General features: G+C 37.7%; 4 protein-coding genes, 1 long non-coding RNA gene and 1 other non-coding gene across 9 annotated transcripts; 4 read left to right on the forward strand and 2 right to left on the reverse strand.

Moving 5' to 3' along the window:
* Positions 1-7,017: 7,017 nt before the first annotated feature.
* Positions 7,018-7,548, forward strand: LOC121236622. Its single transcript, XM_041133064.1, has one exon. The coding sequence runs from the start codon at positions 7,018-7,020 to the stop codon at positions 7,546-7,548; it is 531 nt and encodes a 176-aa protein (XP_040988998.1).
* A 5,575-nt stretch (positions 7,549-13,123) lies between these two features.
* On the forward strand, positions 13,124-43,277 carry LOC121236938. The gene is made up of 3 exons (XR_005934847.1): positions 13,124-13,291; positions 43,041-43,051; positions 43,245-43,277. It is a non-coding gene; the product is annotated as an uncharacterized LOC121236938 (long non-coding RNA).
* LOC121236935 (leucine-rich repeat receptor-like serine/threonine/tyrosine-protein kinase SOBIR1) lies at positions 22,828-24,951 on the forward strand. The gene has a single exon (XM_041133455.1). It carries the CDS (start codon positions 22,898-22,900, stop codon positions 24,791-24,793), a length of 1,896 nt encoding a protein of 631 aa, XP_040989389.1. The 5' UTR covers positions 22,828-22,897; the 3' UTR covers positions 24,794-24,951.
* Positions 25,262-28,187, reverse strand: LOC121236937 (protein MHF2 homolog). Of its 4 annotated transcripts, none has more exons than XR_005934846.1 (7): positions 28,111-28,187; positions 27,953-28,001; positions 27,828-27,868; positions 27,337-27,376; positions 27,155-27,208; positions 26,881-27,046; positions 25,262-26,532 (listed from the first exon to the last, which is right to left on the reverse strand). XR_005934846.1 is itself a non-coding variant. In XM_041133458.1 (7 exons), the coding sequence occupies exons 1-6, from the start codon at positions 28,135-28,137 to the stop codon at positions 26,943-26,945; spliced, it is 315 nt and encodes a 104-aa protein (XP_040989392.1). In that variant the 5' UTR covers positions 28,138-28,187; the 3' UTR covers positions 25,262-25,528; position 26,942. The 4 variants fall into 4 exon arrangements, 3 of the variants coding, with proteins under 3 accessions (XP_040989392.1, XP_040989391.1, XP_040989393.1); XM_041133458.1 differs by having other exon boundaries at positions 25,262-25,528; positions 26,942-27,046; XM_041133457.1 differs by having other exon boundaries at positions 25,262-25,583; positions 26,942-27,046.
* On the forward strand, positions 28,307-28,378 carry TRNAT-UGU. The gene has a single exon. It is a non-coding gene; the product is annotated as a tRNA-Thr (tRNA).
* On the reverse strand, positions 40,249-52,743 carry LOC121236936 (alpha/beta hydrolase domain-containing protein 17B-like). Its single transcript, XM_041133456.1, has 5 exons — positions 52,266-52,743; positions 50,435-50,471; positions 50,096-50,332; positions 48,956-49,003; positions 40,249-40,832 (listed from the first exon to the last, which is right to left on the reverse strand). Exons 1-5 carry the CDS (start codon positions 52,565-52,567, stop codon positions 40,317-40,319), a joined length of 1,140 nt encoding a protein of 379 aa, XP_040989390.1. The 5' UTR covers positions 52,568-52,743; the 3' UTR covers positions 40,249-40,316.
* Positions 52,744-61,597: the final 8,854 nt, after the last annotated feature.

Genomic DNA, 61,597 nt, shown 5'->3' on the forward strand with positions numbered 1-61,597 from the left:
TACTGCAGTAAGTATACAATCAGACCAAAAATTTAAGGGAAGATTGGACTGAAAAAGAAGAGCACGAGCAACATTAAGGATGTGCTGGTGCTTTCTTTCAACATCTGAATTTTGTTGAGGAGTGGCTACACAAGATAATTGATGCAAGATTCCTTTGGTGGGAAAAAAATGATGCATAGCAAACTCACTGCCATTATCAGTATGAATGATTTTAATTCTAAAATTGAATTGATTTTCAACCATAGCAGTAAAATGTTGTAATAGAGCTCAAGCATTAGATTTAGATTTTAACAAGTAAACCCAAGTGCTACGAGAATAATCATCTACTATGGTTAGAAAATACTTGAAACCTTCTATAGATTGAGACTGAAATGGCCCCCAAATATCACAATGTATAAGCTCAAAGGGAGAAGTAGAATTAGTCTGACTATTAGAAGGGAAAGGTAACCTTTTGTGTTTAGCAAGATGACAAACATTACAAGGTATAAGATCGTTATCAGGAATAGAAGAAACTATATGAGATAACAATTTCATTCTGGAAAAGGAGAGATGACCCAACCTTCTATGCCAAACATCAAAATTATTAAGACTAGCGGAATGAACAGAATGTGAAAGAGAAGTAGGATCAAAAGACACAACTTGTGATTCAACAGGAGGATCTGGTTGTTGCAGTAAGTATAATCCTTCTTTGGCTTTACCCTTCCCAATCATTCTCCAATGGATAAGGTCCTGAATTAGGCAAGCATCACGCAAAAATATTATACAACAGGAAGAAGAAGTTGTTAATAGAAGAGAGGAATGGACCATATGATCTGTAGCCCCAGTGTCGATGATCCAATCAGCAGAAGTAATTGATGAATTATGAATGTTCTTAATGGAAAATACAAAATGTTGAGGAGATGAATTAGGTATTTTACTCGAGAGATGATCAAGAGAAATATGAGATGTTACATTAGCTGTTTGTGATGAAGAGGCATGAGACTCAGAATGGAGAAGTGCAAGAAGTTGTTGGCATTGGTGTGGTGTGAGAGGGAAAGCAGAATTAGGTTCAGATGCAATGACTTGATGAGTTGAGGATGACGATTTGGCTTTGGATCGATATCCAGGAGGATATCCATGCAGTTTGAAACATTTATCCAGGGTATGTCCTAGAATGGCACAATGAGAGCAAACAGGCCTGTCACGGTGACTTGAAGCTTTGCTTGTATATGGAGGTTTAACAGAGGAAGACAAAGCCGCAGACTGAATGTTTGGAAGTAAAACCGAGCCAATTTCACGTTGACGTTCTTCTTGAAGAACAAGAGAGAAAACCTTGTTGATAGGAGGTAGCGGCTCAATAAGAAGGATCTGACCACGATCGTGAGAGTAGGAATCATTTAATCCCATCAAGAAACGCATCACGTACTCTTGTTGTTGCAAATCTACCAAGGCACGTAATCCTCCACATGAACAAACAAGTAAGGGCCTATAATTCATCAATTCATCCCATAGGCCTTTCATTTTGAGTGAAATACGAACTCACAGAGAGATCAGCCTGTGTGAGAGAAGCAATAGCTTTCTGGAGTTGAAAGATTCGTGGTCCATTACCTTGAGAGAACCTTTCTTTAAGATCGGACCACATTTCTTTGGCTGAATCTACGTATATCACGCTGGCAGCAATTTATTTAGACAAAGAATTGAGGATCCAGGACAAGACCATATTATTGCATCTGGTCCAGGAAGAAAACAGAGGAGATGTGGTCGGAGGTGAAGAGGATGAGCCATCGATGAAGCCAACCTTATTTTTGGCAGTCAAGGCCATAAGCATGGACCTATGCCATGTATGGTAGTTGTCGCCTGTAAGAGCTTGAGTGACCAGCAGAGACCCTGGACTATCTCCATGATGAAGATAGTAAGGGTTTGAAGCATCCTCAGGAAGAGCCGAAGAAGAAACAGACGAAGGAGAAGCCATGTTAGTGCGCAGATGAAGAAAAAACTACTGATACCATATTAAGACAAGAGTCCAAATGAGGAAAGTATTTCTCTAGGTTATGTATTAAATGAACATATTGTCCTTTTATATACAAGGGAAATGATAGGCAAGAAAAATAAAATAAACTAACTAACTCTAATAGGTAACCATGTTTACAAGGATTTGATTGACAAAAGCTAGAGTACATTTGACAATTGTTGGAGTTAAGAGAGCTAGCTGTCATGCACAATTGGGGAAATGATTTGTTGCCTTGTATGTGAGACGTGATCTTCAGCAGAGGAATGCTTCTCATGATTTTCGGTGGTGATAGGTTGTGCATTAACATGCCCCCACAAGTTCAACGGGAGGGAGCAAATGTTGAGCTTGTCTCGTAAGAATGAGAATTTTACCGTGATTAATGGTTTGGTAAGGACATCTGTTAGTTGATCCTTGCCAGAAACAAAACGGACAATAAGTTACCATCGAGCCACATTTTCACAAATAAAAGGATGACATTCAATCACCACATGTTCAGTGCGAGCATGAAAAACCGGACTAACTTAGAGATAAGTGGCATCAATGTTGTCGCACCATAAGGTAGGTGGCTAATGAAGAAAAATGCCAATATCTTTGAGAAGACTTTGTAACCATATGAGTTCTGCTGTGGAATTTGCCAGTGCTTTGTATTCAGCTTCAATGCTTGAGCGAGCAACAGTCTTTTTTTTTTTTTGGAAATCCAGGAAAAAAGATTTGACCCGAAATAGATAAGATACCCACTAGTAGACCGCCGATCATCAGGGAGCCTTGCCCAATCGGCATCAGAGAAAGCCTGTAACTGAAAAGATGAGTTATGATTGATGAACAACCCATGAGTTTGGGTGGATTTGAGATAGTGAAGAATTCGCTTGACAGAGGTCCAATGGTGGACTGTGGGATGTTGCATGTATTGACAGACTTTATTGATAGCAAAAGATAAGTCGGGTCAAGTAAGTAGAAGGTAATGTAATGCTCCAATTGTACTTCGATAGAGAGTGGGATTTGAGAATGAATCACCTTCAATTTGAGAAAGGGACTGAGATGAAGACATGGGCGTGGATATAGGCTTTGCATTGGACATGTTGGTCTTTTGGAGAATATCAGAGATGTATTGAGATTGACTCAAGAAAATGCCTTCAGATTGCACAGATGTCTCAATGCCCAAGAAAAGATTTAGAGGACCAAGATCTTTAACTGGAAGATCAACCCGAAGCTGTTGAATGAGATTAGCAATCGCAGCCTTAGAAGAGCCGGTGACCAAGATGTCGTCCACATAAATGAGAAAAAAGATTTGCACCACTTGAGTTCTGTATATAAACATAGAGGTATCTGCTTGTGAAGCTTGAAAACCCAATTCTAAAAGCAGATGACTTAGCCTCGAGTACCAAGCACGCGGTGCTTGCTTAAGTCTGTAATTGCTTTCTTAAGTTTGCACACGTGATAAGGAAACTGAGGATGGAGAAAACCTTGTGGATAAGCCATATAGACCGCTTCAGAAATTTCACCGTAAGGCATTTTGCACATCAAGTTGGCAGATGGGCCAACCACGAGTGACGAAGATGGAAAGAACCAGTCGAATGGTTTGGGGCTTGATCACTGAACTATAAGTTTCATTATAGTCGATATCGGGTTGCTGCGTGAATCCATTAGCCATGAGCCTTGCCTTGTAACTCTCGATACTGCCATCAGCCCTTCTCTTTAACAGGTACACCCATTTCGAACCAACCAAATTTATGGAAGGGTGGTAAGGCACAAGAGACCAGGTTCGATTTTGTAATAGAGCATCAAACTTGGTGGTCATGGCTTGATGCCAATTAGGGTCTTTGGATGCAGCAGTTAAAGATGTAGGTTCCAGTGAAGAAGGCGCGACTGCAGTTGTCATGGCTTGAGAGGGATGCCGCATGGTGTCGTCTGTATAGCATCTAGGCTTCACAATATTATTCTTGAGGCGTGTGACCATTGGATGGGTGGGTGGAGCAGCGAGTAGTGGAGAAGACGATGTTGAAGCTGTGGACAAAGTGAAGATAGGTATTAGAAGCAAGAAGTGCTCAGCCAAAGGTGGAAAGAGAACCGGAACAGCAGTGGGTGGAGATAAAACAGCAAGTGAAGTGTCGGTGGAAGCGAAACCAAAGTAGCAGGAGCATCAGTCTATTACATTGGAGGGTGGCTCGCTAGAGAAGATGAAGTCGTGGCCTTAGATTGCTAGGCTTGTGGGCCAGTGGAGGAAGCATGTAGTTGGCCCATTGTTGAATCCCTTTCTAGCTTTGATTGGACTTGCAAAAAAGGAAGATATGCTACAACATTTTGAACTGTAGAAGTGTTAGAAGTTTGGGCCGAATGAGGCGGGCTTCATCAAAACAGACATCTCTAGAAATATAAGTGTGGCTCATGGGCTAATGGAGACATTTGTAGGCTTTATGTGAAGAACTATAGCCCTTAAAAATACACAATTTTGACCAATATTCCATCTTGTGAGAGTTATAGGAACGTAAATTGGGCCAACAAGCACATCCAAAAGTTTTAAAAATTTTGTATTCACGCTTAACATTGTAGAGACATTGAATGGGTGATTTGTTGTGTATAACTGGAGAATGAAGATGATAAATAAGGAAACATGCAGTTTGAAAAGTATCAACCAAAAAATGTTTTGGCACACCAGCATGGACCATAAGAAAGGGCCCAGTTTTAACAATATGCATGTGTTTTCGTTCAACAGTCCCATTTTGCTCATGAGTATGAGAGCAAATGAGATGATGTGAAATACCGATTAAACGAAAATAGGTGTTTAAACGACGATATTCAACTCCCCCCCCAAAAATCAGTTTGGATTGCCTTGATTTTAGTCCCAAATAGGCGTTCCACAAATAATTCAAAATGATAGAAAGTATTCTTAACATCAGATTTGCAAGCAAGAGGAAACAATCAAGTGAATTTTCTAAAATCATTAACAAAAGTGACATATTATCAACCATCACTAGAAGGAATGGGGGACGGGCCCCAAACATGAGAGAAAACTAAATCTAAAACATTTGTTGACCTAGATGGTGACAAGTAAAAGGGAAACTTGTGACTCTTTACTTGTTGACAAGAGTCACAAACAAAAGGAGCCTTATTTGAGGATATTGGAAGTACATGAGAGGATAAAATTTGCTTGACCAAGTGGAGATCAGGATGACCAAGACGGTTGTGCCAAGTTTGAAGAGATGCTTTTTCCCCCAATGAAAGCAACCATGGTCGTGGAAAGCTGAAGACATGGAGAAAAAGAATAAAGGTCATCTTTAGTTGGTCCTTGGAGGAGGATGTTCCCCATAGTGAGATCCTTGACACAGAAAAAAACCAGGGTCACATTCAAAGAAAACATTATTATCACATGTAAATTGACTAACAAATAATAAGTTTTCTGAATGAGAGGAACATGAAGAAGTTGTTTCAAAAATTACTTTTTAGAAGGAATTGGAATGATAGAGACACCAGTGTGTGAAATGGATAAGCTTACCCCATTGCCGACTTTGATTTGATCATTGCCCACAAACAGAAAGCAACATCGACGAACATAGAGGGATAGTTTGTATAGATGGAAGAAGGCATGAGGAAGATGACGAAAGGTGTTGAGAATCTTCGCCGAGAAAACGAAGCTTTGAGGAGAAACAACACTGAGTTGCAAAATAAGGTGAGGCCGAGTAGGAACGAGCAGGAAGAATCCCAGAGCACAGGCAAGGTATACGCCGACGAGGAAGGAAGAAAGAAAGAAGATGCATCAAGAGCTACGTCGCCTCATGGACAAATACAAGGAGATGGTGAAGAAGATGGGAGCCTCCTTGTCAGTTAATCAGTTGCTTACCAACACAGAATTAACTTACAGTGCTGAGGTGATGGTTGGGCCGCTACCACGAAGTTTAGAATCCCCCAGATGGACATGTACAGCGGGTCTAGGGACCCCCTTAAGCGTCTAGAAACCTTTAAAACTCATATGACCCTGCACGGTTTTCTAGGGAAAATTGTTAGTAGGGCCTTCCCACTGACCTTGAAGGGGCTGCGACGGGATGGTTCAGGTTGTTGGCACCTAGGTCAATCGAAAACTATGGAGAACTAGCATGCATGTTCCTCACGCAGTTCATGGCTAGCAAGAGGAGAAAACGCCCAGCCACGTACCTTCTAACCGTGAAACAGATGGAGGATGAAAGTCCGAAAGCATACTTGGTCAGGTTCAACAAAGAGTGTATGACGAGGGACGATCAGGATAAGAAGATCACCCTGGCCGCACTCCTTGGGAGCGTATGGCCCCGAAACCCGTTCATGACTGAGTTGGCAAGAAAAATTCCCACCACCCTACGGAAATTCATGGACCAGGCCGATGGTTTCATCAATTCCGAACACATGCTCTGGGCCCAAACGGCGCCCATGAAGACACAATTGGAAGAGGCTAATAGAATGGCCAAGGCCCCAGAGAAGGCCAAAAAGGGACAACAAGACAAGAAGCTAGATGATGCACCCCCTTGAGAGGCCTAAGACCCCGATATGACAAAATCACATTGTCTGTATAAGAAGAAAGCAGGCCAACTACCCAGGAAGCTGGCCGCCGCTACTGCACCAACCACCAAACTAATACTCACAATACTGCCAACTGTATCTACCTCAGGACAAAAGGGGAAGAGGAGAGGCACCCCGCCACCCAACACCAAACTAACTAGTAAAGGGAGCGGGAGTGAAGCCAGAGAGGATTCGACAGGCCAAGAAGAACTGAAAACCCCGGAAGACTACAGGTGGAGCGAGAGCCTCTGCACCTCGGACACCAACCCGCAGAAACTGCCCCCTGGGAGAGATTAGAACTATTGCTAGGGGTTCGCTGATGGAGGTCCAACTTCCTCCGGCAGGAAAGCACATGATAGGAAGGCCCAATACGAGGAAGTGTAACTAACAGACCATCGTCCGTCCATGCAAAGGATGAGCGCCAACGCACCTATCATCTCCTTCGACGAAGAAACGAGGAAGGGGTCCTTTACCCCCATGACAATACTCTAGTGGTGACCATGCTTGTTGCCAACTTCACAACTAAGAGAATCTTCATCAACAACGGCAACTCCGCGGACATTCTCTTTTGGGATGCTTTCACCCAGATGGAGATTGGTCCCGCCCGAAAGTTGAAAGGGTTTTCGGGGGACATGGTTCAACCAGTGGGAACCATCACCCTATCAATCCTGGCCGGCAAAGCCCCTCACACGGCCTTGACGATTGCCAACTTCATAGTGATGAAGGCCCCCTCATCATACAACACCATACTGGGGTGGCTGACCCTCAACAACTTGAAGGTGGTAACTTCAACTTACCACCTAATAGTGAAGTTCCCGACAGCTGTGAGAGTGGGGGAAATCCGAGGCGAACAAGTGTTAGCACATGAGAGTGCAGGAGTTGAAATCGGTGAAGGGGGAGGTTCACACGATGGAAGCTACGGGCCACGACAACGTCCCACCACCTATTCCCCAAGTTTGCCACTAGAGAAGAATAGGTCAGGGATGAGCAGACCTTTAGACAAGTGGAGACAAACAAACCGCTGGAGTTAGCTCCCCTAGATCCAAGCTGCCTTGAGACCACGATCCGAATCGGTAGCAAAATAGGACCCGATATATGGCAAGCCATGAAGCAACTCCTCACAGAGCACCGAGATATGTTTGCCTAGGGCAACAAGAAAATGCCCGGGATCAATCCCGCCACAATCAAACACCACGTTTGCATGGACCCCGTGTCCAAGAAGGTCAGGCAGAAGAGTCGGAGTTTCAACGCCGAGAAATGTGCCTCCATTACCGAGGAAGTCGACATCCTCTTAGCGGCAAGGTTCATACAATAAGCACACCCAAACTAGTTATCCAATATCGTGCTGGTGAATAAGGTCAACGACAAATGGAGAATGTATGTCGACTTCACTGATCTGAACAAAACTTGCCCAAAAGACAGCTTTCCCTGATAGACTTGATAGTGAATCCGCATGGATTTTGAGTTTCATGGATGCTTATTAAGGATACAACTAGATTCGTATGAACCCCGACGATGAGGAGAAAACATCATGCTTCACGAATGGGCTATACTTCTACACGATCATGTCTTTCAGCCTAAAAGATGTAGGGGCCACTTACTAATGGCTGGTCAATTGCATGTGCAAGGAGCAAATAGCTTAGAACATAGAAGTCTACGTGGAAGACTTGCTCATCAAGAGCAGAACCCCAAAACAACACCTAGTCAACCTGTGTGAGGCCTTTGCAGTGCTGCGGGCGGCGCTACCAGATGAAGCTCAATCCGGTGAAGTGTGCATTCGGCATCTAGTCCTGGAAGTTTCTAGGCTTCATGTTCTCCGAACAAGAAATAGATCAACCCAGAAAAGGTGGAGGCCATACTCAACATGGCCCCACCTCAGAATATTAACAACGTACAAAGGCTTACTGGGCTGGTGGCGGCCCTAAATAGGTTCGTGTCCCACTCAACGGACAAGTGCTTACCATTTTTCAAAGTGCTCCAAAAGCCACGGACTTGAGACAGCGAGTACAACCAGGCATTCAAGACCCTCAAGTAGTACCTCGCCAACCTACCACTACTCTGTCAAGCCGAACCAAGAGAAGCCTTGAGCCTGTATCTTTCCTTCTCTCGACACGTAGTCTGCGCGGCCTTGGTACGAGACTTGAAGGGTTCCCAAAAGCTGGTGCACTACACCAGCCTAGCTTTTCGAGGAGTAGAGGTAAGATACCCTAGTAATGACTTCGCCCTGGTAATGACTGCACGACAGTTGAGGCCATACCTCCAATCACACCTGATATGGGTTCTGACTGAAGCCCCCTAAAAAGGATCTTGCAAAGACCAAATGTCTCAGGCCAGTTGATGAAGTGGGCGATAGAGCTGAATGAATTCGACATCAAATATGTCCCCAGAAATACCGTGAAAGGGCAAATGCTGCCAGACTTCATTGTAGAGTTCACTGGTTTCCCAAAAGAGGTCTGAGATCACCTCCCATGAATTCCTGGCATGTCTTCGTCAATGGTTCATCATGCCGAGCTGGCGGGGGAGTAGGGATGCATATTTTTATAGACACTAAAGAAGAAAATAACTGCGCCATTAGGCTAGCATTCAAAAACACCAACAACGAAGTAAAGTATGAAGTGTTGTTAGCCGATTAGTAGTCACCGAGTCTCAGGAGCCAAAGTAGTGGAAGTAAGTGCTAACTCCCATGTGGTCGTCAACCAAGTCTGGGGGAGTTCACCACAAAGAGTGAGAAGATGAAGAAATACTTGATACTGGTGGGGGAAAGACGCAACCACTTCTAGTATTTTGAAATTTAGCAGGTGCCTAGGGCCAAGAACCAGAAGGTCGACAGGTTGGCACAAGCCGCATTTGGGCTAGAAGATGCCCCTCTGCCAGAGCATACCGTGATCAGAATGGTAGAAATGCCCGCAGTTGGAGTTGAGATCTCAAAAATAAGGTCAGGTGCTCCAGAATGGGCCATGGAGAAAATCAAATACTTGGATGCCAATAAACTGCCTGACAATAAATGGGAGGTGAGGAAAATCAAGAACAGAGTAGCATGCTTCACCCTTGTGGACGAAGTCATGTACAGGTAAGGTTACTCCACGTAGGGCCTAAAATGTGTCTCGTCTGAAGAAGCACAGTACGTCCTTGCAGAGATACACGAATAGATGTGTAATAATAGTTATACATAAAACTTATCTTATGGCCTAATCTTAGGATCAGGTTGTTACAAGGAGTCACCGACCCCCTCAGGTGGGGAACCAGATAAGGCCCTGGCGGCACCTACAACGTCATCCTCTTGCGCACCCTCGGGCGTTTCAGCAACCTCCTTCACAGCTTCGTCCACAAGATCAATATAGGCACAACCTCTTAGGGGACTACGGCTTCCTCAACATCCCCTTAAGTCACCGGCTCCCGAGGAACCTCCCGCTCATCCACTGCATTGTCGGTCGACACCTGCCTGGATGGGCGCTCCAAGTCCTCGCCACCTAACAGTTCTGCGTCCCTAGACCCCTATGCTCTACCTCGGCCCTCAGCCTCCATCTCAGGTGAGGTCGCAAGCACCTCACTAACCTCCAGTGCCACCACTAAGGCCTTAGTCTCAAGCGGAACCGCAAAGACCTCCAGTGCCTCCACCACAGCCTCCGTCTCGGGAGGAACAGCAGAGACCTCCCTAACCTCTAGTATAGCCACCACTGCCTCCATCTCAGACACAGCCGTAGGTACCTTACCCACCTCAAGAACCACCTCCTCGGTCGTCGACTCCAGCACTGAGCCAGCTCCCCCTCCCACCGAAAAAATGTATGAGGCCCCAATCTCAATCAAAAGGGCCACCTCTAAAGGCGCTTCCGTCGGGGTGACTTCATGCTCGGGGAGTAATCGAAGGGAGACTTGGGGATAGAGACCCTGTCCTCACTGAGATCGAAAATGAAGGGGTGGTCAACATCCACAACCTCGCCTGCCTCTGCCTGTTCCCCGACAGCAAGGGACCCCACACTCCCTTTCATGTACTCATCGGCCTCCAGGGAGGGGATCATTCCTATGTCAATCTCAAGCAGAAGAATGATGATCTGGGACTCCCTAAGGGCAGGCTCCAAAAGGGCCCAATAGAACCGCAACTCCAGCTCATCCTCTCCCTGAGTGAGGAACTCGGCCCTCCAGCGTTGCCCAGCGGAGTAAGAGATGACACGGCCTGGGAGACGACAAAAGGGACAACAATCCAGGGAGCTTCAGCCATCTCGCTTTCCGGACCCCTAACGATAGGATGGACTAGGCTGCCCCCATGACGACAATCTTGGGAGTAATCTTGGGAGCAAAAGTTGGCAGGATGGAGATGGTCCTGGCCAAGAAACGACAACAGGAGCGCCAAAGGGGCCCATCGATACACCTGAGGAATGTCGCCCACCACGAGAGGACTGTCCGATAGGGGGTGGTAGAGTCGAGTCCGAACTCTTGTCTCCAGACTCCTCAGCCCGGACTTCTTCCCCTTTTCCCTCCAATGACGAGCTATGAGGTCTCTTATGATCTAGGGGAGCTGGGGACCTTAGAGGGATGTGACAATCTTCATAGCAAGTGCACGCCAAGGGGGCCAGGTATCAGCCTATGTTGGCCTCGGTCAGCACGGCGTCAATGTAAACGTCATGTGATGTGACTGCACCCAAGCTCAAATAGTCCCCAATCAAGCCTCGTCCTCCTTCATTGGGATTGCTCGAACCTCTCTGTCCTTCGAACGACCCCCCAGACAATGCATACAGGGAACTCCCACCCCTTAGCGGACACTGAGAAGAATCGTCGAGTCCAGCCCTTGACACGCCTAAACCACGACTACAGCCAGGTAACCATCGACCCATTACGGGAGCAGAAGCTACACAGGTTCCCCTCCAACCTCAGCAAATTGTGGGTGAGGAGGAACTCCTGAACAGTAAGGTCCAGGTAGTCTGTCTCCGTGCCTTCTAGCACCCACCACCAAATGATGCAACAGTACACCAAGATCCTCCACGCGTTGGGGTGGAGTTCTGAAGGAGCCAAGTGAAGGTAGTCCAGCACATCGCAGACCGACCGACAGAAAGGAAGCTGCAGTCCGTTGGAGAACATGGTGGGGCTATAGGGTCACTTTCGTGGCGTAACCCTTAGAATCCATGACCCCTTGGTAGGCCACCGGGACCTCGAGGTTAACAGAGTTCGAGGACACCTCTGACCTCCAGTTATGTCCCTCGAAGGACTGGGACTCGGTCTGGACCTTGGGAGGGGGGTCCAAGCCTCCTGGAGTCCAAGAGGACTCTTACGAGTGAGCGGGGTGTGAGCCCTGGTTAGTAGCACGGGAGGCATTCTTAAGGACCATGAAAAGAAAGAGAAGAGTTGGTCAGAAGATAGCAGAAGGAAAAAAGGGAGCAAAAAGGCAAGAGGGCAAGGGAACGCGGGAATTCAAAAGCTTCGGGAGAAAATAAAGGCAAACAGACCGAGGAAACAAGAGGACTGGACTTAAATAGGCGTCCGCATCGAATGGACTTCCCTAGACAACGGGCTGACATGCCCCACGGAAGGGAGAGTGACTGTGTGAGATCCCTAATTTTCTTGTGTTTTATTTTTCCTAGTATTTATTTATTTTTTGATTATTTAATTGTTTTATTTGTTTATTTACTTTATTTGTGATATTTTATTTATGTTATTTTATATTGGTGTATTTTCGGTTTGGGCCTTTGTTTTTGTTGTATTTTATTTAGTGGGCTGTGTGTGTGGGTTCTGTTTTACTCCATCCCGATTAGCAGCCCGTTTAAACCCAACCCGTGCGCCAAACAGGGCCCAGCCCGTGCGTATAGCAGAACCCAGCCCTCCCCTTAAAAGAAACGGCGCCGTTTTGGAAGGAAACCTTAGGGTTTCATCACTTCCTTCCTTGCGTCGTGCTGCTTTTCTTCCTCCTTTCTTCTTCTTTTCTTCTAGTTTCTTCTGCAAATCTTCTTCTTCCTTCGAGCTTCTTCCTCCACGCAGCAGCTACCGACGCCATTTGGAGCTTAGTCTTGTTTTTCAGCCGCAAGCTGCCACCTCCATCTTCCTTTTTCTTCTTGGTGTCATTCGGCTAGAGTTTCTGAAAGCTTGCTGTCAATCCGTTGCTCCACGCGGCCACCACCTTCTTCTTCCATGGCTTTCCCCGTGTCGAGCTGCGGTGTTTTCTGCATCATGCACCATCACACGTCTCTTCCACTGTCGTTTTCTCTTCTTCTACCCGTGCGACACAAGGCGCTTCAAACCGCCACTCTTGGCCTATTTAAAGGCCACGACTTCAGCAAATTAAATGTTCTGAAAATCCTCATCTACTCTCTCGCTTAAGTTTACCGCATTTCTTGGTGTCTGAGATTTGTTCTGTATATTTGTTAGTGAAACCGTGAGCTTGTGTTGTTCTGCCGAGCTCTATTCGATTCTAAAATTGTGAAATTTTACTCGGTTTCTTGGAGAAATTGTTGGGTTGTAGTGAGTTGAATTTCCATCCGCTTGTAAATTGACCCAATCCGTGAATTGAGAGGCCTTTTTGGTACTGTTTTTCCGTGAGCTCCGTCGTGTGCCGCCGCTGAGCCACCACCTTGAGCAAGCGCTCTTTCGCTTGATCTTTCATAAATACACATCTTCGTGTGTATGTAATTTCTCAGTTTTATTAATAAAGTTGTTGTAATTGTATTTTGTAAACTGTCATTTCTGTTGTAACTGTTGATTGTAATGATCTGTTGGATTTGGGCCATGGGCCTTTAAAGCGTTGGGTTGTAACTGTTGTAATTGTTGGAATTGGGCCTTGGGCCGGTTTAGAGGACGGGGTTTGACTTGTATTGTGAAATGGTGAAATTGTAAATAAATGATTATTTTTATAAATGAATTATTTTAATTGTATATTCCTATTAAATGATTGAACTGTATATTTATGATTTTTATTAAAAATGTGATGTGATGTCAAGTGGTCTGTTTGCATTGGTGACTGAATATGTGGGTGCGTGTGTATCACGACCCCAAGTCGAGATGGGGTATTATCTCGGTGGAGCTCCTCTGATCACTCAGGAGCATAACAGACTGACGTAACATCCCCTGAGTTGTCGCAGGGCGATGACGGGAATGGACGAGACGGTAACGCTCTCTTACCGATTCCATGACCTTTTGGCTAGCGATGTTAGAGGATGCTTGGCCATGTACGCGCTGGGCGCGAAACTAGGCATCGCTCATTACGAAGTCTCATGCACGGACGTTACCCGTGATGTGAAGAAAGAGAGCCAGGGTGTGCGGACGGTCCATAAGGGAGACCGTGGTGCATGCGTAATTTTGTAATAATTATGGTCGGGACCAAAAATGGGATTTTTGGTGTGAGTATAAAAATGGTATTTTTAGGAAATTGAATGTGGGTTGTTATTCTGTCCGTATGAGGACACGTGGTTATATAAATGTATTTTAAATCTCTTAGGTGTTGTTTTGATTAATTACTTGCTGAGATGTCATAATCTCATTGTGGTGTTTTACCCTACGATTTCGTTTTATGGTGACGTAGAGTTTGACGCAGAACCCGAGTATAAACCCGAATGACCGATTCCGCCAGAAGCTTAAGTTGCTGATATGTTGTTCAGCATTTTGGGATTTGTTTTCCTTATGTTATTTGTTTTCTTTAAATTATCTGTTGGAAGACTGTAAAATTCTTGTAAAGTTATTTTATTGCTTTTTGAACAATTATGGTACTTAATAAAGAAAGACATTTTATTTTCTCCGCTGCGAATATTATTGTGTACATTTATTGCATGTTGTACACACTTTGAGCACTGGTCGTTGGGGTGCGTGATCCGTGTGGTCATCATCCCGGTGTCACGAACTCCACAAAAATAACACGTGGGGGTCGAGGGCGCCACAGGTGGTATCAAAGCAGTCTGGCTCTAGGTAAAACCGTAAAAATACCTATGTGTAGTACCAGAAAATTTTATTGTATTTTAACTTATTTATTAAATATCGATTTTTAAAAGACGCGTTTTATCATAAAGATGGACCGATCAGGAATGCCACATCCGGAACCTGAGAACAACTTGTCTCGTACTGATGGGAATCTCGCCATGGCTAGAGCTTTAACCCGTATGACAGAATTTCTTCAACAGAATTTTCCGCCGCAAAGGGAGCAACAGAACGGTTGTTCGTATGAATGTTTTTTAGCTCATAGAACCCCTGCTTTTTCTGGACAAGAGGATCCACTTCGTGCTGGGAGGTGGATTAGTGATCTCGAAAAAAACGTTTGAGATTTGTGGGTGTACTGAAACTCAGAAGGTGTTATACGCAAGTTACCTGCTATAAGGTGACGCAACTGCTTGGTGGGGGACCAAGCGGGAGCTTCTGGAAATGGAGTTAGGATCAATTGTAGCGATATCTTGGCCGCGTTTTAAAAAGGAATTCAATGATCGTTTCTTCCAGAGCACTATGAGGAAACAAAAGGCACGAGAGTTTAACAATTTAGTGCAAGGGGAGATGACGGTCGAGCAGTATGCCCGGAAGTTTATAGAACTCGGGAAGTTTGCTACACATTTGATTGCTACAGAGGAGATGCAGATCGAGCGATTTCAAGAGGGTCTACGGCGAGAGATCCGTAGACAGGTTGCTTGTTTGCAAATTCCGACCTTTCAGCAACTAGTGGAGGTTGCTTTGATTGCAGAGCGGGAGTTTATTGATCCTGTTGCTGCTCCAATCGGTCAAAAGAGAAGAGTTTTCGGGGAAGGAAGTAGTTCGGGATCTGCACCTAAGTTAGTTTCCTGGACTGAGGCCCGACCGCAGATGGCCACGGGAGTATGAATGGGGGGACGAGCGCCAGTATGTGGCAAATGCAATAGGTCGCATGTCGGCGAGTGCCACATGTCTGGGATTCAGTGTTTCAGATGCGGGCAAACGGGACATCTTGCTCTCAACTGCCCTACCATGATGCAGGCAAACCGAGGCGGTTACCGTGGTGGGAGGACTATCCCAAGACCAACTGTTCAAGCTAGGGTCTACGCAGTGACACTTGGTGAGGTAGATGATGAAGCTCAGGAAACCCAAAATGCTAGAGTCATCACAGGTATAGATTTCTATCCAATCATTTGAAGTTACTTTACTGGGTGTTTTGTTTTGTTAGATTTGATTAGTAGTTTTAAATCTTTTTCGGTAGAGTTCGACTGTATGATTATTATGCTTGCACTTTGTTTGACTCGGGAGCATCTCAGTCATTCATTTCTGCCACTTTTGCACGGATGTGCAACCTGGTCTTTAAACCTTTATCGCAGTCTTTGGTAACTAGAAGGGATATTCTCATCCCCTCATCGGATTGGGCCTAGGTGAGAAACTAAAGCCCATCTTGGCCTGAATTGCTCCCCTCCTATGGGACCAAGAATCACCAACACAAAACTCAACCCAAAAGTTGTACTAGAGAAAATGGGATACTCTCACGCAGGAAACAAGTCCCGGACTTGGGAGGTACAGATTGGACACGCCAACCCTAACACCCTCTTGTAACACCTAACATTTAAAGATCTACGTCGGCAAGTGAACAGAGAACATGGACAACCCTCCATTCCCTGACGATGGGGACGGGAAGTGACTGCATTAGTCGCCTACCATCGAGACGCCATCCAGGGAGACACGACGCATTAATGGTGCCACCTCAAAAGAAACGCTGCATTAAAGATCGTGGCCTGGCAACTATGGGCATGACGCAGACCCATGACATAGGGTATGGGATGTTCCCCGAATACTTCGTATAAAAGCTAGACTCCATGTAAGAATAATCTCTCTAAACACTCTGTTTCTACTATAATTCTCCAAGGAAGAAGACTGAATTTGGCATCGGAGATTCTCTAGACCACCACCGAGCCCACTTTTGTCTCTATATCGTAGATAGCAAGACCCGACTCGAGTTGTTGGAACTTAGCCTAGGAGTAGGAAACACGTCATCAACAAATTGAGTAACATACATTAGTGTGTGTGTGTGTGTGTGTGTGTGTGTATACTATATTTTATCCATGATCAGTTTAATCTAATTAGAGATTAATCAAAATTCTCACCAACGCATATGTGTATATATATATATAGATAGATAAATAAATGGATCGATGGTCACTACGATGCAAATATATGTCCAACCCAATACCTAGTTAGCTTCTTCATGCCACGTGTAAAGATGTGATTGCATGGATTTACCTCATTGACAAAAATCAAAATCAAAATCAAGATCAAACTTCGAGAAACTTGCTAATGCTGTTTCATTTAAGAGAAATACATATTTTGAATGATGCTTGGATACCTGGATTTCAAAATTTGAGACAAGAATTGGGAGATGAGCAGAGTATTGAGCAACTTTGTCAATTGGACAATCAAGTTTATCTCTTATTGATCCAAGTACTAAATGGTGGGACATTGCTAAAGTTAGAGCTCTATTCAATCCAAACATTGTGGATGCTATTATCATATTGCATCCTAGTCATACTGGAGCAATAGATCAGTGGATGTGGGAACATGAGAAGTCAGGATCTTTTTCTGTCAAAGTGCTTACAGATTCTTTAAAACTTGCTTGGAATCTGAACATAGGGAGTCCTCTAATGGGGCTTTGATGAAAAAATTCTAGACTGCTCCATGGAAGTTAAAAGTTTCCCGTAAGGTTAAGGTTTTTGCTTGGAGGGCATGTAAAGACAGTTTAACAACTAAGGCCATTCTGATTAAGAGAAAAATGGACATTGAGGGGCAATGTTGTTTTTTTCAACATCCAATTGAGGACTTGAGGCATGTGTTGATATTATGCCTTTCCATCCATGATTTTTTAATACGCAGGTTTTCTGTTTTTCAAAATGGAGGCCAAATCAGATCTTTTGTCACTATTGCAATGGATATTCTATTCAAAGGCTCTACTGAGGAACTGGCTGATTTTTTTCTTGATGGTTTGGGCTTTTTGGTTTAGAAGGAACAAGATGATTCATGAACAGATTGCTTTACCACCTCAGCAAGTTATTGGCTTTGCTTTTACCAAGAAGTTGCATAGTGCTATGGGTAGGCATCAATTAGGGCTTCCTAATTCTAAAAACCTGTTGTACAAATGGTCTCCCCCTCCAGAAGACTCTCCTAAGCTAAATATTTATGGGGCTCTCTTCTTTGATTTAAACAAAACTGGTATGGGTGTTGTTCTGAGGAACCACATGGGTGAAGTACTCATGGCAGCTAGTAGAGTTGAAACTGTTTTTCTGGAACCAGAACAAGTTGAAGCTGTGGCATTATTGAGAGGGCTTCAATGTGCATGAGGTTGGGTATCCCTAAGCTGATTATCGAAAGTGATTGTTTGTTCCTTGTAGAAGAGGTTAACAGATCATCTGAGTCCAATGCAGCTATAAGATCTGTGGTAGCAGATGTAAAAGATTTGATGCAAACTTTTCCTTAGTGCAGTATTCAGCATAACAGCAGATTCACAAATGAGGCTGCCCATCAACTTGCAAGACATGTCTGGTCCATAGAAGATATGTTTATTTGGTAGAATAGTGTTCCTCCTATCATTGAGAATGTAATTTTCATTAATCAACACTACTGTAACCTATCTCAAGGTGTTATGCCTTTATGAAATGAAGTGTTTTTCTATATATATATATATATATAAAGGAGAGAAATGCAACTATGGCGCCCCAATTATGCTGTTCACTTTGCTCCATTGACGTGGTCCCATCATGTGGTGCCATGCACGTGGTTTATTAAAAAGATTGAGAAAAAATTAAAAATGCAAACATTAAAGTGGTAGAGAGATCTTAGAGTTTCAATATTCATTTTTTTGTATTTTCGAACGCCATTTTGTTTTGAATATATGTGTGTGTGTGTGTGTATATATATATATATATATATTTTAATAAATCACTTGGCACTAAGTGGTGGTGCCCCGTCAATGGGGCAAAGTCACAGTATAATTAGGGTGGCATAGTAGTAGTTCTCTTTATTTAATGAGAAATGATATTTGAGTCTGGAATACGCAAGCGTCGCGTAATTCCTTTGAAAAAAATGAGTAAATACAAGACTCATGTGAAGAAAAACTAATTTTTTAATAGTGAACCCCACTCTTTTTCGAAAATATTGAGCGGCATTTGCACACTCCACAATTGTATCTGGTATTATTTAATTAGTCCTTTGAACTTCTCAAACACCCCCATTTTAATTTACAACATTTTTTTCCCTTAAGTAGATTATTCAAGTAACGCTATTATGCTCCTTAATTTATATCATTCACTTTACTTCGTTGATGTGGCATGACAATATGGTTCCACGTGTCTCATTGAAAAATTTAAAAAAATATATATTCAAAACAAAACAGTACCAAAATACACAAAAAGATGAAGAATAAAATTCTAGATTCTCTCTACCCTTTTATGTTTGTGTTTTAAGATTTTTTTTATAAGTCACGTGGCATCACATTATGGTGCCACAACATAATGAGTGGTATAAATTAAGGATAATGATATATATAGTCCTAAAGTATGCAGTCTTTGTTTACATCTTTTGAAAAAAAAAAAGTGGAGACTACCATTAAAAAAATAATTTTTTTATTTGAATCTCATATTTATCTATCTTTTTTAAAGGAAGTACGCAAAGATTACACATTTTAGACTGTAAATATAATTTCTTATAAAATTAAAAGACATAGTTACATTACTCAAATTATGATCTGCCGGCTAATATCTCAAGGAATTATTTAAAAAAAAAATGCATGAATTAAGGTTGATCAACATTGAAGTACTATATATTAGAAATTCAACATGGGCAGTATGCCATCACTACTTGGCCCCAGCCCCCAAGTTAAAGTTCCGCCTCATCTGACCCATTGTTTTTTACGACTATCTTAGGGCCTTTTTTTATAGAACATTTAACTCTTTATATTCAAAGACCAGTTCCAGGGCATAGAAATTTTTACACCTTTTTTCTACGAGTAGGGTAAACTTTTTTTTTTCTATTTTTTTATACATTTTTTGAACCCATTAAAAATTTTTAAAAATTAAAAAAAAATCACAAAATCATTAAAAAAACAGTTCCTAAATCATTAAATAAAAAAAATTTAAAAAAAGGTACAAAATAGGTGTACAATTTTTCAGTAGCTCTATCATTTCATATAGTAAAAGTATATTTTGTAAATTCTTGTTTTTATAATGAAAAATTATTCTCATCATCCTCACGTACACCACATGCTATTTATAATTTTTTTTATCTTTTTTTTTTTTGTTAAATATGTGGTATATGAATATTAAATAGAAGAAATAATTAGGACCATGAATAACATAATTTTCATGCAATTAGTGCATCGAAAAAACTGAATAAATAGATATATTTCGAGTAAATTTTCCTAATTATTAATATTCGAAGACCGGATTTTTTTTCGCATAAAGACAATTCGATCTATCTTTTTCTGGGAATACTGGCTGTCAATTTCAAGCCATTAAATATATACATATGAATGTCATCCGAGGGCCCAAATTGGCTGAAAAGTCTTCCTTGCTTTTTGTTGACTTGACTCAAAGACTTGTCAGAAGATTGCAAATGGTATTTGATTAATTAGGAGAAAAACAAAAAATAAATTAAACAATGTACAAATTGCCTTCTTTTTGGAATTGACTTGACTGGATTATTATACATATATATATATATATATATATATATATATTATGCGTTAGGAATGGGTTCCATCGGGCCCCACAAAAAAATAATATAAAGAAAGGCTGCTGATAATTCTTTTCATGTTTTTGTTGAGTAGGTAATGGAGCACTTAGGCGTTGTTTGTATTTAAAATTTATTTTAATTAATCTTATTTTATCTTATTATTATAATTTTTTTAAAATTTTAAATTTTTACTTAAAATATAATAAATAATTCAACTCTTATTTTATAATTTATAAACTATTTCAATCCAACTCAAAATTTGAGTAGGATGAGATAGAAATAAAAATTTATAAATAATTGTAAAATGAGTTTGAGATTATGTTTTGAGATGTTGTATGAATGGTAAAAAATAATTTTTATTTAATGGCAGCCATGGGCAATGGCGGCCACGTGGAGGTAGAAATTGGGTCGTCTGTGACCAGGCTGGCCATCCGGTTGCGGCCACCACCCCACTACGAGGTGGTTGCTGGTTTTTATTTTTTTTTCTTTTAAAAAATTTGTTTAGAATATTATTTTTTGAACTTTTGATATTTATGATAAGTAGAATAAGACTTGTTTATTTGGGAGTAGATCATCTTTGACCTTAATGGAACCCCCCTCTAATCCAAACATGGCCTTATTATTAGAAAATGAATTTTGAAATATATTTACACTCTCCCACTAATCAAGTCCTAGATACCCGAATATACAGTTTATCCCGAACTCGTCCTGTAACCATTAAGCTACGTCCTAATTAAAGGGTTTAAAGAATTAATACTTTAAAATCCTTCACTTGATAATGATGCAGAAGAGAAATCTTGGATTTGTAAAGACTAACATTTTTGGAGTTTTGAAGCTGTCACTAATGGTCCTGACAAATAATAATATTGCTATAATTTATGTATATTAATTTCACTCAATTATTTGGTATTCTTAATATGATAGGAAGAAAGAGGCAATTAATCACTGCAGTGCCAACACATTTATGCTATTGTTTTATATAAATATTATCGTCGATATTAAAAGTACAAGTTTCACGTATTTCTTTAAAAAAAATAGACAAATTTAAAATCTATATAAAAAAACTCACTTTTTAATAATGGGTCTCACTATTTTTCAAATAAGGTAGGGCTGAAAATCTAACCAGTTGGTTCAGTTTAGTTTGATAAGTTTTTTATTTGTATAAAATCGGTTGAACCAACTGACTAAAGGAGAGAAAACCAGACGGGCCAATTCCGGTCGATTCAGTGATTTTCCAATCGATTTTGACTTTACCAGTGGAGCGCCAGATACTAAATACAACATGAACTCATCATGCATCAATTACAAGAGATAAACTCACAAGGCACCACATACTAATCAATTTTGGGAATTACCACTTATGGGGGTACACACGACGACATTGACTCGTTGATTACTAGATGAGAGAGAGAGAGAGAGAGAGAGAGAGAGAGGCATGGGACAACGAGGCGAGGTGGAAAGTCAGATGAAGGCTGGAGGGACAGTCGAGAGAGATCTAGGAGATGAGAAACGAGGAAGTCCTAACCCAAAACGATATCGTTTGGTATATTAAATCATACAACGTCATTTTTATTATTTTTTAAAAACATAGGTGTAAAACGACACTGTTTAACTCACTTAAGTTAAACGGTGCCATTTTATATAAGAATAAAATAAATATAAATATTATATTAGTCGATTCACCAGTCTAGAACCAAACTGACCGACATCGATTTCTATTAATTTAGATTATTGACTGACTACACTAGTTTCAACCGATTCTAGTTGAAGACAGTCAATTTTGACAATTCCTGTTTATCCTTAAAAAGAGAGGGATTTACACATCCTAATCCATATAACATTACTCACCAACAAAATCCATTGCGGTATCCGATACTATTTATACACATGCAATCTTTGCTGAATAGGTTTCGTCCAACAAAACAATCCTCCTTTCCCCCTCCCTCCACCAGTTAGAAGTTGGAACAAACATTTGAGTTTCCTTGAAACTCACTTCGTCCAAGTTAGAAAATTAAATCAAAGACGTGTGTTTCGAGTCAGTTTCCAAATTGAAGACTTTGACTGTTCTCAAATTTATCCTTTTAATCCATATAACAGTCTATTGGTAAAAAAAAAACCCATAGTTTAAGACCACTGCTAACCCGAACTTACCCAACTTTTAACATTTCTTTGTTTGTTTAGCACTTGATCTAAATATATATTTAAGGGTGATTGCAACAGTCCTCCACTCGACACCTTTTTGTAATTTGAAATATTTATTTAAAAAAATATAATTGGGTTAGAAAAAAATATACAATAATCCTAATTTTATTCGTTTGTACCAATTATTACTGTAGCCTCAAAGATCCACCGCATGATATTTTCATTATTTTCATCTATCATAGCATATTATACCGTAAAAATGAATGATTATGTAAGCAAGTTAATAATGCTGGATGAGAGTATTCTCTCCTCTATAATATAACATTAGATTTTAAAAAAATAATAATATTTATAATTATAAAATGTACAAACGTTATATAATTGTTTTAAAAAATTAAATAAATACATGATTTACGTTAAAAAAAATTAAAAATAATAATAATAATTTTTTAATAATAAATATTTTATTAAAGAAAGCCCGAATCCCAAGTTTTCCAAACGGCGGGCGCCTATAAAGTCAAGAAAATTGTACTACGACCAACCAACGAGAGCTATATTGAGCATCGTACACCCACTGCCTCGCCGTCGCCGGAAATGGCAACCGGTGGCAGTAAAGCTCAAATATCCGTTCTCACTCTCTTCTCCTTCTTCCTCCTCGCTCATTCTAGATTGACTCTCAACCCTTCGGATCTTAAAGCCCTCTCAATCCTCCGTACAGACTTGGGCCTTAACTCTCAACATTACCTCTCTGCAAAACCATGCAAACTTCCTGGTGTTTTCTGTGAGAGGCTCTCCAACAACAGCATCCATGAGCTCAGAATCACTAGACTCGTCTTTGAATCGCAACACCTCGCCGGGTTTCTGTCCCCGGCGATCGGTAGTCTCTCTGAGCTCAAAGAGCTATCTCTTCCTCACAACCAGCTCGTTGACCAAATGCCATCCCAATTAGTTGATTGCCGGAAACTGGAAATTCTGAACCTCCAGAACAACCGGTTTTCCGGGGAAATCCCGAGCGAATTGTCCTCGCTTTTACGCCTTCAAGCCCTCAATCTCGCTTCTAACAAGTTCTCTGGCGACTTGAGTTTCTTAAAGTATTTTCCAAATTTGGAAAATCTCTCTCTGGCGGATAATCTCTTCACCGGGAAAATTCCAGCATCCGTTCGTTCGTTTCGTAATCTCAGATTCCTCAACTTCTCAGGAAACCCGTTACTTGAAGGTTCAGCGCCATTGATGAACCAGCTCGAGTACTCGGCATCCGATGTTCCAAAACGTTACATCTTGGCTGAGAATTCAACTGGAAAAAGCAATACTACTTCTGCCGTTGCACCATCTGCAAGCACAGCTGCTACCTTTGGTGGCCCAGCTCCTTCTCCGGCGGTACCAACCCACAAACGCAAGAAAGATAAAAGGAAGCTAAGTGGGTGGATATTCGGATTTCTGGCCGGAGCACTGGTAGGAAGTATATCTGGGTTCGCCTTTTCGTTGCTCTTTAAGCTGATCTTGGCTTCGGTAAGAAGTAAAGGGAAGGAACAAAGCCCTTCAATCTTTAGTCCTTTGATAAAGAAAGCAGAGGACTTAGCATTCTTGGAGAAAGAAGATGGCCTAGCCTCGTTGGAAATCATAGGAAGAGGAGGTTGTGGAGAGGTTTACAAGGCTGAATTGCCCGGAAGCGACGGGAAAATGATTGCCATAAAGAAGATAACTCAACCTCCAAAAGATGCGGCAGAATTGACAGAGGAAGACAGTAAGCTTCTGAACAAGAAAATGCGTCAAATTCGATCAGAGATAAACACAGTCGGTCAAATTAGACACCGGAATCTTCTTCCTCTGTTGGCCCATCTGAGTCGCCCTGATTGCCATCTCCTCGTGTATGAACACATGAAGAATGGTAGTTTACAGGACATGCTGAATGATGTTTCAAGAGGGATTAAAGAATTGGACTGGCTTGCTCGACACAGGATTGCACTGGGAATTGCAGCAGGGCTTGAGTATCTTCACATGAGCCACAGCCCACGAATAATTCACAGAGATCTCAAGCCGGCAAATATACTGCTAGATGATGACATGGAAGCTCGAATTGCGGATTTCGGACTTGCAAAAGCAATGCCCGATGCTAATACTCATATCTCAACTTCCAATGTTGCCGGAACTGTTGGTTATATAGCACCGGAATACCACCAAACACTGAAGTTCACAGACAGGTGTGACATCTACAGCTTTGGGGTGATGCTAGGGGTCTTGGTGATGGGAAAGCTCCCATCTGATCAGTTTTTCCAAGAGACAAATGAGATGAGCTTGATTAAATGGATGACGAATGTGATGACATCAGAGAATCCTACACGAGCAATTGACTCGAAGCTTCTGGGAAATGGATTTGAGGACCAAATGCTCTTAGTTCTGAAGATTGCTTGCTTCTGTACACTAGAGGACCCAAAGCAAAGGCCTAACAGCAAGGACATTAGGTGTATGCTGTCTCAGATCAAGCATTAAGTATGCATGTAAGGATAAGCGTCAGGATGTTCAAGAATAATTATGTATGTGACAAACAATGAATGTTTAAGAAGATCAATTATATCTCAATATTGCAGCATGTTGTCTGTCTAGTATGGCATACATTGCACTTGGCTACAAGTATAATTGCTCATAAAGGATCATTTTACCTAATTTCTTTGAAAAGTCTGTATTACTGGTAAGCACTCCATCCAATGTTTCCATATTTGTTTCTAATTAACTGTCTAGTGGAAAAAAACTTTATAACAGACAAGTGGAAAGATTGTAAAACTTTTTATCTCAATTAACTGATCAGAAGGTTCACTTGATGAAAAAGAAAAAGCCCTGATGATTAAGTTGAGGAAAAGGCCTAATGATTAAGCATGTTCCGGTTATGCATACTTCTAAAAAATGCAAACCAGGAAATTTACCCATTTTTCAAATTCCTCATAGTTTAGACACAGGACCTAATAATTCAATTACAAACTTCTCCATTCATTAGTAATACACTCTGTTTCTAAGTAATACAGTTATTTTAAGGATCATGAAAGACATCTTAAATTCCTAAATTACATAGCCTTGAGGGTCATTTACAGAAATGAATTTCTATTGCAAATTCATTTTATACAAGGGATCATAAAAACAATGAGATGCACTACTAGCTTTATCAAGATGAATGGCAACAACTCAGTATCTCAATGGCAGGCCACTTCTGTCACCACTTTCACTGGCATACTGATCAAATAATCCAGTATATGAAAGAAGACATCAAAATTCTTCACCTCTGTTGCTGTTAAACAATTATTCGAAAAAATAAAAGCAGCATATTCAATCTCGATCATGATAAGAAAACGATCACACAAGGACATTGCTCATGGGGAGAGATAATCCAGTGCAAAATTTTACAGCCTTGAGACTAAACTCATTAGTTATATCGGCTATACAAATATCATGAATTTTAAATAAAGCTTTTTTCTATTACTGCTCAGCGAGGTAAACCTCCAGGAAGATTTGAAAGCTGTTAGTCGTATTTTCTATGCAAGTAAGCATCAACTGTAAGTCTTTGGAAATTAGTAGATCATTTATAATATCCACAGCAACCATGTGGTCTCAACTTTCGATTTCAGTTCATGCTGATATTTCCTCTCTTCTTTCATGTGGACTGAGTTCTACATTGAGACATTTTTAGGTAATGAAGTTTCAGTTTCTATTTGTGCTTTCAACAAACAGTAGTAAAAGAGCTCAATCAATCAATGAAAGCGATCCATATGGAACTATGGAAGCATGATTATCTCCAAGAAACCACCCAAAGAGAAGCTTGCTACCATACTGTATAGAGATACATGGTTTTAAACCAAGCTCAATTTGAGTGGTACCAGTAAAATTCTAACAGCATTTTGTTGGTATCGAAACTGCATTTATTATGGTGCAGTAGTCATATTAATTTGCTACAATGCAATTCATGGACAGTGGGGAACAATCCTACCTTTTAGATGGAAGATCAAAGATTCAAATACGTGGAGTGTGGACATAAGACCAACGGAAGCAGTACAAAAATGAATCATTGTGGACTAGAATTATATCGGGTTGATCTGCAAAGTTGTCCAACTCATGCAACAGACAGTGCATTCGGTGCTCTATTTAACACAAACATTACATTGTACTACTACTCCCAAGTTGCATTGCCTTTTACAAGAAATCAAAAAAACAAAACAAAACAAAGTTATAATCTCCAATATCTGCGCAGGTAAGAGAGCAGAAACTGCATTTATTATGGTGCAGTAGTCATATTAATTTGCTACAATGCAATTCATGGACAGTGGGGAACAATCCTACCTTTTAGATGGAAGATCAAAGATTCAAATGCGTGGAGTGTGGACATAAGACCAACGGAAGCAGTACAAAAATGAATCATTGTGGAGTAGAATTATATCGGGTTGATCTGCAAAGTTGTCCAACTCATGCAACAGAGTGCATTCGGTGCTCTATTTAACACAAACATTACATTGTACTACTACTCCCAAGTTGCATTGCCTTTTACAAGAAATCAGAAAAACAAAACAAAACAAAGTAATAATCTCCAATATCTGAGCAGGTAAGAGAGCAGCTGAAGAGACTAAGACCCAAAAAATGCATTTCCCATGATACCTTAAAAATCCAAAAGTAACTGAGGGAGAATCCTCTCCAAGTGAGTTGCTTCAATTTTACTAACACCCTCTGCTTCAGCAATCGTAGCAGCACGCTGCACCGCCTCTGCATCAAGGTAAAGTCTTCATCAGTAGTGTTCTAAAATTGAAATGCCAACTTAGCCACATCTATGGCCTAAACTAAGTGTTAAGATCTCATTTTAGTTTGGTGAACCTGTGATAAAGATTCGGAGAAGTTCACAGCTCAGCTTGAGTGCATTTGCATTAGCTGCATCAAGAAAGTTGAATACAAAAGAATGACATTTAAAATGATTTGGTAACCATTAAACCTACACGAATGCCAATCAAACAAAAATATCTATCCATTATAAACACAAGAACCCATCAATAGGATACCATATGTCGGCCGATTTTTTTTGGATGCTCCTGCACCAACCTGCACCAACCAAACAGACAACTCCACAGTTCAGCAGCATATAACGGCATCACCGCAAGAACATAGCTCATAAAAAAGATAGCAAAAGCTTTATGGTAACGCCATTTTTTTCTAAAAACACCAAAATAACAAGTTATTAAGATTTGAGTTATTAGCTACCATTATGACACAATTATCAACCTGACTCCTTACCCCCAACCAATCCGTTCGGCCTCAGCACAATTTTTCCTCTCATTATAACATGTACAAATTTTTCCAAAATAAAAAACCGTCGAATGAAATTTAACACTGAGAGGCGGCAAGATTTTTAACCCAACGACTTTCATAAGAAGATATTGAACAACGCGAGAAAATTCAATTCTAGTATTCAAGTGCGAAACTTCAATGGCAAACGGAATCACTACAAATCCCCAAATGAAATGTAAAGAAAGTACAAAGCGAATAATAATACCTGGATATCCAAAGCATCAGCGCCTTCGTTCCTTTCTCGCTCTGCAAATGGATGCGAATTTCAAACTAAAATTTGAAATGAGTGTAGACAAAGAGATAGAGAGAGATAGAGATAGAGTATCAAACCGAGGGCTCTTCTGTTCCACACGAGCTTAAAAATGGCATGAATGAGGTCCTGTACGCATATCAAATTTATTAAACGAACAAAGTGTCAGACGCACAGTTCTGAACAGAAATCCAAACATATGGAAATGAAATAACAACTTTAGCATTTGAGACTTTACTGGATCGAAGGTGTCGGCGTCCTCCATTAGAAGCGAGCACGATGAGAGAGAGAGAGAGAGAGAGAGAGAGGCAAATTTGAAACCCACCCCACTCGAATTTTTCCAATAAAAGAGCCTGCTTCTCGTTTCGGTTTCGGTTTCGGCCGCGCTCAGATACATATTTTATAAAAATATCCGACAAAAGGAATGTAAGCCAGCCCCTATAGCTCAGTGGTAGAGCGTCAGTCTTGTAAACTGAAGGTCTGTAGTTCGATCCTGCATGGGGGCATTTTTCTCTCTCTCTCTCTCTTTTTGTATCTAATTTCTTCTCCCAAAAAAATGGCAATTCTTCCTCAATTTTCCAATAGGGGTTTTGCTAAAGAAAAATCTATTCATCATTCTCTTATCATTCTGTGATATGGTATTAAATGATAAGTTTACAAGTAAAATTTTAATTTATTACAATCCAAAAGTTGCATAATCTTTTTTAAATTTTGATTCATTAAGTAGAATCTTATAAAACTATACAAGAATCTTAGCAATGATTCTTGTTCTGCATTAACTTATTTGGAGTATTTACAACCTTTTATTTTAGAGTAATGCTACATACAGTCGTAAAATGCGCAAACGTCATGCAGTCGTTTTGAAAAAGAGTGGGGTCTACTATTAAAAAATTAATTTCTTTTCATGTGGGTCTCATATTTATTCATTTTTTTTAAAGTGATTGCACGACACTTGCACACTCACGACTGCAAGTATAATTTCTCTTTATTTTAATGTTACTATCTATGTTGCCCACAAAAACAGAAAGAATTATTGCTGACGAAGAACGTAGTCTTCTAAATGAGGGTGGGTTTGATGCGATCTCTAATGAGTATATGATTTTTTTTCTCTCTTGGTGAGTATATATTGTAGGTTTTATTTACCATATTGATTTTACATACTCATGCGTCATCAGTTCAAAATTAAAATAAATAAATAAATTCAAAACAATTTTTAATGACATTGATGAGATCTCCAGCAATCAGCAAACATTTTATTTTTAGCCCTCGGCATTAAGCTTTAATGCCCATCTCTTCCGATTGCTCTTTTTCTAGCCTCATTATATTGGGCTATCAAAATTAAACTAAAACCAAAGGAATTCTTTCCTTTATAACACCTTTGAATGATTGTGGGTTCTTGGGCTGTAGGGTCTTGTATGGCTCGTGGCCAACTGTGTGTTGATGGTTCTTGAGCTCATTGGAGGATAGGCGACTCGGGTTAGGATGGATTTAAGTATCTCGGTCAGGCACAACCAAAAGGAAGGGATGAGAATATCTCCTTCAATATGTATAATTTCTTTTATACAACTATATTTTAAATTAAGAGTATTTTTATATATAAGAAAGTACATCGAAAAATACCTCAAGCACAGCTTATTAAGTTGCTTCACAAGTTTATCTAGTCTAGCAAATCTCAAGCGTCTCATCTTAGTGGCGAAGTGTACTACATAGTCTAAACTATTGTAACATCAACAAATCCACAGCCTAAATAAAAGAGAACAAAAAAAAAAGAGAGCTTTGTGTTTCAGATGATCCAAAAAACTAACTGAGGGGATTATATATAGCCCACCCCACACGGCTAGCCTTAAAGGCCAGCGTTCATTCTGTCATTTAAATGGCAGTAACACATGGCTTAAAGCCATGCATTACAAGCAAGTAACGCATGGCTTAAATGCGTTACAATGTAGGAGAGGAAGGGATCAACCCCACGTGGGCACCCCTCCATCTAACATCTCTCACTCGCATACAATGGGCATAACCCCAAGTCTGTATCTTTCTAGTATTCTCAATCTTGTTCATACAAGTAAATAGGTCTTGCGACCACCAAACACATTTATAAAAGAAAAGTGGGAGTACTACACCAAAGCTCTCCCTAAGAAGACCAACATAGTAATATCCATAATGTGTCTTGTCATGTCCTAGACTCATTCGATCGCATCATATCAAGCATTTTCGAACCCACTTTAGTTCAGAAAACTCATAACAATGCTTGACTACTTCTAAATCATTTCAATTTGTTCACAACTTTAGTCCCTACCAATGTGTAGCGTCATAATTCGACGTCGGCAAACACAATCGAAGATACGATGTCGAATAGTCTTCCATTTGCCCTCATGTCATTCAACTTTGGTTGAACCGCTTTCCCAGCAAAGCCTCTTTAGGCCGTATCAATCATGGTCATAGACATCATGCCAAAGTAGCATGCATTACAACCTCTATCTTATGACATAGTCAAAAGTAAATAAATGACACTTAAAAAATATAAGACTCACACAGTGAGAAAGCAGGAAATCATTTACTCACTTTCTCATTTGGTCGAATAAACACATATAGTATGAAGACATGCTACGGTGAATTTCTCTTTGCAAAGAGCATATGTCTATATCAACACCGTATAGATCTTAGTCTGATTGCTCCATAAGCATCTAACTCGAGTTTCTTGATTTGCTTGCCTCCAATGAGTCAAAGAGGATCTCGCATCTAGATAACTACAAACTACATAGATTGTGAGATAACCATGCTTAGTCCTTTCAATAGATCTCATCTTAACTCCCACTAAGACGACATATATTTGTATCAACCAACTTATCCCTTTAGACAAGTACCTAGAGATACAATATCTCATCTCTACTCATTACTCAAGCGCCAGAGGCAATCGCTCGTGTGAGTGAGCCGATCTAAGCCTGTTAGCATATCTTTTGTGTGTATATTAGAAACACAATACAACAAATATAAAAACTGAATCATATTGTATTAATATCCCAAAAGAAATGTTACATCTCAATATCAATGTCACTTGAAACACAAATTACATTTACAATCTACACGGTCCTAGATTCCTAACATGAGCCTAAAAAACATCTCTTGTTGTTAAGGGATCAGCAACCATGCGACTAGTAGAAAGGTGTTTTATGACCACTTCCTTTTGCCTTACCATGTCTCTGATGTAGTGATAACTGATATCTATGTGTTTGGTTCTTTCATGATGCTTTGAGTTCTTAGCATATGCAAGAGTTGCCATGCTATTGCAGAATATCGTCATTGAATCTGAAGTATTCGTGCCAATGTCTAAATGTTTGAGGAACCTCAGTAACCAAACAGTTTCTTGAACTTCTCTTGAACAAGCTATGTACTCTGCCTCCAAGGTAGATAAGGCTATATAAGGTTGTTTTTTCTTACTGCTTCATGTAATGGCACTATTGTTTAGTAGAAAGACATACCCAGAGATTGATTTGCGCTCATTTAGGTCACTTCCCCAATCAACATCACTGAAACCTCTCAGCCGCAAATCCGAACCATGATAGCACAACACATAGTCCGTAGTTCTCTTGTGATATCTCATAATCCTCTTGACTGTTTTCCAGTGAGCTAGTCCGGGGTTAGATTAGAATCTACTCACCAAGTCAATTACATAGCATATGTCTGGTTGAGTACACATCATTGTATACATCAGGCTACCCACAACATTAGCATAAGGGACATGAGCCATCTTTTCCATTTCTCTTTGAGTCTTAAGACACAAGTCTTTGGACAAGCTATCGCTTCTTGCAATAGGGGTGTCAATGGGTTTACATCCACTCATTTGGAAGCGCTCGAGAACTTTCTTTATGTAAGTCTGTTGGAACAAACATAAAAGTCTCTTCGAGCAATCTTTATAGATTTTTAACTCACAAAATGTATTATGCTTCATCCATATCCTTCATCTCAAAATTGAAGGATAACCACTCTTTTGTGGTGACTATCAACCATTTATCATTTCCAGCCAATAGTATGTCGTCAACATACAATGACAATATAATGAAACTTTTCTTAGACCTTTTAACATAAACATAATGATCCTCTGTGATCATTGTAAACCCATTCGAGAGAATGACATGATAAAATCTAAGATATCATTGTCTAAATGATTGCTTTAGGTCATATATAGATCGTTTGAGCTTGCACACTTTGCACTCTTGACCTTTAACCAAAAGCTCGTGGGTTGATCTATATAGATCTCCTCATCTAATTCTCTATTGAAAATGTTGTCTTAACGTCCATCTGATAAAGTTCAAAATCTATGTATGCTACTATAGTTAGAATCAGGCGAATTGAGGCAAACCTCACTACTGGTGAAAATGTTTCCTCATAATTTATACCCTCCTGTTGGGTATATAATTTCGCCACTAAGCGAGCTTTGTACCTTTCTATTGATTCATCCGACTTGTGTTTTACCTTTAGAACCCATTTGTTCCTAATAGCCTTGTGCTCTGATAGTAGATCTACAGGATCCCAAACCTAGTTTGTCCTCATAGACTTTATCTCATATTTTAGTGTTTTCATCCACTCATCTTTAGTAGAAGACGAGAGAGTCTCATAAATTGTTCTAGGCTCATTATCATCTTGCGGATCTACTATAAACGTTTTCCTTTCAATCTCAAAATGACGACGAGAAACACTTTCACGCGTGCTTCTACGCAACTAAGGCTGTTGTGGTTCATATACAAGTAGTGTGCTCCCACTCGGAGACAAATCACTCTCACAATTTGTAGGAGCTTGAGGAATTTCTTCTTTATTCTCAACTAGACCTCTTAAAGCACATTCCTCTTGACCCACAATCTCATGGAGTTCCAAACTCCTATCAACCTCACTCCTACTTGGAAACTCATCCTCTATGAAATCTACATCTCGCGACTCAATCTCAGTAATAGTTCCATCAGATTGTTCATCTATTAGCACATACCATTTTGAGTGTTATGATTACCTTATAAAGATAGACTCATTTCCTTTAGGGCCTAACTTATCATATTTATGAAAACATCGTGATCAAAACTCGTTGAATCCCATGGCCGCAAGTTACTCAAATTGGGTTTCTCATCGATCCAAAGTTCATATGGGGTGGAAGATAATGCTTTAGAGGATACTCGGTTAAGAATATAAGCAGCAATCAAAAGTGCATCCCCCAAAAAGAAAATAATAGGTTGGCTTGCGCCATCATTGACCTAACCATCTCAAGTAGTGTTCGATTTCTCATTTCTACCATGCCATTTTGTTGTGGCGTACTTAGTATCATCAACTGTTTTTTTATTTTTTTTTCATCAAAGAGCCTTTTAAATTGTTCAAAAAGATATTCTCGTCCTCGGTTAGTTCTCAGAGTTTTTAAGCTCTTGTCTAGCTAATTCTCAACTACTATGAGATATCGCCTAAAGCACTCCAATGCTTCAGACTTATGGGAGATTAAATAGACATGACTATAACGTGAAAAATCATCTATAAATGTGATGAAGTAGACACCTCTATTTCTTGCCCTCACACTCATTGGACCACAAATGTCTGAATGGACTAATTGCAATGGAAAAGATATCCTATTGAGTTTGCAAAATGATTTTCTTTTGGCTTTTCCCATAAGATAATGTTCACATGTGGGCAAAATAACCTTAGCGAGATTGTCTATCAAACCTTCTCTAACTAACCAAGTCATTCTTTCTTATCCTATATGGCCAAACCTAGCATGTCATGCATATGAATCCAAATTATCAGATACAAAAAAGAAAAACAATAGACTCATTCATATTTGAATAATTCATATCCAATATCATAAAACCGTATAATAAAAAAGCACAACCATAAAAAAATATTTCTCAAATAAAAGGAAACACCATTGTTTTCAAATACAATCCAAAAACAAGTCTTAACAAAGTAACTATAGAAAGTAAGTTTCATCGGATTTCGGGAGCGTATAGCACATCGTGGAGAAATAGAGTATGACCACCCCGTAAGTCCATCTTGTAGGTACCAAATCCCAGCACCTCTACGTTAGCTCCATTCCTCACCATGATATCACGACTCCTAGCTGAAATTTGACGATACTCTACAAAACTAGCTCAATCTCTTGCTATGTGTTTTGTTGCTCCTGAATCAACAGTCCACACAGGATAGAAATGAGCAACCATCATATGGCTAGTTACAAAAATAATGCGAGAAAAGTTAGAGTGTACCTTTTTTGGCTCAGTGCAGTCACAATTGAAGTGGCATTTCCTTCCGCATTTAAAGCACATTAATTCTGACTTGTTCTTCTTGCGCTTGCCTCTTTTGCTACGCTGAGAAGTTCCTGACACTTTCTTCACTTGTTCAACAACTAACCCTATCTTGGATCTTGCGCTTAGGCCTAGATGCCTTGCAAGAACCAGACTCAACCACATAGGCCAAATGTTTGGGCTTAGCAGCCTCTAGCTCCAAGTGATGTGAGACATCATCAAAATCTTTAATATTCTCATTATGCGTTAAATTCTCGCTCATATTCTCCCAAGAATTCGATAATGATCTTATCACTACCTAGACTTGTTCATCAGTCAGGTTATTTCCTATCGTCTTAAGTTCGCAGATCATGGTCGACATAGCCCTAAGAAGCTACTTCATCATGTGGTTAGAGCGCATTTTATAGAAGTCAAACATGTAATCTTGTGGCTGAAGTTCTTCCAAACTTCATCTTCAAAGCTTGCCACATACTTGGCAGTGTCATAGGTTTCGAACTCACACATGAGATCATTGTGTATACTGCTCAACATGATTATGTGCACACACAGGTTCTTCTTAGCCACTCAGTATGGGCTAGATGAACTATCTTGTGTTGGGTCAAGTCCCCTTTCTCGGGCTCATTAAGGGAGTGAGATAAGGCATCCAATACCTCTTGCTCATTTAGGACATATTGGATCTTGCGATGTCATGTGTCATAATTCTCCTCATCCAATTTCTCCTATTTGTTTAAATCGGCAACTATATTCTTGAATGTCATTTCACTACAATATGCAAAGAAGAGATATTACACACACATAAGAAATCCATCGCGTCGATCCAAGCTAGAAAAAAAAAAATTTAGACATGTCGCAAGATCACAAAATCGCTAGACTCTATAATCATCTCTTGCATTACAATATCCAATTATTAAATTTATAACCTAATTCTCACACAAAATTAAAAACAAATATGGGAAATTTTAATCATCTTAAATCTCAATCATACTCCCAATATCTTAAGTAGTCATCTAGCTATAGTCACATGTAAAAACATAAAGACCATTACAGTCCATTTTTCTTATTTCATCTGTGCATTTACAGTTCTTACTAGGGTCACAGTAGTCTTTTGGTTATACAGTGCATTTACAGTTCTTACTGGGACCACTGCAATTCTTTCAGCCTATCATTCACACTGACAATACTAACTAAGACTACCTAGTGGGAATTTACTATTTTATCACTAAAAGAAATGAAGACTAATGTCTAAACATTCAAGCCTACCATTCATAGATGATAAAATAATCACATATCCACATGTTCAATTCACACATACATGTAATCACATTTAATCTAAAATATTAAATAAAAGATCACATGTAATATAACAATAAAAATATATCTAAGCATATATTAAATCTTGTAAAAAAAGAGAGAGAAAACAAATGTATAAGAAATACATTTAAAAACCCCACCTAAACCAAATGAAACTCGCAGCCTAGTGGTGCGCCTAGCTCCTTGGTTTAGTAGGTGGTCTTCGGTACAAAACCCAAGTGTGCCACATTTGATGTCCTATTTTGTTTTTTTTTTAAAAATGAGCTTTTGTAGTGTTGGGACACAAAAAAAAACGCTCAGCCCTGTTTAACATTTTTTAAAGTCGAATGGCCCAAGCCCAGCCCAGATGACAAAGTCATCTACTAGGGCACTATTCATATGAACAGTGCCTTTACGCAGCAAGCTTCTGTCGCCACCACAAGCAACCACTGCTTCCACCTCAATACAGATGAAACGTCAGCCGTAGCCTCAACCTCACACATGAGCAGTGCCTTTACGCAGCAAGCTTCTGTCGCCACCACAAGCAACCGCTGCTTCCGCCTCAGCTACAAATGAAACGTCAGCCGCAGCTTCAACCTCACCTTGAGCTGTCGATATCGATACACGGCATTTTCCAGAAAAAAACAGAGGTGGCGTTGCACCACCTCTTTGGTGCGCGCAGCACATCACTGCTCATGGCGGCTCAGCCCAAATTGAGTTTTTTAAAAAAATGTGGCAGCACCACTGGTGCGCACACACTGAAAGACTTCAATTGGTTTTTTTTTTTTAAAAAAAAAAAAAGAACACAAAAAATTGCACCCAGATTTCAGGCATATGCAAGAAAAAAGTATAAACTGGGAACAACTAAAAAATAGCTCTTATACCAATGTAAGAAAGCACAGCTTACTAAGTTACTCCACAAGTTTATTCAGTCTAGCAAATCTCAAGCATCTCCTTTTAATGGCAAAGTGTACTAGGTAATGTAAACTAAAGTAACACTCAACAAATCTACAGTCTAAATACTATTTCAAGAGAGAACAAAAAGAGTGAGAGATTTGTGTTTTAGATGATCCAAAAAACCAACTGAGGGGGGCTATATATAGCCCACCCCACACGGCTGGCCTTAAAGGCCAACCTTCATTCTGCCATTTAAATGATAGTAAGCCATGTGTTACTAGTTACAATGCAGGAGAGGAGGGGGTCAGTCCCACATGGGCGCCCCTCCATCTAACATTATAAAATAACATATACTAAGATACCTTCTATTTAAAATAAGACTCGAAAAAAGTGGTATTTGAATCATTTTGTTTCGCGCTTAACACGGGGCAAAGCATTCAAAGTTCTTTTAAAAAATGGGGATAAATTTATATTGCTTTTGGTAAAAAGAATGAAAAGTCTTTGAAATGTATTTTTATTGGGTCTTGGTAAAAATAAAACTTGTTTAATGAACTATTTAAGGTGCTAAGAATTTGTTTTTTTTTTTCGCAAGAATCGAGATAAATAACTACATAAAAATAGAGATTAAATTTAAAAACAATTAAAATAAAACTGTTCTAACAAAAGGGGAATCTATTTTTAAGAAGTTTTGGAGGGAAAAATAAATAAAATTGCTACAATCACATATAGATAGCACAAACTGGTACATTATAACTATTTTATAACAAAAATATATTTACAATATAACGTACTACATCAAATGTAACGTCCCGTTTTCGAAAGTCTGAAGAGTTAGCTCTTAATACTTAATATCACCTCCAATATTACAACTACAAAATCTAGAAAACTCTATAAAATATTAATTCATTTGTCCAATCCAAATATTCATGTTCTTTCATAAGGACAACAAAAAATTTATCAATAAAATAAATTAGAAATTCTCCAAAAGACTCAAAAATATCATTAACCGATCATATCAAAATAACCGAAATTAATTAATTTACTAATTATGACTCTCAAATAAGTACTTGTACCATTGAACACTTATTCATCTGCGAACATCAAACATTTCTACCATTGCCTACTCTTGCTCTCCAGCAGAACCATTAAGATTATCTGAAAAATGTTTGGAAATAAGGGGTGAGTTATCAACAACTCAGTAAGTAGAAAACATATACTAATATGCTAACATGAGCATTTCTAGAATTCAGAATGCTGAACAAAAACACTTTTTATTTTCAGAATGTAGAGTCAGAACATGCTATCAAAAATATCAGAGTGAAAGTTTAAAGAAATATTCCTCTTCAAAATTCTTTTGTCATATAACTGAACACATTATATAAGAACAAAATTTCATGTTTAACCTTGTGGTAGGATTGTGCAAACCCTGGCGGCCAACCAAGCAGAAACAGAATGTGAATATTTCTTTTATTATTCTCAAAGCCCCGAATGTGCACACAGGAAAAACCACGCAGAAAACCACTTTGCATCCAAAGTGAGTGCAACAGAAACAGAAAAATTGGTATCAACCCGATCAGAGGCCACAGTTTTACATCCGTGGTAAGGTCAAAATGGAACAGATACATAAACAGAATCTCATACCAGAAGTTTTCAGAAATCACATCATATTATATCAGAGTACAGAACATCTTCAGAACAGAGCATAATCAGATCACAAAAATATAATTTTATGCACAAAATCTCATGTTCGCTCTCTTTTGCACAGTTCAGAAACAAAATGCAAAAATAACTCATGTATGCACCAGTCATACCAGAAAATACTTTATTCTTATATAGAATTTCATGAGTAATGCAGAACAAATAACTGGGGTTATTTCAAATTTCTTTTCATAACAAAGCATGCATGCTTTTCATAAAATCAACCCCAGATCATTTTATTTTATGTAAAGTCTAGCCTAAATACCCCGCTTACTTAAACTGCTTAGCTTATCATAATTTCTCCACAGGAGTACTGAACGAGCATCAATCATCACCTATAAAATTGTCATGTAACTCCCATAAATTTCAATTCAATTCTTAAACCTAAAATAACCTATTTTTTCTAGATGTCTAAAATTCTCTTAATCCTAAAAATATTATCACTTCCCAATTTCATCAATAATCATTTAATAAATATTTCATTAAATTCATCAATATCCTAAAATACTAACTTAACAATATAAACTCACAAGCATCTAAGTCTAAAGAAAAACCTGCAGCCCACGTGAAACCAGTTTGTTAACAAATGTGTTTTGGGAAATAAACAAAATATGGCCATGTTTGACAGATTGAAATAAAAACTTAACGCCCATTTTTTAAAACAAAACACATATTGATTTCAAAACCAAAGAGACGTGCGGCGTGGCTTACCCAACGAGCACAGAGGACCCGTGATAGAAAGCACGACATGGCGGAACTGGGTGGTTAGCGAAGACATTGTTGAGTTGAGCGGTGTGAGACGTGATGGACATAGGGTGTCGTGAGGGGAAACGAGGTCGTGGGCTTATCGAGAAGGTCAACAAACAACAGACTTGGGGTGGCAATGGCCGGCATTTTCTGGGCAGGTAATGACGACGCAGAGAGAGTTGGCGTTGTGGGTGGCTAGGTTGTGGTTCGTCGTGGAGGGAGCAGGTGCTATGTTTCGATTGCTAATATAGGAGCTGTTGGGTTCGTGATGCTGCTAATGGTGGCTAGGACGCACAGAGTCGGCTTTCTAACGCAGAAACACTACGGACGTGCCACCAGTCGTCTTGAGCTGGCCTTGCTAGCGGCAATGGAGTGGAGGTCTCGGTTGGTTGAGGCACAACTTAGTTTTGGGAGTAGGTAGATGCTCTGAGGAGTTTGGATGGCTGAGGTCATGAAAAGAGGGCAGCGACAACTTGGGGTTTCTTCATGCATGAGGGATGGTTGTGATGCGCATATATATAGGGGATTGAATCTAAAAACCCTAGAGAGGGAAAGAAGGAAAGATGTGCATCGGCAAACCGTAGAACATGTACGTGATTGAAGTGTGCATGCAGTGGGAATGAAAGTGAAACCGTGCACGTGGTGGAGTCTAGAATTGTTTTTTACGAGCTAGGGCTCTTTAACCTAAAAATATTTGGTCCACGTCTTGATCTTGCATGAGATTAATACATGAGCTTTTTTTTTAAGTTTTGAGCCTCGACTCAACCTAAAGAAAAAAAAAAATACTTGTCCAAAAAATTTTCCAGGTGAAAATCCACTTGTTCTATTAAAAGATTTTAAACCTTATTATCAAACCTATTTAAAAATTATATTCTGTCAAAAAAAAAAAATCTTAAGCTCGTAGTCTCTTCCAAAAACTTTACTCACATTCCCCAATGGGCTTTTCATAACTATAAACTAAAAAATAAAACATACCAGGTGCTGAACCTAGATATTACATCAAATCACTTCAATTTATAAATTTATTTTATATAATAGTAAAACATTTTTAAAAACAACCATTTTTAACCAAACTACCTTGGAATACTTTTGTTGTCAATGAAAGATACTGATCACAGAAAACACGAACCCAAGAACTCTTCCATTGCTTAGAAGGAGGACAATGAACTTAGAAAAATGGCTAGTTTTATTACACAAAATTAAATTATTTCATCTGATATAATTATTATAATTTTTTCAAACCCTCACATAAAATATAATAAACAATTCAATTTTTTTAAATTCTAAAATAAAAATTATATTATAACAATATTTTATTCAACTTTTAACAAAACATCTCATTTTATCTCATCAAAACTGCGTAACCAAACGAAGACACTTCAATCCACGACACACTCGCTGGAGCTTCAAGATAACAAAAGCTTCAAGATAACAAACTTCAGAAAACACAAGTAAATCCAGAAAATAATTTCCCAATCCCTTTTCCCAAGAACGAACTCAGAGCACAAAATTCGTTGCAGAGAAAACATATCTACCTCTACCCAGCTCGAATCCTATCCAACCAGTCAACGCTCTTCCGAGCTTTCTCCAGCTGCTGGTCAATGCTTCTCCTAGATCTCTCATGGCATAACTCCACGCTTCTCCTCGACCTTTCAATCTGGTCAAACGACATTCTCGACTTGTCCAAATTGTTTTGAGACTTGAAGCTGTAGTCTTGAATGATTCTAAATTTTTCAGACCTGTCGATGCTGTTCCTCGGTCTCTCTCTCCAGTAATGATCAGTACTCTTCCTAGGAGCCTCCAAGCAGTGATCGGTACTCCATCTGGAGTAGCGTTCATGATGTCTGTCTGTGCGGCTGGTCGGAGCATTATGCCGACGTGAATGTGACTTTTCAACCGAGGAGATGAACTTCTTTAGATGCCTGAGGTATGCAGGAAAAAGCTCCAAATCACAGTGGTTTCCTCCTTTGATCCATAAGGGTTCATACTTCTCCTGACACAGTTGCCAGAGCTGCTTGCCGTGAGAACAGTCGACAACTTCATCAGCAGTTCCCTGCAATACAACAACACAATCCGGGCAAGATATCGAATTAGATTGTTTTCATACTTATTCCGAGATTGTCTATTGTCCCACCGGAAACAACTAGAAAATCAAATGAAACAGTTAATATTTTCTTGTCGAGAAAGTGTCACATCTAGAGATTTTGGAAAGAAACGTAAATTTATAAAGTGACCTTGACATTTTGCAAAACGTCGGATCTATAATCAATCGTATCACATTAAATCACGTTAGTTTATTTTGATAACATCAATTTATAAACGAAGCACTTCTCTTTCTATTTTAACGAGGATGAATGTTGAAAACCATGCAAATGCAACATGTTCATGTTACATAAGTAAATGATGGATCTTTCACCAACTCTACATGATCTCCATATAATAAAAAATAAACAAAATAAAAAATACAGTGACCAATACTTCATAATATTTTAATTCTCTACTTATGATCAATGTTCTCCCAAGTTATATTTTCATTTGACATTGCAAAGATGTCCAAGACCTCACATTTGTGGCAGTGTTTTATATGTTCCAAGCATTGTACAGAAGAAAAATACCGTCTAAACCTCAAATTACTTTTCTGGAACTTCAAACTTCAAATGAAAGTAGTTCTACAGAAGTTAGGCATATCAATGCATGTATATTTAGGCCTCGTTTGGTTATGCAGTTCAGATGAGATGAAAGATTTTGTTGAAAGTTGAATAAAATATTATTAGAATATAATTTTTTAATATAATTTTTATTTTAAAATTTAAAAAAATTGAATTGTTAATTATATTTTATTTAAAAGTTTGAAAAAATTATAATGATGAGATGAGATGAGATGAGATGTTTTGTGTATCCAAACCAGACCTTAAAGATGTTGTAATATGTGAAGAAGAAGAAAAAATAAATAAATAAAAGTGAAAGCAAGAGTTTGAAGTATCATTAAATTTTGGAAATTAAGAATTAGTTTGTTTTCAGAGATGAGATGAGATTAAAGTTAAATAAAATATTATTATAATATATTTTTTAGTATTATTTTTGTTTTGAAATTTAAAAAAATTAAATTATTTATTTTATTTTATATAAAGATTTGAAAAAATTATAATGATAAAATAAAATGAAATGAGATAAAATAAGATATTTTTCGAAAATAAACGGCTTAAGAAGACCAGTTTCTCATCTACCAAACAAAGACATCTATTTAAAAGACTTGAGTTGAGGTTGACCACAAATTGATATCCCATCACTTCTGCTGCAAAAATGATACTGCTTTTCACCTTTTAGCTCTGTAGCTTTCATATCTTAGGGATTTTATGCAGAAAAAAAAAACAGATAAAAGTGAAAGCAAGAGTTTGCAGTATCATAAATTTTCGAAATTAAGAAAACCAGTTTCACGTCTACCAAACAAAGACATCTCTATTTAAAAGACTCGAGTTGAGGTTGAGTACACACTGACATTCCATCACTTCTGCTGCAAAAAAGATACTGCTTTTCTCCTTTTACATATAGCTTTTATCTCCTCATCTCTTATGGATCTCGGTCCTCTAGGTGCCTTCAATTTATATTTAAATTTAATACACTTTCATTCATTTTGCTCTTACTTGCACAGGAGACGTCAGTGTCTGGTCTTTAACAACTACCTGTCCTTTCTAAAAATATTACTTCGACTTTGTTCTAAACGAGAGTCGGAATTAAATTAAATTTAATAATACATTAGTATGAACAAATTATTATTATTAAATAATATACTTATATTATAATATAAATAGACTAAGGACTCATTTGGATATAAAAAATATCTCACCTCATCTCATCTCATCATTATAATTTTTTCAAATTTTTACACAATATAATAAATAATTCAATTTTTTCAAATCTCAAAATAATAATAATATTAAAAAATAATACTCTAATAATATTTTATTTAAATCATCTAAAACCATCACGTATCATCTTACTATCCAAATGAGTCCTAAATTAACTAATAATAGTTTAGTATATATAACATCATACAATACTGTATAACATTAATGTATAATAACATGTAATACTTATGTATAAACACTAACGTATAATAATATGTAATGCTAATATTTAATAACTCATGTATAATAACATTTAATACTAAGTCTAGTATATAATTAAATTAGAAATAAGTTAGAAAGTAATATAATAAGATGTAATTAAAACCATAGTATAAGTTTATAATAGGAATAAGTTAAAACATTAGTACATATTATAATTTGTTAATATTTAATAACATGTAATACTATAGTATAATAAAATGTAAATAGACATTAGTTAAATAGTAACTGTTAATAATCAACACTAACAATTAAATTTAGTGATAAAAAGATTATAAAAACCATAAATAAAGAAATTTATGATTATAACAAAGATTAAAAATTTAAAACTGGCTTAGGGTTTAATTTAGGATTTGATTTAGGGTTTAGGAAAAAAAGGGCCCAACACAAAAGAAGGGCCCAATACACTCTAGTTGTTTAGCCCAGCAGCCCAAAAGGACCAGAACAGAGTCAAAACGGCATGTTTTGGTCACAGACTCACAAAACGCCACAATCAACGTAAAACGACATCGTTTTTAGACGTTAAACAGCACCGTTTTATGTGGTTTTGGCTGAAGTTACCCCCCCCCCCAACCTTTAGTTCATCACTAATGACTTCACTCAAATCCCGCTGAGTCCCTCTGGTCTAACCCTAGCCACTCAAAGACACGACCCTAGCCGGCAGCCGCAAGCACCTCAGCCTCAGCCCGTGGTTGGCGTCCACCCAGCCTAGCGTTCACCCAAGTAAGCCCGTCTCTCTTCTCTCGAGTCCCATTGCTTATCTCTCCCTCTTCTCTCATCGCCTCTCTCTATTTTGTTTTGATGTTTTATTTTCTTTGACATGTTACAGGGTTTCGAGGCTAACCAAGCTGTAAGGTGACGGACCGACCGACAGTCTCCTTGAAAATTTCCCCGTCGCCTCTCCATCTCAGAGTGAGTTTTTTTTTTTTTTTTTAATGATCTCCGTCGCCTCTCTCCTTGAAAATGTTAGTGTGTTTATGATATGTGTTTATGCAATAATTAACAGCTTCAACTTGAGAGTTAATGCAATAATTAATTAATCTTATGTGTTTATGTTTGTGTCTTCAATAAGGTCTTAGTTAATGCGTTAGTTTTCTAGACAAATATCAGTACCTTAATTATTAGAAAAAGAAGGGACGCTTGTATTTGAATTCTTTCTCATCTGTATATATAATAAGTTAATTGACACTAGGTGATCTTACTTGTATTTGTTGAATCTATATGCAGCAGCTTTGTGAATCTCTTTGTTTGTATATACAGTAAACTCCTAAATAGTAATCTAAAATTGTCCTCACCAGTAACTTTTAAATGTCCCTAAATTGCATGATTTGAATTCATCTACTTTTTTTGTATATTGCATGTAACAGTGAACTCTGAGCAACTTGTCACCTTTACCAACATCAGAACAAATCATATGAATTGGGGCTGGATGAAAAAGAAGAGTAGAGGCAGAAGCATTTAATTCATATAATGTATTCATGAATATTTCACATATCAACCTTATCTTCTATAAAGACAATCTCTCTAATTTTCTAAGATTAATTAAAGGCAATTATTCCATATAATTACTTGGTTGATTTGTATAGCCATTACCCATTAAACAAGTAAGAGAAAAAGAAGTGTATGTACACATCAATGACAGTTATCAAAACCACTTGCTTCCCTTTCAGCTGGTGCTAAACGTGCATCCCACATTTACAATATTTGCAAATAATTTTGAAGTTCTGCTTTACGGTTCTGAATCATTGGACTCTAATGATCCATCACTTTTTCAATTTATAATATGTTCTCTAATGTTAATCTGGTTGTGAACCATTAGTTTTGAATCCTTGGTTGTGAATCCGATCATGAAGTTTTTTTGATTTGTTGTATTGTGTTTTAGTTTTAAATCATGAATATTGAAGGCGCAAGCACTCCTACGTCCACCTTTGCATCATGTCCAGAAGGACCACAACAGCTTGTTGAGGCTCCCATTATCGATGAGTCTAGTGAACCATTAGACTCTTCGGTTGGCACTCCTAATACCTTTCAGTCTACCCCCCGCCCTCCACCAGGTACTAGAATCTCCAAAAATAAGTCTGGAGTGTGGGATCACTTCACAAGAGTCCCTAATTGTGATCCCGATGAACCTACAACTACTTGTAACAATTGTGGGAGGTTGTGGAAATGCCATCCTAAGAGGTAGAACACTTCAGCCTTGAGAGCACACATCTCTCTTTGCTCTTAAAATCGTAAGAGTAGATTGGACAAGGGTCAACAATTTTTTATCCCGAAGGCAAGAGTTGAAGGAGGGGAAGGAGAAAAGACACTAAGGATGACCAAGTATAACGAGAAAGAAATTAGGTTTGCCTTGCTAGGATGGTGATAGTTGATGAGTTACCTTTTCCAGTTGTTGAGGGCCAAGAGTTTCAGGACTACACTAAATCCCTTGATCTTTCCTATTCTTTCTCATTTTACGGTAATGAGAGATTGTGTGAGGCTATTCTTGAGGAGAATGATAGTTTGAAAAAAATGTTTTTGACTACTAAGCAAAGAGTGTGCTTGACCATCGAAGCTTGGACGTCTATCCAAAACATCAATTACAGGTGTGTCACGGCTCATTTTATTGATAGTAGTTGAAAGTTGCATAAGTGGATAATTTCAATTAGTCGTATTAGTGATCACAAAGGGGCAACAATTGGGAGGGAGTTGGAGGAGTGTATGCTTGATTGAGGGATTGACAAAATTCTTACAATAGTAGCGGACAATGCTTCCTCTAACGACTCCGTTATTGATTGGTTGAGAACAGTTGAAGTTGGAAGACTGGAGTGTGTTGTGGATCAAGACTTTATATTTACATGAAGTTGATGAGTCAATCAAAAAGATTAGCAATTTGATTAGGTATGTGAAGTCTTCTCCCCAAAGACTTGCCACTTTCAATTCTTGTGTTGAGAGGTCAAAAGTTCCATATAATAGTTTCTTATGTCTTGATGTACCTTCTAGATAGAACTCGACTTTTCTTATGCTGATGTGGCTGGGAAGTATAAAAAAGCCTTAAAACTTTGCTTGATGAGGATCCGTACTCACGAGTTTATTTGTCTGAAGATGGGCATGAGAGAAGAGAATTAGGAGCTCTCGTGCTTGATGATTTGGAGGCTATAAAAAACTTTTCGAAGTTTCTAAGAGTATTTTATAATGTCGCATTGCGTATTTCTGGTACATTATGTCACTGCGAATATGTATTTTCAAGAGCTCATTAATATTTATGCCAACTTGAATAGTTTTTATGACAATATTAGTCGATGCTTGAGTGCAAATGGTCTTTAGAAAGAAAACAAAATATAATAAATATTGGGGGGATCTTGGAAAGATAAACAAGTTGTTTGTTGCTGCCATTCTTGATCCACAGTAAAAGTTGGTTACTCAAGCATATTGGTTCAATCAAACATTAGACGATGAGAAAGGTGAGAAATTTGTTGAAATCCTCGAGCAATATGAAACCTTTCTATAAACAACATGTTACGTTTGGTGGTGAGTACAAATGTGGGTCTAAGTCAAGTATTTCTGACACTCGTAATGAGAGTAGTATCTCAATGGGGAGTAGCTCTTCATCTGATTCCTTGGCTTTTTTGAGAAACTTCCATAAAGAGCGAAAATCAGCATGCTTGACGGACTATAAATCAGAGCTAGAACGGTATTTGTTGGAGGATATTGAGATCCCTATAGAGAGTTTTGATATTTTAATTTGGTGGAGGGTTAACTCCACTAAATATCCAGTTCTTGCTATAATGGCGAGAGATATAGTATCCATTCCGATCACCACCGTAGCATCTGAATCAGCATTTAGCACAAGAGGTTGTGTCCTGGATCCGTTTCAGAGTTTTTTTGGCTCCTAAAACTATGGAGGCTCTTGTGTGTATGCAAAACTAGTTGAAATCCACTCTCATACGCATGAGTCAAAATTATTTGGATATAATTGATGATGTAGAGAGCTATAAGTTAGACTTAGGTAATATATTTCAAACTTAATAAGTTTTGTTATACATCTTGATTTATAATTTTTTTTATACTAATTTCTTATATTTTAACATCTTAACGTAGAATTGACCACCAGAATGACGACTTTACTATATGAAGACGATTGAGGTTGAGGTGCATTTGTGAAATTGTGTAATTTGTTATTTGTTTAATTTTGTTTTCTTTATTTTTATAAATTTATGTGATATCTTAATTCCTTATTAATTTTTTTCTTTTTTCTTCAGGCGCAACTTGGAATGGCACTCACTTTATTGGTTCCTTGGTTGAATAGGAACAACTTTTTTTTTTTTTCTTCTTCTTCTTTTGTTATGTTTTTTTAACTTGTAGTGATTTTAGTGAACGATTTAGTTTTGTAATTTTAGTTATTTTTTTAACTTGTAGTGATTCTAGTGAATGATTTAGTTTTGTAATTTTTATTATATATCTTTAATTTGTATGAATAATTTATTTTTGCAATTTTGGTTATCTTTTAATAAATTTGAAATAATATTTTTAAAAAAAATTGAAATATGGAAGATCAAATCCGATTAGCGAAAGCCCAAAATTTCCAAATTCAAATTTTAAATGATCTGAGGAAAAAAAAACCAATAAAAAAGATCAAATCCGACTCCGCTTTGACAAATCAGAATCAGAGTCAGATTAGAGGCTATAAGAATCGGAGTCGAAGTCAAAGGTAGGGCACTCATACTCCGAAATTGTCGATGCTCAGCCCTATGGGTGTATATCGGTCCAGTCCGATCAGTCCAGCCAAATTATTTTGTTATTTTTTTCAACTTTTTTTTTTACAAATAAATTAATAAAAAAATTATTTAAAATACTAAAATTAAAATTAAGTGAATTATTAATGTGGATTATGTAACTAACTCATGAAACAAAAATATTTAACTATAATTATATTTATGGTGTTGATAGTTACTACTTACTAACTTAGATTTTACTCTTTAGTATGCATAATTATTAATAATGTCATACATTTTATATATGATTAATGAATATCAAATAATTTTATTGTACATAGAATATTCATGCTTGCTTGCAACTTAGGTATTTAAAAAAAAAAAAAGACCTAATTACTTTAATTCAGTATAAATAGTAGAATATGTATGAATCTATGATGTATCAACTATTTACATATAATGACATAAATTATCACATAATTTATGATTTATTATTAATTGATAATATATATTATTTAATATTTTATATGGTTAAAGATAATAAATTAGATTAAAATTACATCATTACCTTATATAATTACTATATAAAAATAATATATTAAATTATTAAAAGTATTTTAAATATATGTAGTTCGGTCCAGTCCAGTCCAAAATTTATAGACCCTGGGACCAAACCGAATTTATTCGATCCACAATTTGTGGGATCGAAACCCACTGGTATAGTTTTCGGTCCAGTCCAGACCGAAAGGTGTACACCCCTACTCAGCCCTACGATATGCGCACAATTTTTTTATTATTCTTTATATAACTATGTTTTAAAACGATGGTAATTATATAAAGTGATATTACTTTCATAAGTTATTTTATAAAAATGTTTCTAGTATAAAGTATCGTACAAATGGTTGTGTCTATCATTTCTTCTGCTCACCATTCATTTATCACAACATGTCCATTTTCCAAGCAAGACATGCTCAATTTCAAAAAGTTTTTAATTAAAACTAGGGGCCAAAGCATGGATAAGAATAATATATTAAGGTTTCTTTCTTGATTCTTGTTACTCCTTTTAATTATTTTGCTCACAAAATATATATATATATATATATATATATATACTCCTTTTAATTATTTAAATGTGCTGTGATTTATTCTATAAGTAAAAGGTGGATTCTGATATAATAAAAAATTTCTTTAATATTGTTGTATTAAATAAAATTTTAGGTGCAAAATATGTAGATTTATATTTTCAACTACAAGGGAAAAAAAAAAACTAATAGAAGAAGCATGTCCCACTAAATAGATCACATTAATCACTTTATGAGATGGCAAATGCAAGATATTAAGTTTTTGAAACTTACATGAACTACAAGCACAGGGCACCTTACAGATGGGATTTTGTCAATATTCTGCACAAAATAAATTTCAAATGGTATTCAGACACAGAAAGCTGCAAAACTCTTTTTTAAATATAACAACAATCAATGATGGGTTAGATTTTAAAGCTGCCCACATCAGATTAAAAAACTTCTTGTAAGAACAATCTAAAATTAAATAATGAAAATTTAAAATTCAAAAAATTATATATATAAGAAAAAAAAAATAGGATTTAAACTTTTTAAAGAAACAAATAATACAAACTAAGGGGCATGTTTGGATACTATGGGAATTTTCAAAACTCATAATTTCATTCCCAAATATCACTCAAACACAAAACATTTTTTAATTTCAACATTTCAACTTTTTCATCTAATCATTACTTAATCATTATTCAAATACAAAAATCAATACAACGTCAAACAAACTTCAAAACAAAAATTATATTCAAACAATTTTTTAACTTCATAATATTTTTATTGAACTTTTTTTTCTCTCATTTCCTAAAACCCAATAAAACATCGTCACCCAAACCATTTCACTACTATTCACAAAATTCTGAGATACTCCAAGTGTCCAAACCATGCCTTAAAACGAAAAATATAAATTCTTAAGAAGTATCTAAATAAAATTTAGAAAACACAAATGCTACAAATGTGAAAAAATAAAAAATAAATAAATAAAATAAAATAAATTAAAGTTATGTTCTCTTAACCGAAGGATGCAGTGAGCAAAGGGTAACATCATGATTCCCATCCACCCTTCCCTCCTTTTTTAATTTCTAATTTTTATTCTTGACATTTTTTTTTTAAAAATCTTAGGTCTTTTTTATCTAATTTTTCTAGCCTTTTTGTGCACATGTTCTTCTTAAGATTTTAAAGTTTTTTCAAATCCTAAGTGTTTTTTCAAAGTTATAAGTTCCTTTTTTCCTAATAAAAAACAGGTTTTTAATTTCTCGTAAGGGCTATCAAAAACAGATGGGCGAAAGGACAATTTTGACTCAAAATGACAGACCGAATTAATGTCTTTGAAACCTGGAGAGTTTGCAGCAAAACAATGGGATTAAATTAGTATTTAACCTATTAATAAAAGCATTGATGTAGATCAACAAACAAGAACTTGACCTTGTAGATGTCAAACCAGTACGAGCGCTTGACAGGATACATGACCCTTAACCCTGATAGTATAGGACTATGTAGAACAACAGCTCTTAGTTTAGGCAAACGGGCAGCAAGATCCAAAGTGGGGCCACTTCCAACAGATTGGCCATAAAGGATTATGTCTTCTCGCTTTGCCCCATAGTTCTCTTCAAGACATTTGTATGCTGCTTCGATGTCTGCATAGGTGTTTTGCTCACTTGGCTGCAGAAAGACATGAGATTCAAAGCTTGAATCTTGTTTATTGACAAAACCACTAGAAACAAATTCATGTTTCCCTTTATATTTTCAAGCTGCTGTTAATACCTTTCCTGATGACTGTCCATAGCCAGAGTAGTCATACCTGCATAATTTACTAAGGTGATTGAGAGTACATTCAAAGTATGAAGTTTAATGGGAAGTCAGTTGCCTCCAACTTAGATAAATTCTGCTGTATGAGAGAAATCACATTATAAAAATAGAAACTGTAAGAGGGACATCATATAATAAATATGGAAACTGTAATTTATGACTTTATGGTACCAACACACATATTTTGATGGTTAGGCCTTAGAAAAAAATACTCTTATCATTATGACAATTGAATACAGAGACAACGGTGGTGATTTTATACAAAACTAGGAAGCTTTTCTCACAGTTAAGGCTAATGTTAAAATATAAAATAAAAAATAAAATCTACCTCTTTCCATCAACTTAAACTTTTGGAACAAGGGATGATCTCACATGGTATCAGAGCAGAGGTCTTGAGTTCGAACCCTGACTCTACACTCTACTCCATTTAATTAAATATTCCACGTATTGGGCTACCCATTGAGGGGGAGTCTAGCCCACACGTGAGGGAGAGTGTTAAAATATAAAATAAATAATAAAATCTATCTCTTCTCATCAACTTAAACTTTTGGAACAAGTGATGATTTCACAGCTAGCAATGCTCATTTCAGCCTTGTTTTTGCTACTTTGGCAATGCCCTGCTTTAAGCAATAAACTTTTCTTTACAACACAGAATCAATAGACATTATTTAACTCAGCTTATAAATGCATCCTGCTCAACTAGAAACAGTAAGTAAAAGTATTTATAATTTATAGAGGTGTATTAGAAGCTGAAACTGAAATTAATATCACAATTACATAAACAGGGAAGTAGAACACACGGGGCGGGGCGTTAAGTCAAATAAACCAAGCCAAAATCAAATGCAGAAAAAAAAAATGAAAAAAGCTAAAACTGAAATACATTATCAAAATAAATCAAAACACTTGCTCAACCATGCATAGATGCATTCACCAACTTCTATAAAATTCATTTATTTTCTTGGCCACTAAACCCAGGACCAACAAGAATTTAACCAAAAAATTAAAAATGAAAGCTAAAGTGGGATCTAGTTTTAATGGCAAAGCTTCTGTTACCAATCATCAAACTTTGTTGTTGGATCAATTCATTAAGCTTTCTGCCAGCAAACATTGTAAGTACGATCCATCGATTCATAAAAAGAAAAAAATAACATTGTACCTATCAATTAATGGTATTGCCACTGTAAAGATCCCAATTTCTCAACTTTCTTGTTGGATCAATCATTAAGCTAAAGACAGAAGAATGATTTCATCCTAAGATCTTTCGATTTTCACTACGAATCTCCATTTTCCAATTGGACCAAGGACGCAAACAACCCCAGAAAAACATCACAAACCGAGGATGTTAAAGAATAAAATCCACGCATGCATTGAACAAATTGAAAGGAAAAAGAAAAACAGAAAAGAGAACAGAGAGACCTCAGACCTAACCCAATCCCTGCCCTCCCACTGTACAGCCAATACTACGAACGATGGACACACGTTCCACTTCAATCCCTATATAATCTCGAACTCCATATTTAAAACAGATATCAGCCCCTTTCACATGGTTAAAAAAAAAAAAAAAACTCTGCGTCAATGCAAACCTGCTCAGACAGACATACTCTGCTCCTAGTTTTCCACAATACTTTCCTTTCGTTCTACGCGAAGAAACTCAAATTCTCACAGAAATGTGATATGGGTATCGCTAAGTCATCTTGAATACAGTATAATATATACCAATCACAGACAAAAACAAACGTGAAAATGGGACAAAAGGCACGAGAGAAAGGAGGTAGGTATGTAGTACCCCATGAGATTAACCCGCAAATGGGTGCTGAGTTCGATGAAAAGCTCGTACATTTGGCCTATATCAGCTGCATTTCCATGGGAGTAGAGGAGGGTGGAGGTGGCCATAGGGTGCCGGACGTAAACGGCCACGATCTCGGTGCCGCGGCGGGTGGGCAGCCTGAGAACGTCGACGTTCTCGCGGTGAGGAAAGGGGTCCAGGAGCAGAAGGCCAGTTGCACTTTCAGTAATTAGTTTGTAGGATGGTGGGTTTGGCGGAAAGAATGCAAATTTTGCAGCCATCGATGAAGTCACCCCACCCATCACTCTCTCTCTCTATCTATCTCTTTCTAACTGAAACTTCTCAGACAGAGTGGAAAATTGAAATTCCTTTAATTCCTGCAGTCTCATCGTGCTTTGTGTGAGCTCAGTTAAAGACTGGTACTGACAGACAGTCACAGAGGTGAGAATGAGAGAGAGAGAGAGAGAGAGAGAGAGGGGAGAGGTGGGCAAAGGGCCCACTTCCAGGAAGTGACTTCCTATCCATTTGTTTCTGAACGGGGCAATGATAGTGTGACGTTGCACATTTTTCATGCAACTTTCTTTGAGAGCCACGACACCGACACCCTCCACGTGTCGTGGTAGTTTCCTCCAATTATTCTATTGACTTTTTTTTCTCTTATTCTTATTTTTTGCACTATTTTCAGAATTTCAGTACACTGTTTTCAGAATTTGCTGTTAGAATGTTACTGTTAAGATAATAAAATATTGTTTTTTAATATTATTATAATTTTAAATTTTAAAAAAATTATAATAATAAGTTGAAATGGATTAAAATATCAAACTAAGTCTTAGTACTTAATTTATAACCGTCTTTTTCACCTTTTCTTTGTATTTAGAAGATATGCATTCAATTCCACTCCCAATATGGTTGTTTTCCATTTTGCATTTAATCCGTTCTCCTTGGATTTTAAAATTCTTTTTTGATTATTCTCGAAATGAGATTTCTTTTATATATATCTTCACTTACACTTTTACACAAATTATGTCATCTCATTATAATTTTTTTAAATTTTTATATAAAATATAATAAATAATTTAATTTTTTTAAATTTTTAAAATAAAAATTATATTATAAAATTATATTCTAATAATATTTTTTTTAATTTTTAATTTTTATTTTCTTTCATCTCATTTGTATAATTAAATAAGGTCTTAACTTTCCGTCATGATCTCTAAAAACACTGGTATTGATAACCAAATATTGAATGGTTTTGGATTAGGTCATATGGCATTATCTTACCTTTTAGCTACACTAATTGAAAGAGGTTCAAATTTGACCCTCAACTATACCAAGGGCGTCTTAATTTTCTATTCTTATTTCACACAGTGAACGGTACAATTTACAAGAAAAATTTGTACAAAATTAAACTAACAATTTCATAAAACTTTTGATATTTATTGTTAGATTCTCACTTAGAAATAATAATAATGGAAAATATAAGTAAATAATAACAAAAATAATTTAATTAAATGAACGATATAATTGTTATGTTTCAAAAGAAAAAATCGTGGGTGTTATAAATTATGATAATTAAAAAAAAAATATTTTATTTGATTAAAAAATAAAAAATAACTAATAGATTTGTAAAATATGACAAAAAAATCTAAAAGAATAATTAAAAAAGTTAAAAAGTAAATAATAGTTTATCATTATAAAAAGTTTAGATAGGAAATACAATATGAGATTAGACTTTGAGTGGGATAAACAAAAAGCAAAAATGGTGATATTAGGCAAAGTTTATCTCATGCCTCATGGTATAGGCTATATTTGGATGTTAATTTCGTCTCAACATATTTTATACATTTAAATATATTTTAATAGGATTTATAAAATACTATTATTTATAAATCATCTGAAATTATCTTAACATCTAAATATAACATTAATCAATCCAATACTAATGCTATAAGGCGAAAGCCCTTTGTAGTACCCATCTTCTTAGTGGAACTCCTCTCCTCCTCTATCACCGGATGTCTCAATTTCTTTTAGCAGTCAACCATGTTTTCTTTGTTTTTCACCCATTTCAAACTCTTTCTTTACTTTTAGGTTTTTGTTATCGTATAGTTCTACACTTATCTAGCTTTCATAATTATCGATGCATGACCACTGCGTTGCCACCCCTTCATCAGTTTCTCTTTGTGCGAACCCAACCATTTCCACTTTCAATGAGTGCCATAGATAAGATCTAACGACACTCCCGGCCTACACACCTTCCTTAATAAAAATCCCAAAACCGATCCCCGAGCCTTAGCACTTTCCATATTGGCTGTATATTTAATTATTTATATTATTTTTTTAATATTTTTTTTTATCTTCATTCAAAAACATTTTCACCCTCGCCGATTAGCATGCGTTTTATAGTTATGTGTCTCGAGATATTTAGACTTAAGATTTAGTTTAAGTATTGAGAATTTATGTATTATCATAATACTTCATTATTATTCATTATTTTATTATTATTTTTTACATACTTTCACTATTATTCACTATTATTTAATATTTTATCATTACATTTTCATTACTATTCATATAATACTTGAAAATATCTCACTATCTAAACACAATATATTATAAGAAATCCGATCAATGGCGAACTATGGACTTGTTCAATTATTTGTTACCATTTCCCTATTAATTAACTTTAATGTTTGCGTTGTATCTAATGCTTTGAGTGCTTTTTGGAGCCCTACTCCCTTCTTAAGTATTTATTTTTCTTTCATAATAAATTATCTTACCTTAACCATAAGAAAAGATCACTTGATGATTAATAATTTGTCAAAGTGGGATTGGATATTCTTAACTATAGTTAATATATATATATAGCCAGCTTGATGATCAGGGGACAACTTAATTGGGTGCTGTTTAAGATTTTCTTTACGTCTAAAACATGATAAATAGATGGAGCAAGCAGACAAATCTACTTCGTTATAAAATCGATAGAATTTGAATTAGAAATTGATAAATATCATAAATTTAAGTTGTATCATTCCGACTTGGTTTAGGCCTCGTTTTGATACGTAGAATATTTCAAAATATATGTTAACAGTAGTGAAATTGTTTACGTTTTGATATTATATTTGATTTTGAGATATGAGAGAGAAGAAAATTCAATAAAATCTTATAAAATTAAAAAACTGTTTGAATATAATTTTTATTTTAAATTTTAAAAAAATTGTATTGTTTCTTTTTGTTTTCTTTAAAAGTTTGGAAAAGTCGTATTAGATTTAGTGTTTGGACAATAATTTATAAGTAATATTAAATAAAAAAGTTAAAAATTAAAAATTAAAAAATATTTTATATTTGAGTACTGATATTCGGATCAAATGAAATACCTGATAATTACTCGGTGTTTAAACTAACCCTTACTATTTTAGTAAAGCTAGCAACCAAAAATTAGAGACAACGCCCCTCAATTCCTGCATGCTAACAATATTTGTAAAACCACCACATCTTCTTTGGGGTGATGTTTTCCATTTATATAATCGTATAAAAACAGAGTATAGTTTGAATACAAAAGAGATAAAATAGGAAAGATAATTACAAATAGAAACCACATCTCCTAAGCCTTATCTCCTACAATCAAGGAATATAAGATTAAGGAGGATTTCGTAAATCAATAACTGATTTATTGGAATCCTCTACAGCTCCCCGCAAGCTAAGAGTGAGATTAATGCAAACTCGAAACTTGGATCGAAAGAAGACATAGAGATCCCGTGAAACACTCTTCGTAAAGACGTCAGCCAGTTGCAATGAGATGGAACGTGCTGAAGACGAAGAGTACCAGCAACAACAAGCTCACGTAAAAAATGATAATTAAGGTCGATGTGCTTGGCACGCTTGTGGGACACGAGATTGGAGCTAAAAAAAATTGCACTTTTGATGTCACAAAGAAGGAAAGGCCGGTGAGTTAAAGTAACCCTAAGATCTCGTAGGAGATGAGTGAGCCATAAAACTTCAGCAGCAGTAAGAGCAAGAGCACGGTACTCAGATTCGCAGCTTGAACAAGAAACCTTGGGTTGTTTCTTAGCACTCTAAGAGACAAGATTATTGCCAAGAAAGATCGAGTAGTCAGAGGTGGAGCGTCTAGTGTCCGAACAACCAGCCTAATCGGCATCCAAGTATGCAACTAAACCCATTGAAGAGGAGGAAGTGAACTTGAGCCCAAAATGAAGTGTGCCTTTTACATAGCGAAGAATTCGCTTAATTGCCTGAAAGTAAACATCAATAAGCGCATGAAGGAACTGACTTACAGAGTTGACTGAATGGGCAAGATCAAGACATGTAATCGTTAAATACTGCAAGGCACCAACTAAGGAGCAATAGAGAGTCGGATCAGCAAATTTAGCACATTCGGAGGAGAGTCGTTGAGAGACAATCACGAGGGTAGTAACCGGTTTGCTGTCCAATAGGTGAGCACGAGCCAAGACATCAGTAGCATATTTAACTTGGCTAAGGAAAATACCGTCTGTAATGTAAGACGTTTCAAGACCAAGGAAATAATTCAGCGAGACTAAGTCTTTGATAGCGAACTCGGCGTGTAGCTGGGTAATAAATCTGGTGAGGAGAGCAGAGTTATTCCTAGTGAGGATGATGTAATCAACGTAAAGAATGAGATAAATAAGATCATCTTGTCGATTAAAAACAAATAAAGAAGTGTCCACACGGCTGCAAAAAAAACCAAGTCTTAGTAGAAATGAACTAAAACGTTGAAACCAAGCACGCGGTGCTTGTTTCAAGCTGTAGAGGGCCTTCTTTAATTTGCAAATATGAAGAGGATGACGAGGATCAACATAGCCTGGGGGCTGCTCCATATAGATAGTTTCATGAAGAATGCCATTGAGAAAGGCACTTTTGACGTCAAGTTGACGTAAGGGCCACTTGTGAGACACGGCAAGGGAGAGAACGACATGAACTGTGGAGGCTTTGACCACAAGGCTGAAAGTGTCCATGTAATCAAGACCGGGAAGTTGAGTGTAGCACTTTGCAACGAGGCGTGCTTTGAAGCGATCAATGGATCCATCGGAAAGAAATTTAGTCCAGAAAACCCATTTGGAACCGACAATATTAGTATTGGAGGGTCAGGGAACAAGATCCCAAGTATGATTTGTGCAAAGCGCCTTCATCTCGTCGTCCATGGCAGCAAGCCAAGCTGGGTTTTTGGCAGCTGATTTAAATCTCTTAGGCTCAGAGGTGACAAGCAATGCATGAATCAACGGTGAAGACTTTATAAAGCTGAGATGAGTTGGATGTCGTGTCTTGAAAATCCCAGATTTTGCACGAGTAATCATCGGATGAGAGCTAGAAAGAGCTGAGGAAGTAGTGGCATGGAACAGGGCCATAGTAGCTATAGACGGAACCAAGTCCGTAGCAGACACAGGTGTAGGCGAGACTGCAGCTGAAGAAGACGTTGACTCCGTAGCAGAAGAAGAAACCTACAAGAGCTCAACGGCAGAGTCATTTGCAGCTGAAGAAGACGTTGACTCCGTAGCAGAAGAAGAAACCTGCAAAGGCTCAACAGCAGAGTCAGTTGTACAAAAATGACAAGGAGAATTAGTAGGGACATGCGTAGTAGTAGGAGAAGGTGTGCTGGGTTCAAGGGAGCAGGGCTCGAAAAAATTGGAAAAACCAAGGTCAGCGATAGAAGCGGCACTGGAAGTATGTGAAAACAGAAAAAAAAAATTCTCATCAAACTGAGCATGCCGTGTAATATATGTGCAAGAAGTGGCTGGATGAAAACAACGGAAGCCTTTATGTGAGGAACTATAACCAAGAAAAATACACGGTAAGCTACGGGGAGAAAATTTGTGAGGTGCATAATCACGTAAGCATGGGTAAACTTGACAACCAAAGGGGTGGAAATTCTTGTAATTAGGTGACTTACCAGATAAAACTTCAAAAGGTGAAAGACCACCAAAAACAGGCATAGGCAGCCGGTTGATAATATAGGTCGCTGTGCTGAAAGCATCAACCCAATGCCGAGGAGGAACATGAGAGTGAAAAAGGAGAGCAAGGCTAGTTTCTGTCACATGACGATGTTTGCGCTCAGCTATACCATTTTGGGAAGGAGTGTATGGGCAAGATATTTGGTGGTGGATGCCAAATTGTCGAAGTTGAGATTGAAATCGATTGCTTGTAAATTCGGTGCCACCATCGCTTTGAAAAATTTTGATTTTGGATTTTCAACCAAAATTTGAAATTGGAGGAAAATATCAAAACAATTAGATTTTAATTTCATGAGATAAAGCCAAGTAAAGCGAGAGTGGTCATCAATAAATAACACATAATAGGTGAATCCCAAATTAGACTTGACGGGAGCAGGACCCCAAATATCGCAATGGATGAGACCTAAAACGATATTAAAGCGAGTAGTATTTGGGAAAAAAGGCAAACGATGACTCTTAGCGAGTTGACAAGTAGAGCAAAGAGATGGATTAGGCAACAAAGAAGTGAGAAATAACTGTCCTTTTTATTCAATAGAGACAAAATAGAGTGATTTACATGACCAAGGCGAGCATGCCATAATTCAAAAAAAGCATGTAAATTTTTATTTCGAATGACAAAAACAAATGTAGAGTTGCCACGTTCCAGCACATAAAGACCACCTTCTCTTTTACCGGTTGCCACCGCCATTCTTGTTAGTCGATTTTGTTCAACAAATTTATCACGAAAAAAGCTGACAAAGAGAGGAAAATCAGAGGTTAGTTTGCTGATGGATAATAAGTTTTTGTAAGACGAGGAACAACAAGAACATCCAAAAGTTTAAAATTGGAAGAGGAAGAGAGCGTGCCAGTGTGAGTAATAGGAAGAGAAGCACTTCCTACTATTACACAGTCCTTACCATGATAAGGTTCAACCTTTTCCAACTGGGAAGGGTTAGGTGTCATGTGAGCTGATGCACCGGTATCGGTGAAAAAATTAGACTCCGAACCATGAGAAACAGAACAGGATGTGGTGAAAGCTTTAGCAAGTTGTGCCGTGGGTTCGGCACGTTCGTAACGACTTCGACAGCGATCAGCAAAGTGTCCTTTAGTCTTACAGATTTGACATCAAGGGATATAAGAACCCCGTTTGCCACGTCCATGGCCATGACCTCCATTGTAGCCGCCACTAGAACGACAGGACTTGGAGTTATTACCACCCCGAGAGGGATGAAAGGACCCTTTGGTGGCAGTAAAAGCAGCAGAAGAAACAGGGGAGGAGTCGAGTGACTTTTGGAAAATCTCAAAGCTTTCAGCTTTGGGGACCAAATCTTTGAAAGATGGTAATGGAGTGAGAGACATCTGGGCAATAGAAAAATTAGCAAAGTCAGTGCCCAATCCTCTGAGATACCAGTGAACCTTGTCTGTGTCATCAACCAAGCGGCCATGGCAGTGAGTTGATCGCATAAAGCCTTAAATGAACGAGAATATTCAGTGACACTTCGAGTGCCATGTTTGATGAGCTGCAAGTCATCTTTGATACGGAGCTCACGAGTTTTCGAAATGTGGCTGAAGGAATTTTCCAAAGCAACCCATACATCTCGAGTGGTAGTAAGCCTAAGGACTTTGGCCATGGTTTCTCCAGTCAAAGAAGAGAAGATGAGACTGAGAAGGTGTTGATCTTAAAGTTTCCATTTCGCATATTTAGGATTTGGTTGAGAGGAAGAAGAATCAGAGGCAATAGTGGTTGGAGGCACTGCAATGGAACCATCGACATGGCTAATAAGGCTGCAATGGAACCATCGACATGGCTAATAAGGTTCTGACATTGAAGAAGAGGGAGGAGGTGATTTCGCCAGAAAAGATAATTTGTGGAAGAGAGTTTAATCGTAACCATGTGGATCATGGTGTTGAAGGAGAAGGAAGAATCGGTCATGAGAGGATCGAGGAGATTAATCCAAAAAAGAGTCTGATACCATAACAATATTTGTAAAACCACCACATCTTCTCTAGGGTGATGTTTTCCATTTATATAATCGCATCAAAACAGAGTATGGTTTGAATACAAAAGAGATAAAATAGAAAAGATAATTACAAATAGATACCGCATCTCCTAAGCCTTATCTCCTACAATCAAGGAAGATAAGATTAAGGAGGATTCCGTAAATCAATAACTGATTTACTGGAATCACTACAACACAATTGCTTTTTAGTGACGGTTGGGAAATTGTGACAGTCTCTAGACCGTCACTAAAAGGCATTTTCTGTGACAGTTTCTGGAAACCGTCACTAAAGATAGAATGAGATTTTTTTACGTTCCAACGTATGGGAAATATGCGTTCGAACGTTACATATACGTTCGAACGTTATGTCTGTTTACGTTTGAACGTAAAATATTTTGGCGCAACCGTTCGAATGTTATTAATTTTACGTTCGAACGTAAAATGTTTGCACCAATGTTCGAACGTTAAGTAATAACATTCGAACGTTCATTGTAAATTTAAATTAAATGACTTTAATTTAAAAATTATGTGGTTTTTATTGTGCATAATTTGTGAACAAGTCTAAAAAAATTGAATTGTATATATTTATATATACACACTTTGTAATATATAAATATATATTATTGATTTATATATATTTGAAATGCAGTGATTTAGTATTAAAGTTGAAAAATATAACATCAAAGAAGATTAAAAATTGAAATTAAAAAACGATAGAAATATTCAATAATATTTTTCGTTACAAATATTAAAAATAAAATATAAAATTTGATAGAATGTAGTAAACAACAGTCAGATGATAACGTTATCAGCAAAAGTCAAACTCTGTACCTCTTCAATCAAGGTATCAACCTTGTCGTTGAGGATAGTTACATGATGGGTGAGTTCGGCAACAGACGCCGATATAGCCTCGAGCGATCGATCGATCTTATGATCGATATGCGCAGTCAGCTGTGAGATGACCGCATCAACCCAAGCAGGCCGCACATCTCATGCAGATGTACTCGGCGTATGCTGACTACTACTCCCGACATGACCTGGCTCAGGCTGCGTCGGAGGAACTAGATCCTCTACAGGGGGTGGCTGACGTCCCCTCGCCTGTCCAATGCTACGTCGATGCGTGGTCATGTCGAGGGGGCTCATCTGATCTTTGACCCGCTCCTCTGGCTGGGTCGGCACTCCCCGTGCAAGTAATAGTCGGCTGATGAGGACACCATATGGGAGATTATCCGTGGAGACGATGCTCGCCTCGTAACGGATCCTCTGAAAGATGTGCAATGGCAAATCTATAGGATCTCCACGTGCCACTCGTATAAAAAATTGTGCCCGAAGACCACTAAATGTGGTTTTATGAGCCACAGGATCGACA

This window comes from Juglans microcarpa x Juglans regia, chromosome 6S (assembly GCF_004785595.1).
Source record: "Juglans microcarpa x Juglans regia isolate MS1-56 chromosome 6S, Jm3101_v1.0, whole genome shotgun sequence".
In the NCBI taxonomy this organism is placed as follows: Eukaryota; Viridiplantae; Streptophyta; class Magnoliopsida; order Fagales; family Juglandaceae; genus Juglans; species Juglans microcarpa x Juglans regia.

Excerpts from the sequence above, each read along its gene's own strand:
- LOC121236622 (XM_041133064.1), top strand. The coding sequence starts at position 7,018 with ATGCTTGTTGCCAACTTCACAACTAAGAGAATCTTCATCAACAACGGC.
- LOC121236935 (XM_041133455.1), top strand. The coding sequence starts at position 22,898 with ATGGCAACCGGTGGCAGTAAAGCTCAAATATCCGTTCTCACTCTCTTC.
- LOC121236937 (XM_041133458.1), bottom strand. The coding sequence starts at position 28,137 with ATGGAGGACGCCGACACCTTCGATCCA. Across the intron at positions 27,377-27,827 it reads CTGATGCTTTGGATATCCAG|GTTGGTGCAGGAGCATCCAA; the intron begins GTATTATTATTC and ends TGGTTGGTGCAG. Across the intron at positions 27,209-27,336 it reads AAAAAATCGGCCGACATATG|CTAATGCAAATGCACTCAAG; the intron begins GTATCCTATTGA and ends TTCTTGATGCAG.
- LOC121236936 (XM_041133456.1), bottom strand. The coding sequence starts at position 52,567 with ATGGGTGGGGTGACTTCATCGATGGCTGCAAAATTTGCATTCTTTCCG. Across the intron at positions 50,333-50,434 it reads ATGGACAGTCATCAGGAAAG|CCAAGTGAGCAAAACACCTA; the intron begins GTATTAACAGCA and ends GTCTTTCTGCAG. Across the intron at positions 40,833-48,955 it reads GCCCTGTGCTTGTAGTTCAT|GGAACTGCTGATGAAGTTGT; the intron begins GTAAGTTTCAAA and ends GTTGTATTGCAG.